General features: G+C 38.9%; 3 protein-coding genes across 6 annotated transcripts; 2 read left to right on the top strand and 1 right to left on the bottom strand.

Moving 5' to 3' along the window:
- The first annotated feature begins 10,465 nt into the window (after positions 1-10,465).
- On the top strand, positions 10,466-21,414 carry LOC137183276 (neuroepithelial cell-transforming gene 1 protein-like). Its single transcript, XM_067590203.1, has 12 exons — positions 10,466-10,761; positions 13,153-13,219; positions 13,416-13,475; positions 14,827-14,934; positions 15,033-15,200; positions 15,322-15,384; positions 15,488-15,584; positions 15,702-15,778; positions 16,582-16,839; positions 17,062-17,232; positions 17,325-17,511; positions 20,446-21,414. The coding sequence occupies exons 1-12, from the start codon at positions 10,649-10,651 to the stop codon at positions 20,775-20,777; spliced, it is 1,701 nt and encodes a 566-aa protein (XP_067446304.1). The 5' UTR covers positions 10,466-10,648; the 3' UTR covers positions 20,778-21,414.
- A 5,237-nt stretch (positions 21,415-26,651) lies between these two features.
- asb13b (ankyrin repeat and SOCS box containing 13b) lies at positions 26,652-33,712 on the bottom strand. The gene is made up of 6 exons (XM_067590201.1): positions 32,653-33,712; positions 30,447-30,646; positions 30,199-30,349; positions 29,153-29,287; positions 28,291-28,482; positions 26,652-28,194 (listed from the first exon to the last, which is right to left on the bottom strand). Exons 1-6 carry the CDS (start codon positions 32,693-32,695, stop codon positions 28,046-28,048), a joined length of 870 nt encoding a protein of 289 aa, XP_067446302.1. The 5' UTR covers positions 32,696-33,712; the 3' UTR covers positions 26,652-28,045.
- A 3,861-nt stretch (positions 33,713-37,573) lies between these two features.
- On the top strand, positions 37,574-60,467 carry tasor2 (transcription activation suppressor family member 2). 4 transcript variants are annotated; one of them, XM_067590197.1, is made up of 22 exons: positions 37,574-38,624; positions 40,968-41,116; positions 41,462-41,557; positions 41,660-41,732; positions 43,311-43,402; positions 43,499-43,636; positions 44,013-44,146; positions 44,272-44,288; positions 44,575-44,674; positions 44,782-44,876; positions 44,983-45,089; positions 45,343-45,415; positions 45,508-45,579; positions 45,757-47,943; positions 48,358-49,108; positions 49,290-49,746; positions 52,737-57,143; positions 58,588-58,710; positions 58,800-58,953; positions 59,069-59,174; positions 59,363-59,544; positions 59,836-60,467. In XM_067590197.1, exons 1-22 carry the CDS (start codon positions 38,522-38,524, stop codon positions 59,931-59,933), a joined length of 9,714 nt encoding a protein of 3,237 aa, XP_067446298.1. In that variant the 5' UTR covers positions 37,574-38,521; the 3' UTR covers positions 59,934-60,467. The 4 variants fall into 4 exon arrangements, with proteins under 4 accessions (XP_067446298.1, XP_067446301.1, XP_067446300.1 ...); XM_067590200.1 differs by having other exon boundaries at positions 37,575-38,624; positions 48,796-49,108; XM_067590199.1 differs by lacking the exon at positions 37,574-38,624 and adding an exon at positions 38,731-39,122.
- Positions 60,468-61,113: the final 646 nt, after the last annotated feature.

Raw genomic sequence — 61,113 nt, 5'->3', positions numbered from 1 at the left:
GAGGGATTTTGTGGATGAAGTGTGTAAATGGAGTAATTGCTTGTTTGCATTGGTGAGACCAAAGATGCTTTGTCATGCTGGGTGTGTAACGTTTATGTGTGTGTGTGTGTGTGTGTGTGTGAGTGTGTGTGTGTGTGTGTGTGTGTGTGTGAGTGAGTGAGCAACTGAGAAGCTGATACTGTGAATTTTATAGGATTTATGACAGTTTCTCTTGTGAGAACTTGTTTGTTAAGACTGTTAAAACATTCATATCTGCAATGTTTTCATCCTTATAAGTTTCTGTAAATATAGATATTGATTCAGTGCAGTTTATCCGTCTGTGCGAGAAAGAGAGAGGGAGAGAGTGAGCACTTAAAGGGCACATATTATGTTTTTTTTTTAATTTTGTGTTATTTACATACTGTTATAATGTCGGATATTGCGGATGAACATAGTAAAAATTCCAAAACTTGAGGTTAACGTATATAGAAATGCTCCCTTCAAGTCAAAAGTCACGGCTTCAGTCTGCTCTTTGTTTCAATTTTGCTGATGAGCTGACGTCGGCTCATCGCGCATGCCCGTAAACGGCCGTTCCGTAGTCTTGGTTGCTAGGGTTGTTGTTAAAGATTTTCCGTGTGTCGTTGTCCACTCGCAAATTTCAGATCAGATTCCATCTCGAACATGTACGGATGTATTTGAGACGTTGATGTCTCGAGTAAAGAACGAGAAAAAGTAGTGAAATCCTACTGTGATGGTTTGTCGCATAGTTTGTTAACGTTTCCTCCAGAGCCGGCGGAAGTCTGGCGAGAGGAACCTTCTAAGAGGGATGGAGGCATTAAAGAGACAGGAGCTAAAACCGCCTGTTTCAGACAAAGGCTGAACTGAGGGGCTGCATAAAGGGCCAGTATGAGATAAATAAGGAGTTTTTGTAATCTGTAAATCATACGAAGATAGTCCAGTAGAGCCCCAGATTAAAAATATAAATCTGTAAATGTGCATGATTTGTCCCCTTTAAGCAGATTCCACTGTACATTTCATATGCTCTATGACTTTATCTTGTCAGAACATTCACATCTTTACTGTTTACGTCCTTAAAACTAACTGTAAATATAGATATTATTACAGTGGAGTCTATCTGCGTGTGTGTGTGCGTGTGTGTGTGTGTGCGTTATAAAGGGGGGGGGCATGTGTGGGAAGCCGTGTTGACTCAGTTTCAATAATGACTCTGGCAGAGCAGTGGATGAACAGCTCACACTGACTGTAAAGAGCAGAGAGAGAGGCAAGGGGGCTGTGCTCTCCCTGGCATCTCCATCTCATAACTCCTCTGTCGCTCAGTGTGTTCATCATACACACACACACACACTCACGCACACACACACATACAGACACATACATACACTGTGAAGCCAACCCTGAGGACTACAGCACCAACAGTACAATATAAGACAGGACACTTCAGTGCAGCACGGGGCGGGACCGGCTTTCAGTCGGAGCAGCAAGTGTGAAAACGTCTCCAGGGAGGAAATCATCCATCGTGTGGTAAGTGACGGATCATTTGCAACAGGTTAGTGTCTGTTTGTGTGTGTTCATTTTCTCTAAATTAATAGTAAATCAGCGTGATGAGGAGACAGATGCTGTTACACGTTCAATTCTATTAATTCACAAGTCATGTTAAACTGCACAATTCTGTGAGTTGTTACAGAAAGTGACACAGCAGTTTCACTTTCAGCCTATTTTTGAACAGCAGTCAGTCACCTGTAGCCGTGCTGAGTGATGTTATCTACCACTTCTTTAGAAACTTGCTGTCAGGGCTTGTTTGTCTTAACAACGGTTTTGTCTCTAATAAAAGTGAACAACTCTGGCACGAATACAATGAACAAGTTTGTGGTTATGGTGGCAGGGAGATTAATCAGCAATCTCTCCAGGTGGAGCTCCAGCGAGGCTTCTTCACTAAGTAACTATCTAGTGATCAATGATACAAACATTAGATTGTAATCTTTCTGCCTCTTAGATCTCTCAGAGAAATCACTTTCCCTCTCCGTCTGTTCTCACAGATTAATGTGATGCTGCCACTTGATGGGTTTGTAAGATTGACTTTCAAGCCTCAGCATCCTTCAACGTTTTATTGAACTGCTGTGGGTTTGTGTGTGTGTATCCATGCGGCACTTTCTGCCCACATTTTTGCTCTTTTGCTCTCAAATCTGGTTGCTGCGCTTGTGAGTGCCAGGTGACCACACCTGGATCGTGTCCTACATCGATGCAGATATATTTATAGCTACACAACGCACTCCCCAGCAAACCTCATTCTGTCATTTAATTCCTGCGTGTGATGAAGTCTTCCTTTGTCTGCACTGTCACTGATCCCAGGCTAGGCGATAAAGGTCTAGACTAATTAAAGGCAAACTGGCAAGTCTATAAAATCCCCCGGTTACTCATCCTCCAACATCAAACAGTCACATTTATTTTCCATATTTTGATAAAAATAAATACATTTGTCTCGTTCTCTCGTCCTCATACATAAACATCACTGTGGTTGATGATTTCATAAACAGAAGGCCGTCCACTGGTGTTTGTGTTTGCTGCTACTTCAAAATGACGAGGAAATGTTTTTTTATGACTCATCTGTCACAAGGTTGATTGCATTAAATCCAGGAAGCAGAGGAGTTGTTTTGGCTCATGATGCAAGTACTTGTTCAAGTGTTTAGATCATAGATGATATAAAGACAAGGAGGTAGACTGACTTAACTTCAAGGTCCTTTAATTAAGGTCCTACATGTGACTTAACTTCAAGGTCCTATAATTTGAGACGGTTGGGGATGGGTTTCCACCATCTGGTCAACTGCCCAGCCAGGCCAACTGTACTGAAGTGCTTTGAGAAATTAACAAGGTAGAAGAAAGTCAGGAGGTTGTGATACGTCGCAAAACAAGCTAGCGAAGCTCTGTAAACGGATCTACTGAAGACTGAAAACGTTAACGCTGTTATTATCTTTGGAGTTATTTCTAAACAAACTACTGTAACTGTAATCTTTGTGGTGAAGGAACTTGTCACCCAGTGCAACAGTGTGGCTCAATAATGTGTTTTTAATAGTTTTTGGACAACAATGGAGGTCTTTGGGGACAAAGGAATATGATATATGAGGCTTTGGATACACACACAATACTTGTAAGTAAAATCATTTTATTGTTGGTTTGGCTCTGCACATGAGATTGACAATAAGAAAAATATTGAAAAGCCTTATCCTTTAAAGCTTATTCACCTTCTTGCCAAGAGTTAGATGAGAAGATTGATACCAGTCTCTATTTCTTCTCTTAAATATGAAGCTACAGCCAGCAGCAAGAAGACTAGAAGGAGGTGAAACAAAATCTACCTACCAGCACCTCATGGTGACAACAAAACTCAAGGAAGTCACTGACGTGCAGCCAAGAAATAGTCTGGCACATGACCCCCCTCCCCCTCGTAAAACCACAATTTGTCCTTTTGCACTTCTCTCTTTGTGCAGATTAAACAAACAAGGTATAATGTGTTATTTGTGGGTTTTGGAAGTGTGAGTTATGAGAGTTATATCATTCTTCTCATCAAATTCTTGGAGAGGGAGCCTTTAAGCATATTTTCCAAAGTATTGAATTATTACTTTAACCTGAAGGATTCAGGACCTCATAAATGAAACTGATATTTTTCTGTCATTACATGAGCAAAAAAGCACTTTTCTTTGGAAGTAGATCATCCCGGCATGATACAAAGAATGATTTGAATCTGCTGCAGTGACTGTTTCAGATAATCACTTGATGTCTCCCTAAGGTGTGGCTGACTCATGCTGCCCTCATGTGCTTGAACTTCCAACTGAGCAAATTCTTCAGTCGATACTCAGGAACCGAAATGTCAGTTCTGCTTTTGGTTAGATCAACAAGCCTTTCGTATTCATGTCGTGATGAATAGGAGACATTTCTACAGGAATACACCTCTATCACCTGATTCACTGATTCTCCGCTTTCCCTCTTTCTGCCTCCTGATCACATGATTGCACATATTCATGGGGTTATACCTTCCGTCATTAAGGATAATTGCTCCGCTCTGCCCTACGTGTGAACTCACTTAAGCATGCCGGGGAGCATTCACTTCAGTACGAACATGAAGCTGCAACCAGAGACACACCACCTTTCAGTATAAGCTCAGGGGAACGATACGTTACAATCATCATATCCTCCTCGTCCACGAGTCACCGCTGACTTCTCTTCCTCATAACTGGGTGATGACTGACTGACTCACTCTGAATTCTCGGCTGCTTGATGACACAAGACAAAAATATTGTAACAATGAGAGACATATTGATGACTTACCCTTCTCTTTGGATGCATCCTGGGGTCACTTAGCTGCAGCTCACTCATCATCCCAGTTTTTGTGATGCAGACTATTTGCCAACAGTGGACAGAATTTAATTTCCCTTCTCTTAACTCATCCAGTGTTGTTTTTGTGTGATGTGGCACTGAAACAAATCTTTTCCGTGAATGAAAACATTCGTTACTCAGTTTCTTTTATGCCTCTGCGTGTTGGATTTATATTCATTTTGGTGAGATTTGGCCCGTGAATGTGGTAGAAAGGAAGTGGAAGAGAAGATGTGGTGAACAGAGCGTCCATATGATAAACCTTCAGCCCCTTTCAGCTCCTGTTCAAATGAAGCCATCTGGGAACAAACATGAGTCACAGCTCCTATGTGGAAGCATTATTTTTAGACCTGCTAGACCTGTTAGACCTTTATGTTGCGCATGTAATATCAACAATCTCAGGTCTTTCTATAGCTCAGAAAAAACCACAATGCAATGTTTTACCTAAATTCTCCTCTCTTATCTAGTCGACCTGCTGCTGTTTCATCCTGTTCTCAGTTGTTTCCCATCACATTTCAATTTTTTCATTTGAACCCAGTACTTTATAGACGCCAGCAATGTCATGACACCCTTTGTTGACTGGTGTTTAACCTTACAGATGAACCCGAATGGAGGATTTGTCCTTGTAAGATGATGACTGATGACGCTGTCCTGCAATGAGAGAGCAGCATTCAGGTGTCCAACCGGCCTCCGAGTCAATTCATTCTCAGTTTTCTCCATCATCTTCTACCTTTGTAAGAATAGTTTGATATTTTATTAAAGACAATTATTAGCTTTCTTGCTGAGAGTTACCCGAATAGATCAATACCACTCCTCCTATATTTGTCTGTTTAAGCTGCAGTCAGGAACTGGTTAGCTTAACATAGCATAAAGATTGGAAAAAGTGGAAGCAGCTAGCTCAACTCTGTCCAAAGGTTAAAAAATCTGGTTACATCACCTCTAAAGCTCAATAATTAACACATATTTGTTTAACTTGTACAAAAACCGAAGTGTAAATGACATATTGTGGTTTTCTGGGTGGTATCTAACTCTCAACAAGAAAGCGAATAAGTACAATCAAAGTCAAAAAATGTCAAACTTTTCCTTTAAGGACAGAAGCTGATGGAGAAAAGGACATCTTACCAAGGACAAATCCTCCGCTCAGTTAGTCTATAAGGTTAAACACAGGTCAAAAAAGGTGTTATGGTGTCACCTATGTCTATAAAAATCACTTCCTTTATATGAAAACATAGAAATGTGATAGGAAACAACAGGTGATGCAATGTAACAGCAGCAGGTAGAGTCGAAGAGAGAGGAGAAATAGAGGATAAACAAACTGGAAGGTAGATTTTGTTACCTTTGGACAGCGGCGGGCAAGCTGTTTCCTCCTGTTTCCACTTTTTATGCTAAGCTAATTGGCTGCTGGCTGTAGCTTCATATTTAGCAGATATAAGAGTGGTACCAATATGCTCATGCAAGTCAGAGCAAGAAAGCGAAGACGCATTTTTCCCAAAATGTCAAAACAATTCCTTTAAAGCTGCTAAGCTCCCATAATCCACCGACACAGGTGTTTTCACTTTTGTTACCTGATTAGACTTTGCCTTTTAGACTGTGTGGGTGTGTACAAAAAAACTGGACTTGATTTAAGGTGAGACAATTTACCCTGTTATCATTTTTATAAGTACATATAGTTTATACCACCAATTTCAACCTGGCAAGCTGTCTAATCAGTAATTGGAAACACCTGTGTTGGTGTGCGGGAACTTAAAAAACACCTTTATTAATGCTAAAAGTACCAAATTAACAACACAGCTTTATCTTTTTGATGTATCTTGATGTGTGCAGTATAATTTCAGTCTGAAACCAGTGTTTATCATGATGTTTGTGATGAGTTTGGCTCCGGCGCTGCATGCTGACCCAGGTAGGTGGAGTACCAAGAGACACCCGGGAGTTTCCTGCAAGCTTTGCTGACACTGCCTCTACAGAAATATCTCTTTTAAACTTCATGAGCTTCACTTTAAAATTTTTTCCATTATTGCAGGGTCACTACTTTGTCTATGACTTGTAATATGACCACACCCTCTGCTGTTCGTTTGTAGAATCGCCATCCGTCAGAGAGAGGAGAAAATACACAGGACGGCAGCAACAGCAACTTTTGGCTTCACTCAGCATCCAGTTAGTAACAGGAGACATGACACATTTCCTCCCACAGTATCAAGCATCCTTTTTTCCTGTATCCAACATGTACTGTGCTGCAGGTTTAAGCCTGTTGTTGAGTGAAGTACTGCACTCAGAAACTGATTTCATCTGGTGACGTAGATGTTTGTACCCAGTCTCTAGCACCATATGAAATCAGTGTTCTGGGAGGTGGACTATCAACGTGTACAGATGCTGTACATGAATAAACTGAAATATGATATGTTCTTCTTGTGTGCCAAAAAGTAGGTCATGTTTGTGTAAATTACTGTACTCCCTGTGCTGCTTTATCCACTAAACTGGTCACAGCTGCTGTCCTGCTTCTCGTTATAGTTACTTTTCCCTTCTTTGTGCCCCTTATAGCCTCAAATATACATGTACTGTACATTCCTGTGCTTGATGTTGTTTGAAGCATTTTGAACGTCTGGTAACACCTGATGGCATGCTTTTCATCACATTATAGAGTTTCTCTACTTTTTTTTTTCAACTGGATGTAAAATGTATCATTAAGATTTTATTAAAACAAGTGAGTGTATGTAACATACTTTACATATTTCTAAAATACTGAATTTTACCTGCATTTTGTGGTAATAAAATTGTAAGATTATACAAAGTTTTTCTTGTGTCCTGAGTAAATGTCCCAGCAGTAAGAAACATTTATCACAATAAAGCTTCTCAGTGCAGCTACTGTATGTTCACGTTACATTCATCTGAACCCTGTTGAACCTGGAGATGATGCTTTATTTCTTCTGAAGACTCACTCCATCTGAAATCAAAATCACCTTACTCAATTGTTGATGGCACAAATAATCTCTCGAAGTTAAATATGTTTGATCTTTTGATTGTTTGTATGAGAAATGTCTAAAAGTCTCGTCACCTGTTGTGTTAATGGAGCAAATAAAGAACTCATGAAACATATATTCAAGTGGAGATTTAAAATTCATTCTTCACCTTGAAAACAATCTCACCACAAGGTCCGTTTAGTAGCTGTTCGCTTTCAATCATATAACATGATTGTCCCTAGCAAAACGGACTTTGCCCAACAATCATAAAACTGAAAATTTCCATTTTTCCAGGCACAAGTGCTTCTCATCCATGTTGGCTTGAAAGTTGAGATTGTATACGGTCAAAAGCACCGGAACAGCTGCTAAATGGATCTCAAGATAGATACTTAAACATTTACAATTCCAGCAGGATAACTGGACTGAAAGGAAGATCATACATTGTGATTGAAAGCTCTAGAACAGCTACTAAATGGACTTTGTGGGATTGTTTTCACTCAGACAACACTTAACCTGTGTTGCAACAAATATTGAGGCTTCTTCTCACAACTGCAAGCCATCCGCATGAAGTCAGAGTACATTTTGTCCATAATGTTATGAAGGTACTACAGCGGTGATGTCAGACGCCGTATATCATGTGACCGACAGGTATCCTGATTGAAGTGGAACAGATGAGACGATGATGTGCTCATGAAGGACACAGCTGTAGGGTCCTGCTTGACTGATGGTTGGGTTGTCCCTTAAAGGACGGTCAAACAGTGTACTGATAAAATCTAATCATGATCCTCATATGATTTATTACTTAGATGAAATTTAGAGGGAATTAGAAACTATTTCATCCATATGTTGGAAATTTTTCATTGTGTGCCTTTACATGGAAATGAAAATAGTGTCTGAGGTTTAGAGTATTTGTTAAAAGCAACATGCATCTGCTGAAAAAACTCTGAATGCTGATGTTCATTTTCATAATATTTACATCTCCGACTCTGAGCTCAAACTAGTCTATCTATTCAATGAGACGTTTTACATAGTGAAATTTTATTTTCTCTGTATATGTTTATTCTTCTTCCTCACTTCAGTCCTCTAGTTTTTTTTAACCCTTTATTATTCAGAGAGGTTTCACTGAGAGAAAGCCTCTCTTTAGCAGGAATTTATTGATCACATTCACACAGTTACACATTACAACCACAGACTGATCTGCCGGCCACTGAGCAGCTTCACTGGAGCAGTTTGGGTTAAGGGTCTTGCACAAGGGCACCTCCAGTGGTGATAATGAGGGAGGGGCAAGTGCTGCTTTTTCACTTTCCCCACCCAGAATTATCCTGCCAGTTCAGGGATTGAACCGATGACCTTCCGATCACAAACTTGCTTCTCTAACCCATTAGGCAAACACTGGTATTCATGGCCAATTTAAGCCACTTCCTCCCAGTCTGTGGATTGTATGTGCACACTGTTGCCTTCGAGGATCCATCTTCTACAATGCACATTAGAGCTACAACAATTAGTCAATTAATTGATTAGTCCACCAACAGAACATTAATTGACAACTATTTTAATAATTGATTAGTTGTTTTGAGTCATTTACAAAAAAATCCAAAATCCTCTGGTCTCAGCTTCTAGTGGGACGAAACAAGACATTTGAAGACGTCACTTTGGTAACTTAGATGGGCATTTTTTATTATTTTCTGATGTTTATAGACTAAACAATTAACATATTAATTAAGAAAAAAATCAAATCAATAGGTTAATTAATAATGAAAATAATCTTTAGTTGTAAACCTAATGCACAAAGCAGGTTACACATGACAGCTGTATTATTAGACTCAAACTCAGAACCAAAATCATTATTATTGACCAACAGTGACTCTCAAAATATTTAGACACACTGGAAAGAAAACAAATGAAGAGGAAGACACACACAGAAAAAAACAAAGACAGCAAAGCTAAACAAATTCAGTCATATTGAAATTATGTAAAGCAGGAATTAAAATAGATATATACATATAAACAGCGTCGACAAACACACAGTAAACAGGTTAAATTGTTACAAGGTTGCAGGCTGGTTGTTATTGACCTGTAGGCCTGTAAGTAGAACACAAAGAACACTGGAATCAATATTATATGATTAATGCAAGATTAACACACCAGAGGTGGTATGTGTGGTTATTAATGGTGGAAAGTAACTAAGTAGATTCACTTAGTCACTTGACTGGTTTAGTCCTGTGGTTCCCAACCTAGGGGTCGGGGCCCTCCAAAGGGTCACCAGATAAATCTGAGGGGTCGTGAGATGATTAATGGGAGAGAAAAGAAAAAACAAAGTTCTGATACACAAATCTGTTTTCAGTTTTTGGACTTTCTCTCTAATCTTTTAATGAATTGAATTAATTGAAATATTGGATCAGTTGGACATTTATTGAAATGAAACCATGTGAGACGTTTAAAGGGAAAAATCAATATTTGGTGGAGCTGTTAACAACTCATAGACATGTGAAATGTGACCCCGACTACACACTGCTTTATGTAAGACGTCAAAAGTCAAAAAGGTTGGAAACCACTGGTTTCATCTTTAACGTGTTGTGTTTTAAAAACTGGTTAGATTATCCATTGTGCAAAATCTTCATCTGAAAAGTAACTAAAAATAAATGTAGTGGAGTAGAAAGTGCAGTATTTCCCCCTGAAATGTAGTGGAGTGGAAGTATGAAGTAGCATCAAATGAAAATACTTAGTAAAGTAAAGTATAAGTACCCTTAAAATTGTACTGAAGTAAATGTACTTAGTAATTCTCTACCACTGGCTGGGGGTGGTGGGGTAGATGCATGGATGTATTGGATAGGTGGGAGGTTTTTGGAGATTGGGATGGGGGTGAGGTGGTTTGGAGAGGGGTTCAGGGGAAATAATCTGTAGACTAGTTGTGTTTAAAGTCTTTCAACATTATTATAGTGTATTCAAATTAACTGTTAACGGCATCTACCTGTGAATATATTCATGCAACATTTTAATAAAGAAATTTTCACGATAGAAATGAATCTTGAACGTAACATAAACCTGTTTTTCATCATCAGCTACATTCAAGGTCTCTCTGGCTCCTCCCACCTCATGGTATCCTAGCAGCAGAGCTCTGAGCTCTCTCCTGATTGGTCCATTTCCAAGAATCCGCCATATTCAAACTTCCGCCGTAGTGTGTGTGTGTTTGTTCTTCTGTTGTCATCGATCTCCTACTTTCTTTGTACAAATCGGGCCAGTTTTCGTACATCTGAACTTTGTCTTTTGTTCGCTAAAGTCTATCCTCGTCTCGGTGTAACTGATTTCAAGACGAAGCCTCGTGCAAAATGGAAGAAAATGAGGAAGTTAGTGGGAGGACGGTGGGAAACAAAAAGAAGAGGACATCCATCAGCGCCGCCGAGCCCTCTCCTCAAACTCTCCGGAGAAACAACTCCAAAAAGTTCGTATATATGTCGAAATAACGTTTTATTATATACGATTATTCATTTTGAAGCTCTGTTTGGAGATATAATACGACTTTTCGCGCTACAGTTAGCCAACTGTGACGGTGCAGGGCTGGTAACTGGCATATGATGCCTTCAAGTGCACCTCGGTAAACATAAAATTTCGTGTCATGCTTTAATCTGCAGCATTTCATTTGAAACCGTAACAAGATAAGATAACATAAGAAATATCTGTTTTAGCTGTCTGGATTTTTTAGAGATCAGCAGAGAAAACTCTCATGTAATAAAGGCTTTCATTTATTGTACGATTGCATTGTTATTGTTAAATTAGTGATGACAACAAGAAAAACTAAGAGTGAAGAAAGACCCAATTAGAGCTAAATGTAATGATAATTTTCTTTATCAATTCATCTGTCAACAATTTTCACAATTAATTGACAAACTCTATAAAATGTCAAAAAATAGTGAATACTGGCCATCATAACTTTCCCAGAGCAAAACCAAAATACATCATATTTATTGTTTTGGTCAACCAACAAAAGGCTGTAACTAACGACTATTGTCATTATCAATTCATCTGTTGATTGTTTTCTTGATTAATTGATTAGTTGGTTTATGAATTGTCAGAAAATGGTGAAAAATGTTGATCACTGTTTACCAGAGGTGAAGGTGATGTCTTCAAATGTCTTGTTTATTATCAGAAAATACACATTTGAGAAATTGGACCTGGAGAAATTGGATGTTTTTTTTTCTTAAAAATGCCTCAAAACAATTAATCAATTACCAAAATAGTTGGCGATTAATTTAAAAGTTGGCAACTAATTGATTAATCAACTAATTGTTGCAGCGCTAAACCAATAGAAAAACCCAAAGATAATCTGTTGACTAACAAAAGTGGCAAATTCTCACATTTAAGAAGCTGAAACCATCGACTATTTGGCATTTTTGCTTGATTTAGGAAATTAATTGTTTATCAAAACTTTCTGTTGATTATATGATTCATTGATTCATTTCAGCTGTCGAATCAACGGTAGTGTAACTTAGATCAGCATACTATTAATATTGGCCCTTACAGTCTTTATCAGTTCAGTATTGTTTGTAATGCAAACACTGGGTATCTGGGGAGTTGTCATTGGCACTTAAATGCAACAGTCTGCATAGCAACACAATACAATATGTTTTTTCAGTGTCCTATAAATAGGCTCGTCCTCATAGTTCAACCTGTGCTGCACCTGCATGTGTACTTGCAGACAATATTAATATCCGTAGACATAGTTGAGAAATTACTTTATATTTGTATTGGCCTCAAATATCTCACTGTATTCTCGTAAAGTAGTAATTTATAATCACAATGTACCAAACAATAATGAAGGTACATGTTAACCTACATGATCATTAGCATGTAATTACTACTTTGTAGAGCTGAAACGATGAGTCAATCAAAAGAAAATTAATCACCAACTATTTTGATAATTAATTCATTGTTTTGAGTCATTTTTTTCTAGAAAAATGCCCAAATTCTCTGGTTCCAGCTTCTCAGATTTGAATATTCTCTGGTTTCTTTAGTCTTCTATGATAATAAACTGAATATCTTTGGGTTTGTGGACTGTTGGTCAGGACAAAACAAGACATTTTAGGTTTTATCTTGGGCTTTTGGAAACAGTGGTCGACATTTTATAGACCAAAGGACTAATCAATTAATCAAGAAAATAATCAACAGATTAATCAGTAATTAAAATAACTGTTAGTTGCAGCCCTACTACTCTGTTTACATGATGACATGAACTCTGCCACTTAAAAATCACATCCCATCGACTTGTATCTTACAGAAAAATGCAACTTTAGTAGTTATATTCATAATTTTTTTTGGATCCTTGTTCTATACTCATGATTCTGTTATTTCCAACATGACTTGAAGGCTGCATTACATCTAGTAGGTTGTGCAGCAGTGTGTTCAGATCAACTTGGCCTTGACAGGATGTCGCTCCTTCAGAGGAAGACACTGTAACTCTCTGTAGCAGCATTGTTTTGTCACCTTAAGTGACTTTATTTTCTGCAGCAGCAGAGAGCAGATCAGCTCCTTATATGGTTTTAAATATTATGATCCATCAGTTATCACCAACAGCATTTGACACATTTGAAACATAACAGCAGCTTGGACAAAAATGGCACAAAAAGTATGCATATAACTACCAGAGCTGTGATGCATTCCCAGTTTAGGAGTAAAGTAATAAAAACAATAATTCAGTTTCTCTCTACTTTCTTCTCTTTTGATTAATTTGACTGATTATTGTCATCAGGTATCCACCTAGAATAAGCCAAACCGCAACTATATACACTTGTTTTCACTGTGCACAACCATAACTTTTTTCTTTGATTTCCTTTAGACCTCCAATGCAGAGAGGCAGCTCCTTCACGTTTCTTACTCCGGGGACACCATGGGACTTCAGTTTAGTGAGTTCATGTTGAAAACATCACGTTAAACATGACTGTCACGAGCCATACATGTGACTTCTATAATTAATACTTGCAATTGCATGTCGTCATTCATCATATCATTACATTTATATTAGAGATGCTGCTACATATGTATTGTCTGAACTCTCATCAGACCTGTAAAAGTAACATGTGTGTTGTTGTGTTGTTACAGAAGAGAAAACGCAAAGAGAAGGACGATGACACAGTCAGCCTGTCCAGTTTTGACCTCAAGGTGAGAGTTAGGGCAGCTTACTGTCTGTCCGTTGAGTGCAAGTCTAGTGCAGCACCCTTGAATGTGTCCTAACAAGAAACTTTAATCCCTCTGCGTGACGCAGTTCCTCGCCACAGACAGCCATGGGTGCACCATGGGTGTGTTAGGAGCTCAGGATAATCCCACTATGCCTTAGACACTAACATAAACAGTGTCTGTCTGAGGAAATAGTGATGAAAGAAAATCAGCCACATTATGCCATAGATGATGAAATTAATGGTTCAATCAATATAACAAAAGCAGTGCTGTTCAATATTTAAAATATTGTACATAATATTAATAATAATATTAATAATAATCATAACAACATAAGAAAAAAGTAGAAACATCATATAATCTCTGCAGGTACAGAACTTTTGCTTTTTGACAGGAGTTGAAAGAACATAGTTGTTAAAAACGTTAATTACAAAGTGTAACAGAAAGCCTTGTATTGAAACCACAGTCTACAATTGGCCCCAGTTTGTGCCTCTAATGTATTAGCATAGCTTTGGATCACAGAGGAAACCATCGGTTTCTTTAAAAGTTAATTAACCAGCGATGTTTGAAGAACCCTGAGGGTTTACTGACGGTAATTTCTTCCCTCGCCATCTGGATAAAACATTTCTGTCCAATGCACGATAAAAAACAACTTGTGAAATGTGTTAAAGATCTTTTTTTATTATTAAGCAGACTGAATATTTAATCATCTCGATGGTCAGAAGAGTCTTTGTGGATTCTGGAAATATCAGAACAACAGTTACTGTGATTTTCAAACATTGCAGGTTAATTATCTTTTACAACAGGGGTGTTCAAAGTCTGAGACTGTGGGCCTCCCCTCAGACAAAGGTGCTCCCTCTTGGTTTACTTGCTTAGTTTCAATACCTGGATGCCTGTGGGCTCATGATTGTTATTTGATCCCATAGACACTCAATAGTTGAGCCAACATAGCCTGATATTGCTGTTTGACGTAAGTTCTGACTACACCAAATACATTAAAAAGTCTGTCTGAAGGCATTTATTAGTTTCTGACTCTGGGAAAGTGGGAAAAGCAGTAAAATTCCCCAAAACTTCTGTATCTCTGAACTATCTCTTTTATCCAAATCACACACATTTAAGCTATTCTGTGTGATCTCCTTTTGATAACTAATGTAATATTTTTTCACTTCCATTCACTGAGCCTCCCCTGAAACGGTTTAGAGCACCCCTGTGTTTGCTAATTCATGAGGGGCTTGGGGCTAATATACAACAGTGTTCAAGGTATTCTTCCACCCCTACTGTGTTACCGTATTACAATCGAGTGGAAATGAAGACAGTTTATTTCCTTGATTCCCAGGAACCCAACAACAAGCGTGTACGACCGATGGTCAAAGTTTCATCCCTGGTCAACTTAATATCTCCTTCAAAGAACGGAGCAGTGCGACGCTTTGGCCAAACTATCCAGGTAGCATAAATGTTGTACTTGTTTTCCATGACAGACTCTACAAACTATAAGCAAACTTTGTGTTTTGATCATAAAATAATTAAACTTTTTGTTTCCAGTCGATGTCGTTACGTGGTGATGGCAAGTCACCCGGGACATCCCTCAAAGGCAGCAGCAAGGCAGCAGGTCCAACACCCACTAAACGCAGAAACAGCACGCTGTGGTCGGAGACGCTGGATGTTCATCAGAAGAGCTCGTTCTCCGCCAAAGAGATCAAGAGACAAGAGGTTGTGCATTTGAATCTTTTATACGTATTGATTACACTGAGCCAAAAAAAAAAAGTGCAGAGAGCAGAAAATCTAACTTCTCCTGTTATTGTTTCTCTTGTATGTAACATTTATTCTCCAGGCGATTCATGAGCTTTACAGGGGAGAACAAGATCTCATTGAAGATCTCCAACTTGCACGAAAGGTTAGAGAATTGGTTTGAAAATGATCCCAAAGAAAACAAAACATGAATCCTCCCTTTGTCGACGTGGTTTTTGCATTCACACTGTTGCTTCGCTTACGTTCAGGCATACCACGATCCCATGCTGAAGCTTTCCATCATGACAGAGGAGGAACTGGCTCATATTTTTGGGGATCTGGATGCGTACATCCCCTTACATGAGGGTGAGTAATCACTGCCTTTTTAGAAGTGAAACTGCACTAATTGTTTCCTGTTATGTTTCCTTCCTTAAATGTGTTTCTGACTGTGCGTGTGCTTCTTTTTTTTTTTGTTCTCTTTAGACTTATTGATGAAGCTGACTGAGGGAACCGGCCCTGATGGAACAGTAGCTCAGATCGGACGGATAGTAATAGACTGGGTATGTATGATAGCACACTCAGAATACACTAAGTGGATGTTTACTTGAAGTAGAGCTGCAACGATTCATCGATTAGTCGATCAACAAAAAATTGACAACTATTTTGATAATTAGTCGTTTTGAGTCATTTTTAAGAAAAAAAAAAGTAAAAATTCTCCAGTTCCAGCTTCTTAAATGTGAATATTTTTTGGTTTCTTTACTCCTCTGTGATCATAAACAGAATATCTTTGGTTTGTGGACAGTTTGTCGGACAAAACAAGATATTTGATATTCCAAAATAAGGCTTTGGGAAATGTCTTGCACCTGACAGGAAAGAGACAACTCTCTATAGTATTGTCACACTTTCTTTGATGCGCGGTCTGGCACACTCACACTCGATACTGACGTATGAGCTGCTGTAGAGGAAGTGAGACCTGAACAACAGGGTGAAATCTTCTTAATCTGTTTCACACCAACCTGTAAGAGTTGTTGTGACTGGTGTCTGCATGATTATACCCAAACAGACATGGCAGGATCCGTTTCAGAATAAACAGATGTTCTTTGTTTCCTTTTCACACAGGAACATACTGTTGAGACACACAAACATGATTTTCTACGACTATCACTAAGCATTTTAACCTTTCACAAGTTCACACAAGCATTTATACATATTCATACAATAATTTCCCACACAGAAACAGTGACATTTTTCACCATTTTCTGACATTCTGTAGACCGAACGACTAATCGAGGAAGTGGATCTTCAAACGCTGTTACATATCAGAACATTATTGCATGTAAAAACTGTTATTGTGTCTTTTCAGCTGCCTGGTCTAAACGCTTACAAAGACTACTGCAGCAATCAGCTTGCAGCCAAGGCCCTGCTGGACCAGAAAAAACAGGATAGACGGGTCCAGGACTTCCTGCAGCGATGCTTGGAATCGCCCTTCAGCAGGAAACTGGACCTCTGGAGCTTCCTAGACATCCCGCGTTCACGCTTGGTGAAATACCCGCTGCTGCTGCGAGAGATCCTCAGACACACTCCTCCTGATCACCCGGACGTAGCTAGTCTGGAGAGAGCTGTATGTTATCTATGTTACACACTTTTGCAATTATGAACTGTTTTTGCTTATATTTAGCTGTGAAATCTGATAAATTACACGACCGCAAGCCTATAACATGAATTTATCAACAGTAATACGCCTTCATTTTTTGGTAATAGCACATTTCAGTTGTTATTCAGGCTTGTTTGTTGGTGTTCAGCCAAATTGCCAACTGATAACAGTCCTACTTTTATTATCCAGATCACTATAATCCAGGGAATTCTGTCTGATATCAACGTGAGGAAAGGGGAGTCAGAGTGCCAGTATTATATAGACAAACTGGAGTACCTGGATGAAAAGCAGCGGGACCCTCTCATAGACAACTGTAAGGTCCTCCTGTGTCACGGCGAGCTGAGGAACAAGAGCGGCTCGGTAAGAATTAGGATTACTCTCCTCATCTTTAGCTTCCACATGTAATAAACTATCTGTTGTATGAAAATGACCTTTAATATGTAACTTTGCAGAGGTTGCATGTGTTCCTCTTCTCTGAGCTGCTGGTTCTGACCCGACCGGTGACTCGAAATGACAGGAGCTGCTTCCAGGTGTATCGACAGCCCATCCCGGTTCGGGACTTGGCTCTAGAGGACCTGCAGGATGGAGAGATCCGCATGGGGGGATCCTTCAGAGGGGCTTTCACCAATGGAGAGAAAGGTACGATGAGTTGTAGTGGCTACAGTTGTACTTTGTCACCAATTAAATGACAACAACTTTGATTGTTTTCACTGGTTTCACCTTTTCAGATGTGAAGATTTGCTGCTTTTCTCTCTTTATATCTTTGTGCATTTGATATATTTGAAGACATCACCTTTGACTCTGGGAAAGTGTGATGGGAATTTTTTTATTTTCTGACTTTTTATAGACTAAAAGATTAATTGAAAACTAACAGCCCTGATTTGGAAATTGTGTATAATTATCTCTGCCAGGTGTAAGCTTGGAGTGGATCATGTGTTTGGTCGTGTGTGTGCATGTGTTTACATTTATGATGCTCAATGACCTCTGGTTGTGTTGTCATGATTGATGATTTTTGAAAAACCTATTTTATAACACCATTCCTTATGAGCCTATAGTAAAACTTAGACTTTCGTCTTTCAGCAGTTTCAGCAGTCCTCGCCATTTTATGATATGAATTACAACATAGCAAAAGGCATTTCCAGCAATCGGCTAAAAACAAGCTTTATCTAGTCTGTTGCAGGCCACATTTTGGCCTTTGTTGTGACTCAGAAACAGACATCCATAGATAAGTTTGGTCTCATCTTGAACTGGAGCATCTGCTGACTAATTCCATACCCGATATGTTATGATCCACCTAAAGTTAGGCACGATACAAAATGAATAAATACAAAATGAATAAATCCCCTCTTCTGTTAACTTTGCTGCCATCTTGACTGTACCAGGGTTTCCTCTATATTCATTCTGCAGCAGCGGTTCACAGGATGTTTAACTGAAATTGTACACTCAGCGACATTTTCAGATTTATAATACATGTTGTGGGCACACTATGATCATCACATAAAGCATCGAAACAGCAGTAATCCAGCCACAAAGCTGTTTTCAGTGATGTTGCTGATTAGACCTCTTCACGTCAGTGTTGGTGTCTACAAGCTGTCCTTGATTGACACCTCTCTCTCTTTCCTGTTGCTCTTGTTTCATCTGTCAGGTTGGCACAGCTTACATTATTATCATTCTTATTTGTACATGCAGTTTCCAGCATAGCTCCACCCAACGTCCTGTGTGGGCGCAGGGCATTTAAAGCAATATGGACACATAATGGCACCCACACAAACCCATTTGTTTGTCCATGACGTGAGGGTTTTGACCCAGTTTGCACACTTTTAATACAGTCACAGTGTCCCTTGACTAACCAATTTATTAGTATTTTTATTTGTCACATGCACGCCACAGGACATCCAGTGAAGACTGAGCAAAAGAAAAGATGACAAAAACAGCAGATTTTTTCTCTTATAATAAGTGGGCTATAGAGGATGGGCTAAACTGCACCTCTTTCTCACTAAAGAAAGTAAAACTACTGTATGTGAACTAATTTACAGTGGACCAAATATCCATACATGTATGTAAAAGGGATTGTTTGTGATGGTGAGCCCACAGATAAATATCACTGACTCTACAGTTCCCCTCAGCTCTATAAAGTGTTACAGCTCTATAAACTTTACGGTTTTGGCTCATTTTTCACCCACAACAAGCAGCTGTTTTCAACCCCAAAAAAGCCCTAAAAACCCCCTGACGCTGCCTGGTACCAAACAGCAGACAGACAAAGTAAGCAGCTAGCAGGCGAACACAGAGGAGCATTTAGCAGCTAAAGAGCCAGATGTTTCCCTCAAGTGTTGGTGGACAGCAAAACAGAGCTAAAAGCAGGATGGATGTTGGACTTACATTCATCAGGTGCCTGAAACATGATATCTTTATTTATATAGCACTTTTCCAAACAGAGATACAGAGCATTTAACAATAAAAACCAAAATAATGAGTAAAAATGCTGAAATTATTAGATTACAAGAAGTATTTAAAAGTACAACACAGAAAGAAACAGTAAAATAATGAGGGGAAAAGAAAAAATAAGATCAAAACAAGATTAAAAACAATAGTTAGGATTTGAGTGAGTTGTAGCCTGAGATACTCAGGTAGGGAGACGGACTGAAAAGGCTCAGCAACAAACACGACTCCAAATGAATGTTGCTTCATATCTGCTGGATGTGTGAATAAGACACTGTCTGCTGAAAAGTTCCCCATATGAACTTTATAAGGTGATTATATGTCAGTGATATGTTCACAGCTTGTTTCTGCTGCCCCCAAGTGGCCAAAAAAATCCCATAAGCAGGTTTGAATTCACTGTTAAATTAAAATTATTGTGCTGACAAATGGCCTTAATGTGCAAAAGAGGGAGTTAAAATAAACACTATGTAGAAAGAATATGTTAAGTATTTTTGGTTGGAGTCTGGGAGGTAGGACAGTGTGTGTTTCCTACATGGATGTAATATAAGAGCTGGATACCAGACCAAAAATGGCACCCACTCAGTCCAATGAGAATTGCTCGGCTGGCGCATACATCAAAAAAGTTTGTAGTTTCCGTGTTGTGTGGCCCACTGGCCCATCCACGAGTTCCCGCTCAGCCAATAGACTTTACATTGTGATGATGTCACTTATTTTTAAATCGCCTTTCTTGACTTGAAGACAGTTTTACAAATATAAAACCTCCGTGGATCAAAAATGTAAAATAAAGTCAAGACCTTGTTTGCAGTTCGAGGTGTCCTGTCAACAGTTTTACAGACATCTCTCTTAAAGTGGTGGTCTATGGGGAAAATGGTTTTTGGGCCACAGGGGGGGTTTTCACTGCAATACAGCAAGTGACCACTGGGAGAAATTGGCTGCAAGGCTGAGCAGCGGCGCCCTATCCAGCTCTCCATGGTTTCCTGGCTCAGGGCCCTCAGAGTTCACAATCCTGATGGCTTGAGGAAATAAACTGTTTTTGGAGGATCCATTAAAACTGGATTCATGTAGTCAAGACTTTGCAGCCTTCTGAGATCCTGTCCAACTTGTTTTGTCTTTTTGATTTCTGTCTTTTTCTAGCTAAGAATGTTTTCCGTGTGAGCTCTATGGATCCCTCCCATGGCCAGTCCCACACACTGCATGTCAATGACGTCTACCACAAGCAGCAGTGGCTCAACTGCCTACGCACCGCGATGGCCCAACAACAGGGGGCTCCACCAAGAGTCCAGCAGGGAGAAGCTGTCAAAGCCAAGCGCCGCTCCTCCACTGTCTCACCCACCGTCTATGAAGAAGAGACAGACGAGAACTGTCCGCCGGTCCTGGGCCCCAAACTCAGGCCTCAGACGCTCTCTAAAACCAGACTGGACCAGAGGTTTCAAGGCTCTCTAAAGAGGAAGGAGACTGGAGTGTAGACATTCAGACGACCACGTGTGAACAGCATGTTTCCTGTCTGGTCACATGGGTCTGTCAGTCAATTATTTTTCAATGAAACCACTATTTTAGTGCTTTTGCTTTATTTTTGTAGCTGCACTGAAAAAGCCTTTCCAATCATTTCCGTCCAAATGTTTGTCCAACTTTAGTCTTATCTCATTTAAATGGTGTAATTAGTTTACAAAAAAAATGTGTGTGTCATTGTGACTGAAATGTATGTTTACACCAGCGAAATATGTGTGGAATTAGTGTTTTATGTGTCAACTTTATACCACTTGTCGCTATTCAGATTTTGTTTCATCAGTTTTCCAGTTTAAATGCTTTTCTTCTTTCTTTTTTTTTTTTGCTGTAATCATAATATCATATATGCAGTTTTCACGTGTGCGGTATCTGTGCCAAGATAAGGGATCAAGACGCTGGGAGATTGAGTCTCAACTGTCAAACTGTGCAGGAAGCAGTTAAGCGTGAGAAGTCTAAAAATAAAGATCAAGATAACGAGCAACAAGTGAGAACACTGACCACAGAAACGATAAGGTAAAAACATGTCAAAATGATCTGGATGTATTCAGTGGAAAGATGTTACTCAGAAAAAATAAAACATTTAGTTTGTACTTTGAATGAGCCTTGGGTATGATTAACTGCGAGATTATGTTGCAACACACACACACACATCCTCTCAGTTGTACTTTGACCACTCAGCCACTTCCTTTTACTGCTGACAGAGCTGTTCGATAACGTGTTGCAACATCTGTCCAGCAAACAGAAGCTGAGAGGAACTCAGAAATGTGCTATTTTTTACGTTTAGTGTGTTCAAAAGAACTTCTCCTAAATGTTGTTTCTTACTTTTCTCAAAAAAAATACAATTGCAAAGGCGGTAAGTTCTTTTAAAGAGGTACTCATTTTATTGGATATACAGTAAAAACCTCACTTTATTCATCAATTCTTATTTAAAGTGAGAATACAAACTCATGTTTTACTCTGTGTGAAGTTCTTATGAAGTTTATACCCCCTAATCAGGCTTCTTTGTGGCCTGAAAGACAGCAGAGTCTACAAAATGATTTGCATCAACTGTTGATTTTACATATTTACACAGCTGGTTTTATACCACTGTTGTTCGGCATTTGCTTATCGGCAGTTTCCTAATTTTATTATTCTGTGCTAGCTATTGTGAAACTTCCAGCTTCTGGTGTGTCAGAGTGGTGTGCAAAACAAATAAGAAAAATGTACTTTCTCATACTGCGTAGAAAAAAAATACACTGTTGATGTGTGTGAAGTGTGTGCAGAAAACAAAATGACAGTTTCATTAGAAAATGGAGGTGCCGGTTAGACTTTAATCATCATGACATCAGACTTCTCTCAGAGGAAATGAGATGGGCTTTCTGGATGGTTTGATTCCTCTGGTTCCCCATACGTGGTCCAAGTGTTAAGAGGAGTTGGGTAACTTTTACTTGGTTTCTCTGTTTTCCTGCTCCCCTCCATCTTCTGGATTATCCCCGTTGGCTCTATCACAACCCCAGCTGCACATCATTCACTCCCCCACTTTAATATAGGCCACTCTTAAAGCGTCAGCCGCTGAGTCATCGGTATTTATAGTTCATGATGTACCACCAACAAATCAACTTCTTCCTGCTGAAACGAGAAACTATTTGATGAGCAGTTTAAAGCCGCTGAGGTGTTGGCGTTCGTGCAGTCTTTTTGGTAGGGCTTCGTTCATGTCAAACTAATAGGTATGCTGCTGTCACCCCTGGTATTCACCTCCCCTATCTCCTCACCCCTCACTCTTGTCCTTGGTCAAACTGTTCTGTAGCTCCCCAAGGAAAAATATCTCTTGCTATCCTGACGCCTTACAAACTCCTACAAACTAAGCACCTGCTTCCCCAAGAGGCGATCAGAGGGGACTGCTGGCAGGACCACTGTGGTTCAGCTTGGGTAATGACAATGAGCCGGCCACTTCAGAGAAGTTTAAATGGATCATCTACCAGCACACTAAAGAATGTGGCTGTCTTCTTATTCGCCAATGATTCCTTCACCTTTAACGATCTTTCTCAGATACATGTTTAGCAGAATTTAGCTCAGATATCCCTTTTTTAGCTAAGTTTATTTCCTTTTGGATTTAGCATGGTTTTAAAATTATAAGGGCTATAAAAGAGCTGCAACAATTAGTCGATTAATCGATTAGTTGCCAACTATTAAATTAATTACAAATTATTGTGATAATCTATTAATTGCTTGGAGCCATCCTTTAAATAATCCAAAATTCTATGATTACAGCTTCTCAATGTGAATATTTTCTGGTTTCTGTAGTCCTCTATGATAGTAAACTGGGTTGTGGACTTGCTTGAAACAAAACAAGACGTTTTAGGACATCATCTTGGGCTTTGGGAAACAGCATTCGACATTTTCCCAACATTTTCTGACATTTTATGGACCAAACTAAGTGATTAATCGAGAAAACAACTGACAAATAAATCCATGATGAAAGTAATTGTTGCACTGCCAGCCCTATAAATGTATCTAGTACAAAAGTAATATTTGGTGCCAATTCAAGATCACTGGGAATTCCTCAGGCCAAACTTCTCAATGAATAATGTGATTGAGAAATCCATAATTACTTTCCACACTCAAAAAATGTCTGATTCTAGGCTTGTTTGCTGACCTGTTTGCTATTAACTAATTAACCTTACAGCTTTACAATTAGTACAGGTCTAGCTATTGTTCTTACCGCTGGAATTGTCCTATATGGCATATGTAAATGGCAGTATGAAGAGCAAAAAGAAATAATTAACATGTTCTTTATTGCCTCAAGTTAATAATTCAATGTAGCAGGGAGACACTAGGATCCATGTAGGGCAGAGACCAAACAGGCCAGATACACAAAGTGATAAGCAGGGTCACAGTGAGAAGGTGTGTGAGACTGAAGGCCGCCTCCATGTTGCTGGACTGTTTGCTCACTACACTTGTGGCTCTAATAAGCCAAACCATGATGTTTTATTTCAATTTTAGTAGTTTATTGTTTGGGTAACCTAAGGGTGGAAACACTTATTGATATTGTACTTTTTAAATAATTTTATAAAGTGTGTCTGCCATAACATTTATTGTAGTCTGAGAAGCTGAGAATAGTAGTCTGAGAGCACTGCTGTTTATTTTGGTATTGTTTGTTTTAGTATGGTTCATTTGAACATTATTTTTTGTAGTATTGTAGTTAGTATTTAAATTTAGGTTGATTTTATATGGAGTGGAGTTTTAACTCTCTTTGTTTATAGTATTATGGCTCGTGGCGGCCTCCATTCACAGGTGCATAGGTGTGTACTGGGAGTCCGCTCTCTTTGAATGGTGGTATGGTTTGTGGTGATACATTTTATTAGTGTGGTGTTTTTATAAGAATTATTGGTTTTGGTTTGATTTATGCTTTGTTACAGGTGGGATACTCTTGGCACCCCAGCAGTGGGTGGTTGGTTCCCTGGCTGTGGTACGACTGTCACGACTGTCTGCCCTCCTCTTCCTCTCTTTTATGACTGACTGTTGTAGCCTCTTAGCTCTAGGTATTTACTAATCCTAGGAGATGCATTGACATTATATGTCTAAAGTGGAGTTAAAGGTTCTTGTAGTTGGTCCAGTTAGACAGGAAGGATCACTCAGACTGTTGGCAGCAGGCCAGCAGCTGACATTTGACGTGACTTCAAAATACAATACAAAATACAATAAATTACGAGCATTAAGCATGTTCACACTCATTCCATTTTGTCTTGTCCCAGCTGCACTTTCTCTGTTATTGCAACACTTCCTGTTTACTCTTTGCTGGACAGCTTTGGCTGCTAACTTTAGGTCAAGGTGCACGCACACACACACACACACACACACACACACACAGGGCCGTGACCAGGACTTGTGAAATACTGAGTCCTCCAAATGTATTATTTGGATGTTTCACATTTTATTTTTTCCCTTGACTATTCAGTAATGGAAATCTTTAATTTTGTATATTTTTTCCAAGATTCATTTTTAAATGTTTGTATCTTTCCCATTTATTCTTGGCACTGTGGGTAAAGTACATTGAGGTAAGAGTCAAGTGGATCAGTTTTGTTATCGAATGCTCGGTCTTATTCTTAGGTTTGTTTAATTATTCTTTGACTAAACTAACTTAAGACTTAGATTGCCCTATTTTATCAGGGCTAATCTTTTTGTATAATACTGCTGCTTTGAGCAGTTTGATATATTTTGGTTCAAAGACAAAAATGTTTCTTACAAGGTATCACATGACCAAAAATATCGACATTCTTTTTTGTTGGCCATAGTATTAGTAAACATACTGGAATCAGCCTGTAAAATACCCACCACACAAGTTTTCAATTGTAGAATGTACACACAATAAGACTAAACAAATACCAGTGCTTGACACATTATATCCATGTGGAATGAAAGTATTTGAGATAGAAGTATGAAGGTATTCTTTCTATAAAACCTCCAAATTCTCAGAAACAATGACGTGTACTCAATGGTAGTGACAGCTGCATACACTGTGCAATAGTGCAAAACATAACCAGGAATACAGTTTTATAGTTTGGACTGTCTTTTGTAGAATTTATACACTCACCAAATATTTAACAACAGAATTAATTACATGAACAGAAACTATCTGTATTAGACATTTTACACTTGGTTCCTGTCAGACTCTGTAGAAGTGATATTGGTCATATTGGTACATGTTTTTGTTAGAGACTAAATTATGGCATTTATTTCCTTAATATGAGTGCCTCTCATTTTCATTTCAGATTGCGGCTGCAGCTTTCTCTATAATCGTTGTTTTTTTCCCTCTCTAACCGACTACTCTGCTATCTGCACTGGGTGTTGGTTCCACGGTGACCTTGACAAGCGTTAATGTCACTTCTTTCCTGTGTCTCTTGGTTATCTTCCATTTTGTTCCAAGTATTTAATCTTTGTTTGCCCACTCTCTGCACCTTGTGTGCTTCTGACTGCATTGCAAAGGGAAAGCTGTCTGTGGGGCCTGTTCAGAGGATTGTTGTCCAGCCAGTTACAGATTTTCCACTTTAAGTTTTGATGGACCAAAATGTTTCAATGGAATTAATTTTCAACTGGTTCTGTGCAGAAAAATTCAAAACGCTTCTCTGAACTTAACAGCCCTTATTCTCTCAAAGGATATTACAGCAGGAACTGGGCTCCGATGGTTGATCACCAACAATTATTCCTCAATAATAAACTTATTTTGAACTTCTGCATGTAGTCAAACAGGTGATGTAGCTGAATTTCCCCACAGATACAAAAGTTAAAAGTCTTCTCTGTATTTGAAAAGAATTTCAAGCCTGATGGCACTTACAGCAGCAATGTGATCTATATTTCAATTCATAATGTGACTGAATTTTTTGATTGCAGTTTGTTCATAATTTATATTTGGTTGAGATACTGTGTTCTTGATGTTTAAGGCATAGTGGTGTGCTGGCATGTTTAAGTAAAAGCAAATTGCTCCCAATGGCCCCCTGATTTTTTTTTTTTGCCCAAGGAGACTTTGACACGTGGACTGGAGGAGTCAGGGACCAAACCACCAACCTTCTGATTGGTGGACAACCCACTCTGCCTCCTGAGCCACAGCCGCCCCAAAGCTCCCTAGTTACAAATCATGTATACTTAATAATTTCCTGACTTTTTCCAATGTTACATTTTTATTGGGTGGTAAAGCACCTTTAAATGCCGATTGGTTTGAAAAGTCTGAAATGAATTACCTCACGATGATAATGCAGACAAGCACGGTCCTTTGAAGCAATAAATTATTGAAAGGAACAAATACAACTCATTCTTGAATTTTGATGATTGAATTTAAAGACACAACACCAGAAGAATTGGTTTTAAAACAGTCTTGTAGTGTTCTATTTATTTACACAAATTGAATAGAGGTAGAACCATCTGTGTTATTTACAAATTTACATTAAAAATAAATAGTCACAGCATATATACAAATACATACAATGATAAAATCCTAAGTCAATAACACACAGTATCTATGATGAAATGCTTAATTACAACAGCTTAGTGAGAAGATCAAGGTAAGTTCATGTTCTTGTTTCTTGTTCAAGTCAAGCTCCATTAAGCAATTCTTTTTGCAATAACATTGACTCAAATGACTCTGTAATACGAAATGGAAGCAACCTTTACAGTATTTTACTTGGTCTTGGTTTTCTGGCCGGCACGTAGGCTGTTTGATTAAGTCTCACCTTTTTTTCTTGCCAATGAGCTCAAGATAAACAACAACCAACTGCAAACGACCCGCCAAGAACAAATTGTCAAGTAAATGAGTGGCTGGTGGAAATGTTCCCACGAGTTGGTGGACCAAACCAGAGCTAAAACTAGATATTGGTGGCCAGAAAACACAACTGCATTTTGATTCTTTTGTTTTTCTCTCTGCTGGATGTCTAAGAGGGAATTCAGACCGAAAACAGAGTTAAGACAACGCAGGGCATAAAATGCGATCCAGAAGGTCCAGTTTGAGTAACAGATCCGTGAACTTGAAGGCTAATCAGACACCAAAAGGCTGCACAGCGGTTTACAATAGTCAGAGACAGGATTTTACAACTCTGAAAAGTTATCACGCAGCAACTACTTTATCTTTCATCATGACAAACGTGAGGTAAACAGTAGAAAAACAGCGTTTGTTGTGTACAGCGTAGTGATGTGACAACGTAGCGCCTTGCCGGATGATGTCACATTGCATTACAGTAAAAGTTGAGCCTGGTTTTTCTTTTCTTTTTTTTTGCTGGACGATCCTGCATTTTTTGTTAGAGCCCCCTGCATTGGCACCCCTGATGCGCCTCTGGACTGCACCCATTTCAAATGAATGACAGGGCTGTGTTTTTTCACAAAGAGCAAGTCAGTCTGAACACAGCCTAAGTAAGCAGTTGTTTGCTAATAGGATAGCTGATGGTGTATCTGGGCTGTACAGTGTATCTGCCAGTTTGTTTTGGCATCTTTCCACCCCCAAATGGTCAAAACGTTCTATAAGTGAATGAGAAAATGAATCCATTTGTCATTTGCTTGGGTAACCAGTCTGAATGTTGAAGTTATGAAATCTGTACAACCTACTGGTCTGGCACAGTTCAGACGTTACATCTATGCTGTACTTCTGCCAACCTCCACATCCTGTCATATGACTTTCTGGAGAGAGTACCGCAGAGCCAACAGACATGACTGGTCTAGACTTTACCTTCTAAAGGCTGCATCTGAAGATTGTTACAAAGGATTAAATTTCAATAACTGGAGGTGGTATGTAAGAAAGAAAACCTATGATGCGGTTGGGCAAACCCAGCTTGGAAACAACTTCAAGTGCTCTTGTGCCGAGAGCCCTCCTCAATGCCACTCTGCTGACCTGCTGCAGACTGAGGGGGGTATCTAAGGAAGAGAGAACAACGGATGACATTTTATCTGTGCTTCTAAATGATCTACATACTGACAGTGACAGGAAGCACATTTTATAAACAAACTTACCCTCATAGAACTTAAGGCAGAGATAAGACGACGATCCTAGACTGGTGTAGTGGATAGGTTTTTTGTTCAGATTATCTCTGGCATACACGTTCCCCCCAAACTCCACAAGCAGCTCAATCAAGTCAATGTTTCTTGTTTTGGCTGCATGATGAAGTGCCGTTTCATGTAGCTTGGCAGCATTTACATTTGCCCCTTGGGAGGAGAAAGACAAAACCGCATTAGTGAGATAAGTAGCACTGTTATCTGCAGCATTTGTGTTTATACACTAATTAAATGCCACAATAGCTTTATATGGTAATAAAATATCAATAACAGTATGATTATCTCTTAGAAAATATAATTAGTCATAAGAGGCAACCTGCAACCTGCATTTAGGTCTAGATAAACTGAATCACCTTCATGAGGGATGAGCGGATCTCGGGTGTGGCAGGCATTGGTTAACCAACCGAGCTTTTTTATCTTAATTTGCAGAAGAACCAGTAATTAACATCAACATTGTCGCCTGAGACCACAAAGTTGATCTTGTTACAGTAAAGGGCTGGTTATTGATATATTTTAAACATCGTCTTTTCTTGGATTACTGCTAAATTATAAAACCTTGAGAAAATGTTATGACTGTTTTACCGTTTTTGAAAACACAGTTGATCGAGTTAGTTAATCAATACCAAAAATAATCTTTAGTTGAAGACCTGATGACTAAAGCATCAAAGAAAACGTAGTTGCAGCATTAACCATAGTTTAGATTACATAATATATAGAAGAACAGAACCAACATGGCTCATTTTTCATGTACTGACCTACAAATATCAGACCTTTTAATTTAACCCGACTGATATGCAAATATGTACAAACACAGACTCACCTGCATTGAGGAGAACTTTGGCGCAGTCATAATATTGCCTGGCACAGGCGACATGGAGCGGTGTTCCATAGTGGCAGTCATGGGCTTCCATGAAAGCTCCTTGATCGATCATGAGCTGGACACAGTCTGAATTACCTATTGTGAGAGACAGGCAAAAATGATGACTATTTATAGCACAGTAAAATGCTCTGCATCAGATTGACTTTCAAAGCACAGCTGAGGAAAAAATCTGGAGGCAGAGAGTCATATTAGCGCTGCAGTAAATTTGAGAAATACCAGTTAATAGTGGGACTCCAAACAAAACCTTTCGAGTATCAAGTGGGTCTTGAAAGGTGGCTGTAAAACCATTGTGGTTACATCCTTCACAGAATGTGGTAGCTGTTATTTGCTTGAATAGATTTTGGCTGGACAATCACTCGACAATCAGCTTTCTTCTTAATATCCATTTCCATTTTCAGAATCAATACTGCAATCATCCCACAGGGTTCCGGTTCCTTAGCAAGCATAGCCAGACCATTTATGTCCCATAGTCTTACTGGTTATTGTAATTTTGGGTTTTTGTTTTATTGCTACATCTCCAAAAGCTTTTAAGAAATAATCCAGAGCCCAACAGTCAAGGGCACATCTCATGTTGGCAGAGTATTGCATTCTGCTTTCTCCTGCTCTTTTTTGTCTTTCAAGTGTATGCCTCTGGGATGAATTTTTGAAATAAGCCACCGAAGGGATTTTTCTGTAACATGATGAGTCAAATTAACCATGCACAAAATGTTCCTGCATAACATTTCACTCCCAGCCTCTTTACTATATATAGTGTACATGACCCCAGCACTGTTTAGGAAGAACAATGAGGAACTTGGTGTAGTCAAAGCCTGACGTTATGATTCTGATTGGCACGTGTATTTTCTTTAACCAGTATGATAAACACATTACATGCACTGTGTGGAATCAGGTCTGGCAATGCTTGACTGACAAAGCAAACATGTCTTGATGACAGAAACATGGCCCAGAATACATTCCTGTGTGTTGTTATAAGTAACATGACACACCTCCCATGCAAGCCTCATGAAGAGGTGAGAAGGTAAACAGCGGAGGATTGACTGTTGCTCCGTACTCCAGCAGCAGCTTCACACAGTCTAGGCTCCCAGCTGCACAGGCATCACACAGCGGAGTGCTGCCGTCAATGTTACGAGCATCCACCTGGAGAGCACAGAGTCATCGTAAAAACCTCACTAACGTCATTCAGCCAATCATGCCTTGATGAATAAAACCATCAACTTTACTGACACCATCTCACCTGTGCACCAGCATCCAGCAGCAGTCTGACGCACTGGGTTTGTCCCTGTATGCACGCCTCATGCAGCGGAGTGATGGAGTCGACAGCAACGATGTTAACTGCCGCTCCACCTTCGATCAGCTGCTGCAGCTGAAGGGCCCTCCCCTGTGCAGCTGCCTCATGCACAGCTGATCGGTCCGTCCAGAACCCAAGACCATGAGCTGCAAATATGAGAAACCAAACACAACTGAGCTTCTCTGATCGTAGGATGCAAACATTTTCTGTTTATTTTTTCATTACAACCTTAAACATATAGCTGAAAAGATATTCTCAAAAAATCGTATAAGGACAGTAAGCTTGTTAGACACCAGCCATGGCCAAAGGTAAGTCTAGAGCCGATTGACAGAAAATTAACCTGCAACTATTTTGATGATCGATTAATCATTTTAGTCATCTGTATTAGGAAAGATGCAAAACATTTGCTGGTTGCAGCTTCTTGAATGTGAGGATTTGAAGCCGTTATGTGTCATACGTGACAGTAAACTGAATATCGTTGGTTTTGGACTGCTAATTGGACAAGACATTTGAAGACCTCACCTTGAGCTCTAAGAAATGACAACATTTCTGACATTTTTATGGACAAAATGCTTGATGGAGAAAATAATCAGAAGATTAATCAATAGTGAAAATAATTGTTAGTTGAAGCTTTTGCTGCATGACACTGCAATGAAAATACTAACCTGCAGTTAAAAGACAAAATTCTGATGTACTTTGTTTCAGTATTTACATTAAATTTGCATAAAGCAGGAGCTATTTAACACTCATTCCCAAGTTTGGAGGCTTCACATGTAGGGCTGCAACTACAGCATTTTGAATTGCGTTTTTGTTGAAATGTTCTATACAAATAAATATGCCTTGCCTTACGATGATCTACATTATCAATTAATCTGTTGATTGTTTTCTCAATTAATCAATTGGTTGTTTGGTCTATGAAATGTCACAAAATGGTGAAAAATGTTGATCACTGTTTCCAAAAGACCAAGATGCAACCCCAAAGGTCTTGTTTTGTCCAACAGTCCACAACCCAAAGATATTCAGTTTTCCATCAGAGGACTAAAGAAACAAGAAAATATTCACATTTGAGAAGCTAGAACCAAAGAATGAAAAAAATGACTCAAAACAATTATCAAAATATTTGCAGATTAATTCCCTGTTGATCAACTAATCAATTAATCAACCAATCATTGCAGCTCTATTTTTTTTATCTTGCCATAATCATAATAATCCTCCTGACCATTAGAAGATCCCTTCATGATGCACTTACAATGTAAGTGATGGGGGCCAAAATTCACATTTAAAAGTTTATCTGAAGCTACTGTGAAGCTTCAGCTGTCCAAATTAGTCCAATCAAGTAGATACCTTTAAATGTTTATCTTTTTAGTGCCAAATTCCCTCTTTTTGTTGCTATACTTCCACTGCAGCTCAACAAGGAAACACTGTCCTAAGGAAACACAGAGGGAATTTGATGCTAAAAAGCCTAAATGTGGCAGATATCCACTGTATATGACTCTGAATGCTGAAGCCTCATATAAGCTTCAAATAAACTTTTAAAGGCATTTTTGCACAAAATGACTGTGTGGGGCACCATCACTTACATTGAAATCACATATGAAAGGGATCTTTTAATAGCCAGTAAGAACAGGATGAATGATGACAGTGATGGAAACCTCTTTCAGTGCTCATATGGGCACCTGACTGTTATTTTAAGACAGACTTAAAACATCGTGAGCTTGTCCTTTAAACGAAACAGAGGGGCACATTAAAAGCAACACATACAGTAATCCAAACCATCACATTGTTGTATTTGTATATTATATTGCATGTGTCCACTAACATATTCATTATTACCGTAGGTGTTTTTGTACCAATCTCTTAAGATAGATTGGTGCCCATGCAGTTGCACAACATGCAGTCCGGTACCTGCTGGCCTCACTAACGAGCTTACAGTTTGCTGCCACGCTCTCAAATTAACGTCAAACATTAAACGGAAAGCATGCTAGCTACAGTTGACCTAGCTGCACGTCTAACGGAGGCTAAGCACTGGTCATAATAAATAAATGAGAGATATTGAAAGCTCGTCGTGATGTCTTCCAACCCCATACGATCGTTGGTTGAGCTATCTCAATCGTTTTGGGTTACTGTTGGTCACCAACTGTAAGCTACTTACCGATGTCTCCATACAAGGACGGTCTGGTCCGTGTGATCTCCATTTCATGTTACCGCTTTCCTCTCCGTTAACCACGCAGATTCAGCCAAACGTGTAATTCATTTTGAAGCAGGAAAGTGACGAGTGAAGGGGGGGCATTACTGCAAAAAAAACACGCTGGACTGCCGGGTGGACAGGGCTCAGTAAGGGCAGCTCCTGGAGCAGCAGAGGTCCAGTCCAAAATAAACATAAGCTTGGAATTCTGGGAAATGTAGGCGGCTGACCTGGCCTACAAAGATGGAGTCAGGCAAAAAGGGAAGTGGCTGGTGGAGTGATCGAGCAGCGGTTAACCATTGACATTCAATGTGGAAAACTACAGATAGGCTAACTGTATTATGAATGTAACAATCATGACTTTTGGGGTTGAGGATGAAGGTTAGCATTATGGAGGTACGCAGTGGCAGAAAGAAGTGTTCAAAAGAAAGAAAAAGAAAAGTGGAAATAGTGGTAATTTCAGCAGCTCAGGAGCACAGTCTGATGAAATGGTTAATAAAGCTTGGGCACATCCAAGCCTGAGAGCTGGAAACCAAAACAATGACTGGAAAGTCGCAATTGTGATTGATGAACATTGCCATCTCATAACAGTGGCTGAAGCTCTAGAAAAAGATGTTGGCATAGTGAAGTTTGCAAAGTACTTAGACAACAAGCATATACTTGTACACGCAGTGAATAAAGAGCAAAGCACTGTACTGAAAATGCATACCCTGGATGGTAAAAAAGTAAAAACCCATGTACTTATGTCCATAGTCATATCTGGAGTACCACTATCTGTCTCAATGGAAGACATGAAAACATAACTGAAAGGAGGAAAATGCTTGATGCTAAACATATTACCACTAAAAGAAATGGAGAAAGAGCAAAAAATGTTGTCACTAACTATCGACTTTGAACACGACCTCCCACGGAAAGTTATGCTAGGCCTCTTCAGCTATTCAGTAAGAGAGTTCATTCCTCCAGCATTTAGATGCTTTAAAGCTGGAGTGCGGGACTTTTGTCTTCACCTTTTGGCAGTGAGAGTAATTACTCTGTCGCTACTGTTGCAGCTGTTAAACAGTGGATAAATTGTTTTGTGCGTTACACAACCCCTATAAAATGACTCATTTCACATACGAATTTGATCTATTAGGTCCAATAACATTTGGAAAGTCTAGAAGAGCCACATGATTAAATTATTTGATCCCCATTCAAGTTAGCAGAGAGCTAGTTTAGTTTAGTGTGCATGCTCTGCCCATAGAGTATGTGCAGTATGCATTCATCCAGCCAGCGCAGGAATGTCAAACCTGACACCAGATTAAAAACTCCAGTATACTGTGAAATACAGAGAGATTTATCTGGCAGTAGATAGGCTTCATCAGCATTGTGTGAACTTGTTTGGCAGGGACTTGAATGTAACGGAGGTTTATTGGAATGTAAAAATTCCACAGTGCAGGTTTAAATGTCAAAGGGTCATACAAAGGCAAAGAAAGATGTGCAAGGTGAGGAGGTAATCATGCATTTGGAAAGTGTTGGAAAGATGTACCAGTTAAATGCAATTGTGGAGGAGATCAGAGTGCAGCTTTTGGTGGACGTGCGTTACAAAAACATGAGAGAAAAGTCCAAAAATTTTAAATACTAAACAAAGTCTCATATGCAGAGGCTGTTAAGAGGGAACAGATGGAAACAGCACTGAAAGGAATAACAAGTAAAACAGTAATGATCCTCCAATTACAGGAAAGAGACAGATTCATCTGATAAGCCTCCCACTGGTTCAGGGTACCAAGGGAACCATGTTAGCAGATTAAATAAATTTTGTTGCATTCATATGTAAAGTGGTTTATATTTGATAAGAACAAAATAACAGGAATGAGAGAATTGAAACAATTTTGGAAGCAACAAAAAGAGTACCTTGGGAGTCTCAAGTACAGAGTGTAAAATGATACAAGAAATTATTAGTCCTTTCACATATGATTTGTCTAGTGATTAAACTAGTTATGGTACTTGACATCTTTCAGTGGAATGCCAGAAGTTTAATGGCAAATGGACAAGAGTTTAAGAAGGTCATAAAGGGTTTAAATGACAAACCAGATATAATATGCATTCAAAAAACATGGCTGAGACCACATCTAGATTTTGTTATGGCAGGATACAATTCAGTCAGACATAAAAGAGCAAATAATCAAAGGGAGTGGCTGTCTCACATTTATTAAAGATAATTTAGTACACAGAAGAATAAATCCTTCAGGTGAACATGAATGCGCAGTTGTTGAGGTATACAGAACACACGGATCAATCAAAATTATTCATTACTACCATCCATGTCATACTTTAACTGCAGAAGTGTTTGATGAAATACTGGGAGAGGAAAGTCAAAGAAAAGTTTGGAGAAATGATTTCAATGCACACAATAGTTAATGGGAAAGTGATCATACTGATAATAATGGTGCAGTGACTGAAGAAATTATGGACACAATAAATCTTTTATGTATAAACAAATATGGAGGAACAAGATTAGATATTAACAGGAACAAGATGTCATGTATTGATATATTGTTGGTTTCTGCAAATATGGCTAGCCTATGTGAATGGAAAATAGGCAATGATAGCATGGGTAGTGACCATTTTCCCCATTATACATATTATTAATATCGATCAATGTATGCAAGGAAGTGCTCCTGTATACAGATGGTGCTTTCAAAAGGCCCAATGGCACAAATTTAAAGAATGCTGCCTGGGATTAGCTAACAATATTAAAATGAATGGTAATGTGCATGAATGTACAAGTGAAAGTACACATATGATAACTGAAGCTGCCTCAAAAAGTATTTACCTAAACCAGTGATAACAGGGAATAAGAGAATTGTGCCATTGTAGAATGATGAGTGTAGCTTGGCTATTAAAGAAAGAAATAGTGCTCTCCAAAACAACCAGAATTTGGATTAAAAAAAGAGAACCTTAGCATGCAAAGTTATTAAAACAGCTAAAAGGAATACTTGGAGACAGTTTTGTCCTTCTATTGGAAGAGAGAGAGAGATGCGGGTCATGTATGGAATATGGTGAAAAAGAGCGATAAAATACCAGTACTTACAGATGGAGACAATTTAGCAATAACAGATATTGAAAAAGCCAACCCTCTAGGAAGAGTGTTTGCCAGTGGTCACAGTGGAAATCACCTAAGTCCTAAAAGATAATGAAAAGGCATATGATAAAAAAAGTAGAAATCAGCTCAGGTCTGGATATGGATTTTACTTGAGGGAAATGAGAAGGGCATTAGAGGGCGACAGGTATTCTGTTCTGGGACAAGATCAATTGAACTGTGCTATGTTCAGACAATTACCAGAATGAGCATTAGAAATAGAGTTGAAACTTAACAATAAGATATGGACAGAGGGAAGATTACCATTTAAGTGGAAGATGACATTAATTTTACCATTTGTTAAACCAGGAAATGATTCAGCAAATGCTGAAAACTACAGACCAATAGCACTAACTTCCCACTTGTGTAAGTGGAGATGGTGATGATGATTACAGGTTATCATATTTCTTAGGAAGAGGAAGTTTATTCAACGAGTACCAGAGTGACTTTAAGAAAGGAGGATCCACAGCAGATGCTCTGCAATGAAATATGAAGGAAGTAATGGCTATAGTTTTCTTTGACATTGAGAAAGCTTATGATTTCATATGGAGAGAAGGTCTTTTAATTAAAATCAACAAGCTTGGCAAAGGTGGAAAGTTATATAACTGGATCATAGATTTTCTATCAAGTAGAACATTTCAAGTTATAGTAGGATCAGAAATCTCACAAAGTTTTGACATTATAATAGAGATACCCAAAGGTACAGTCATCAGTTCAATTCTATTTAATATCATGACTAATGGTATCTTTGCAAATACCGCAATAAGTAGCTATACAGTCATTGTTGTAAACAGATGATCTAGAAAAGGGGAATTCTCATGTACTGAAAGTTATACAGAAAGCAATGGTCAGAGTAGAGAGATGGTCTTATGATTGGGGATTTGAAATTTCAGTAGCAAAGTCATGCTATATGCTGGTCACTAAAAAAAAACAGGTCATGAGCAGGGGTTAACACTATAGTCTATAGCAAGCCTTGTGGAAAGAGTTAGAGTATTTAAATATCTTTGTTTATATATTGATGAAAAATACAAATGGAAGAATCATATTGAAAATATTGAGACCAAATGTAAAAAGGTGTTAAATTTAACAAGGTGTGAGGTCTGATTTGAATGGGAAGCTGACAAAGAAGCATTATTACACATATACAGGGCTTTGATAAGAGCCATTTTGGATTATGGTTGCATGGTGTGTGTGAAGCAGCAGCAAAAACTCAACTAGAAAACTTAGACAGGATACATTACAGAGCATTCGGACTTAGTTTGGGAGTAGTCAAAACCACACCCATTAATGCATTGCCCCTTGAATTCAGTGAACTGCCATGGCATTTGAGGAGAACTAAGTTATTGCTGGATAAGAATTCAGGGAGAAGGAAATGGAAATTTAGCATCAGCTGTTCTGCTGTTGGGAGTACACAACATTTTCTGGTAAAGGTTATGCGAGGGACATTAGCAAGAAAGTAAATCAGCACAAATTAGATAATATACAACACAGTCCAGCAGTTATAAGGAGCAGCATTTCCCCCGTGGATATTTCCACAACTCAAAGTACATCTTCAAATATTAGAAAAGAGGAGAGTGGAGAGAGAGGAGTAACAACATTCGGTATTTGGTTCAAGGATATTTGAACAAGAGCTACTATAATTATCTAAATATTTTTCCAGATGGATCAAAACACTCAAATAATAAACACATAGCAGTGGGTATATACATTCCAGAGTTTGACAAAGGAATTAAGAGAATGCAATTTCAGATATCTACAAGTAAAATTATGACTAGAAACAATGCAATTGCAGATATCCACAACGGCAAAAATGACGTCATTTGTCCTAGGATGAATGACATTGTGGATATCTGAAATGACAATAATGGATAGGAAGAATGTCATTGTGGATACCTGAAATGTTAATTTTGACTAGGAAGAATTGAATTACAGATATCTGCAATACATACCCAGTCTAGCTATTAGATGTGAAAATTGACTAATTTAGTACAGTCAAAGTTGTAGATATCCAAATACAATTTCTACCAGTAATAATGTTATTCTGGATATCTTTAATTACCATTCAGTGAGAATACAATTTTGACAAGGAGAAATGCTATTATGGATATCTAAAATGTAAATACAGATAGAAGTGTGGTTCGGTTAAATGCCATTGGCTCCCGTTTTGAACTGAAGCCTCGACTTTGCATTTTGACCGTCGTCATCTTGGACCTTTTGGAGCCAGAAGTGACCATATTTGGGCGACAGGGTGGAGCTGACCATAATGCTAGCTGCTAGCTTGGTTAGCACGATGCATTTACAGTCTATGGTTAACTGTGAAAATGCTAATGCTAATTTTCGCTAGCGAAAAACAGGCTTAAAACAAACAAAAATGTACTTACCGGAAAAACTGAACATCCGATTCCGTCGAGGGTGTTTCAGTACAATCAAACGCATTACAACCAACATCGTCGCCGCCGTGGTAGCGACTTGTCAATCACAACAAGGCCACGCCCCAAAGCATACTCCGCTTTATCGTCTATTTTACTCTAAATGGAACTATAATTTACCAAATGAACATCATAATTTATTGAAGAAGATTTGAAGCCAGCGATTGAGACGATAAACATTAGGAAAGGTAATAAAGCAAGTGAGAAGTAGGGGCATTTTCTCATAGACTTCCATACAGTCGGACTTCTTGGAGCCAGTGGAGTCACCCCCTGATGGCCATTACAGAGAATGCAGGTTCAAGTCACTTCCGCATTGGCTTCACTTTTCAGACTCGGAGGGTGGGAAGCGAGTGGAGCAAGGCCTGCAAGAGACGGGGCATACACAATTGGAGGTTCAAAGGGCTTTGTTTAATTTTTAAACGAAATAGGTTTAATATGTAGCTTGTAACTTCTTCAGAAAGCCTTTTTCGTTTGTTTGTTTGTTTGTTTGTTTGTTTGTTTGTTTGTTTTTGTTGTCGTTACAATCCGATACAGCAGGTGGCGGCCTTTAACATTGGTTTGTAGTCCGCCAGTAAAACCAAAGAAGAAGAAGAAGAAGAAGTTCGCAAAAAGAAAAACATTCAAGCGAACTGATTCTGTCACTAGCAAATGCTGAAAGCGAATAATTAAATTGTGTTTGATATTGTTAATCCAACAATTTATAGGAAAGCAAACGACATTATTTAAATTTCACATTTAGCTTTGTTTAGCTACAGCTTCAGTTTAGCTAGCTAACTTATAAGTACATTATTTTAATTCTGGCTAGTAAGTTAGCTAACTTCGTAAAAAGACTGCTTGTAAATCAGCATGACACAAAACTGCATAGATAATGACGTTTCCCAAGTACAGAGGTAGGAATCTTTTTTGTTCTTTTGTTTTGTGTTGTTAAAGTCATTATGGTTAACTTTGGTATTGCTAATCCAGGATGTGTTGAGGAGTATGGAAATTGAGCGTTTCTGCCATTTGCCCCTCAGCAGCAGGCAACTGTGTTTATATTATGTCAAGAAAGTGACATTTCTAAAGAAAGCAAACATGATCATGTTTACGGTGGATAAAAACTATGGGCCATATAACGCCATCTTTCCATTTGTAATTCTTTCCTTTTCCTTTTTATAACTGCAATTTTAAACCTTAAACCATCTGTTTTGCTGAAATGACTTCAAGCTAAATCCGGGTCCTAATATGCCACTCTGGTGCTGACCATGATCTCTGACTTCCCTGTGGAGAGGGAAAACTATTTTTCTGTTACACCCTCACATATTGTAAAAAGATATCCTACACCACACACATATAGACTATAAAACTGTACATCGCAATCAATGTATTTCAGTATGCATATTTTATTGAACTTCCCTATCTGTAGTACACTGTGGATTTATGATTATGAAAGCTGCATATTTTAATTACACTGTATATGTAAAGCCCAACTAGGGACGAGTTGAAAATTAGCATTAGCTATAAACTCTCTGTGTAGCACATCAGTTTCATGCTCTGTATTGGAACTATGTTAAATTGCATCGTCCCTACCAAATAATAAAATGAAACAAAACTGGTTAATCTATCAAATTTTAGTGTTCATTTGTAGGTCATGTTGTTAAATCTTCATCTGAAAAGTAACTAAAGTAAAGTAGTGGAATATAAAAGGCACAGTATTTCCCTTTGAAATGTAGTGGAAGTATAAAGTAGCATAAAATGGAAATACTCAAGTAAAATACAAGTACCTCAAAATGAAGTACTTGAGTAAATGTACTTTCCTCTACTGGAGGAAACTACTCTTATTTGATGTTTAATGTAGCTCTAATACAGCAAGAACTGACCGGTTTCCTGTCAGGCTATAAACCATTTGACAGCGGCAGTTTGTGCTACGTTATCAATCATTGATTTCTGACTGGAAAGAGGAAAACAGCCAAGCTAGACGCAGGAGGAATGAACCACAGGCGCAGCCTCGGCATGTGTTCATCTCCTCTCCACCACATCGAGCAGAGGCTTTCAAGATGGACGCTGTCGCCTCGATAGGTTTCTGTTTCTTTTTCGAAACGGACTATACATGCGTCCATCACCCCCGTAAGGACACAAGTTGAAGACCGAGACGCTTTTATAAATAAACGGATGAATCACCTGTGATCAAGCTGGATGAAACTGGGTGTCTTTTTCTCCTACGTGTTTGGACCATGGATTCGACTGTCGGTTATTTTGTAACTTCCTGGTTTGGTTGTCGCATTTAGTATGTCTGTTGAAACTGCGGCGAAAGCTCAAGTGACTCTGAAAAGTTTTTTGGACACCCAATATATGAGGCCTTGCAATTCTGTAGTGATGTTTAAAACCAGAGACAACTGTTTTCAACGAATGGCAAAGGGAGAACGACAGATTTCATAAGCAATGGAAAGTGGGACTGATGGTGCCTCGACTGAAGGTGACAAGCTTTTTTTTTGCCCTCGTGTAACTTTCACTTTAAACCTAAACGTGGATCGGATTTGTTTGCCCCCAACTCGATCTCAGATATATCCTTAACACTCGCTCTTTCATAAGAAGGAAAAAGACGTGTAGATGAGGTGTCGTACCCAACAGTACAAACAGTCCCAGCATTGTGAAATAGCTCGGCGACTTTTCCCAGAAAAAAAGGAAACGCGGTTTGCCGTAATTTCGCCTTGTTGCTTGTATATTATGCTTATGTGTGCTTTTGTGTCCACTTTTAGGTGTTTTTATACCTGTGTCAGAAAGCTCTGACGACTTTCAAAACAACATTTTGGCTCCTCTTCAAAGTGCGTACTTGTACGACGAGTCAAAGCAGTCTTTCAGATACAAGTCCGCTGTCTTGATTAAAAATTCCGCACTGGAAGAAAAGGTCAGTCCATTATCTTACTCGTTATGTCCCAAAATGTAAATGTCATTAAACATAAAGCCACATATAATGGTTACAAGAGATTAAACATACATAAATTAATAGCAGCTCACTGTTTGATGTAATAAAGTATTTTGTGAACTGTTCCTTACTTTTAATTCTTTCTTTTTAGTTCTAGCAGTGGCTATAATTATCTTTGTATTGTACAGTATAGCCTTTATACCTGGCTAAAGAATAAAATGAGTTCATGAAAAGCTGGGAAAGGAACCTCAAACAAGAATTCAAAATGACCTTCTTACCACTTCTTAAACTATTTCCTTTTTCTCCCCCTTTGTCTTTGTATGTCAGTATAATGCCTTCCGAGCAAAGAGAAGAGAAATAGGATATTCAGAGGAGGATCTGGAAGAAAACTATGGGTTTTTGCTCTTTGATGATATCAACAAGGTACAGACAGGAAATACTGCCACACCTAAGAAAATACATGTTTCAACAAATCTTCAGATATCTTTCTAATATTTATTTATCTTGGTTGTTTTGTTTTTTAAGGCTAATGCACTTGGAGAAACTGGTGTGCTCACTGGAAACAGCACATGTACAACTCTGGGAGATCCCCTGAAGGGTAAATTATAAGCTCACTGACACTAGTGTGTATGTACAGTCGGGAACAAACAGGAGGTCATATTTCTATACAGGAAAGAGCCTGTTAAGTGTCAACATATAACTTACTGATTACTTAGTTAAACATGCAAAGCCTTGATTTAAAGTATATAATCCCAAATTATTACCTTAATGACCAAATCCAGGACATTGTTCATGCAAGCAGACTCTCCAAAACACTTGTAGTACAAGTCAGGCTAAGGAGTAGTCCATGTTGTGTGCCCGGTGCTTCCCTGGTATTGAAATTGAAAGTAAAGTAAGAGCTGTATGAATGTATAGAAATGAAAGTGGAAGAATTTGTGGTGTGAAACAGAAACCATAAGTTTGAGCAGTGCAGGATATGGAGTGTGTTGAAGATAGAAAGATAATGCATTCAGCTTTTAATGTCTTTAAAAGCTGTGCATGGAAACACTCATTCCATTTAATAGTAACATGCAGTCCTAGGTATCTGTTATGGTTTATAGGTATCTGTTTTTAACTTAACTTCAAATTAAAATGTCGCCTCAAAGATTGTGTTTGTTATCCCTCTATGTGGCTGTGATAAGTGTGGAAGTTATCAGGTATAAACTTTGGTCAAAGTCCTTTTTATGAAGCTGTTTTTCAGTGAACGGTTGTGTAAAACCACTCTGGAGTGGTGCATGAAAACAAGAGCTCCACTGAGTCACATGTAATTTACACAGTGATAATCTGTTTAACTTCACATCTGTCCCTGTTTTGATCTGTTATGGTTCCTGTGCAGATTGCAATGTTGCTACAACAGATTTCCTCATATAGCTTCTCATAAAAAAAAGCACTTTGACTGTATTTCTGTATGGTTAAAGATGTTTTAAAAAGTTAAACTGTTAGCATACTGTATATTCTGTTGGAATATTCTGTTATGTTGGAACTTAGTCCACTTTTATAGCTCACTGCTGGTGAGTGAATATAAAGGAAACACCAAACTTGCCAAACCAGTTTGACTGTCTGTTTTACTCCCTACACTGAGAAACCTGTTATTTTCCATGTGAAAGAAAACGTAGCTGAGTGACGCTCATTGTCAACTGTTTCATCTATCCTCATTCATATTTTATAATTATTTAACCATAAATACTTTTTGTGTGTTTTAGCTACATCCTGATGCCACTGTGAACTGCAATTCCTCTCAGAAACTTAGATTTACAGTGCCTACAGTATTAACAGTGTTCGCCCCTGTTGAACTTCATTAAAGATTTCATTTTTATTTTAAAATCTTTTCAGGAGTAAGGTCTAGTAAAGCATACTGTATTCAGAATATAATGTAACATTGTTTTCATGTTCATGTTCAGAGGTGAGTGGGGTCATTCAGATAGTTGTTACATGTGTGGTGTGTCCTGGATAGTTGTGACACATTTATCTTTTAAGGTGTGGCATAGGTGTGTTAGTTGTTTGAAAGGTTTTCAGAGTTAAACATTGTTGTAATTTTCTAATTTTTATGATTGTGATGAAATCCTAATAAACGATTCTTGCTGTTCTTACTCTTAACTGAATACACATTAAGTGAAAGTGTTCTGTGTTTACTCAGGTGTGTACATATCAATGTACTCTGACTGTCTGGACCTGAACCGCTGGTATCATGGGAAATCAGGATACATTGCCATCATCAGGCTGACAAAGGTATTGAAAAAAAGAGTTGATGTGTTCATTGTTTTTTCATTCAAAGGAAAACAAAATTCTATGAAGCAAATAATTGTCCTCTGTTGTTATCAACAGGGGAGAGTTAAAAAGGTTTTGGAGAACTACACCCAGAATCTCACTGCACCCACCAGGGGGTTTGACTGCCACATGTCTGAACAGTTGCCTTCAGTATCTGCCAAAACCAGTTCTTTTCTTGCATTTGAGAGAACCCAGGTAAGAAGAGGCATGTGACTGAGTGCCATGATGGCAGCAGCAATTTTAATCTAGAGGTTATCTTAATTTGTTTATTGATTGCAGTGACAAAGGTCATTCAATACAGACATAGCACCACTTCACTCTCACTTTTATGTAGAAAAACAAATGTACAGAAAAAGTAGATGAAATCATTCTTAACACAAAATAACCTGCTCCAGTCAAAGGTTGCACGTCACAAGTGCTTTATCAGTGCTCACATGTTGTGGCGTCCGTTTGTCTCTAATCAGTTTTATCTTTTATCTCTGTGTAGCTGAACCCTTGTGAGAACCTTCTTAAAGTGCACATGCAGGACATTATGCAGTTTGAGTGCCTCTTTTTTGTTTTTGTTTTGCAGTATTACATGTATGAGCTGCTACATGATGGAAGCAATGAAGCGGCCCAATCTCCCAGCCTTGCCTGTCCATTTGCTATTGTATCATTTTCATATACAGACACCAAAGCATCTCTTTTAGCACCTCAGGAGAAAAGGTACTCTACAGCAACACATACTTAGTGTTAAAATACAATATGTACCTGACCAAATACCATTTTATAAAAGTTTAGAATATTGAAGTTATATTGATGGGCTTTTTTTCCCCTAATTCTCTTTTCAGTGAGGAGAAAAAACAGGGTAAGTAAAATGTAATAAATAGCAAACTCCATATATCTTTCCATCAAAAAGAAGTATATTACCACTGTCATAAGATTTAATAATGGGTAATTGAGCCGAAGAAACTAGCTGATTTTAGCCACAGTTCAAATAATATGTAATCACAACTAACATATAGCAATGTACTGTATAATGGCAGTAATTTATTTGTCATTTGTAGATATTTAATTGACTGAAAATGGACTTTTATTAACATATATATCATTTTTTTAAAATAGTTGTTGTATTTGATGATTTTTTTTTCCAGTTTCTCACTACGTGCCTTGGAGAGGTCAACTTCAAATAGGCACCCAGTTCTATGATGTTGGTCTGAGGTCTACAGCAGGGGCTATGATCCCTGCAAAACTGTAAGTTAAATGTGAACCTAGAAAATATGCAGTATTCTTAAATGACTTTAATGCTTGAGACTATACATATAGCATGTTTTCTATACTTTTCTTGGTTTCCTTTGAAGGCCACCAGTGGTGAAAGTTGACCGAGCCATTTCCATGTCAGATCTGAGACGGTTCTTGCCGAGGGCTGTCTTTGAAACCTGCTTCTCTGGTGAAGGTGTGTTTTAACAAGTTAGAAAGAATCCTGCTTTATTTAATGTTTATATGCAAGTAGGTTTAATGAATATATCTTTAATGAATATGGCTTTTTTGCTATCCTTTAGTCTTTCTGGATAGCTTATACTGCATCCTGTTTGAGTTGGTTTCTTCTGTGGTGGAAGAAACAAGCTCACTATCTGTGCTTCTTCAGGAGATAAAGGAGAAAGATCTGGTAAGTTTGTTTATTATTAACCTTTAAGATAGATTGTAGGGCTTAGTCATTCTGTTTATAAAATGTCAAAAATAATGACAAGTACCCATTAAAATTTCTCAGAGCCCAAAGTTGTGTGGTCATAGGAAATTCAGAAAACCAAGCAAACCCTTATGTTTTACAGCTGTAACCAGCAAATGATTGATATTTTATGGTTGAATTTTACTTGCTATTTAACATCTAGAAACCAACAAACTTTGTAACTTTTGCACAGGCTCTCACTATTCCGCTGAATGATGGTGGTTTTCTCATCCTCTTGCACTCCTCCCACTTCCTCACATATGATGGTAAGATATGAAACGCTTTCTGTCAGTCTCATGACAAAAATACAGAATTCTGCCTTTGTTGAGATCAGCCATATATCTTTGTGTGTTTTTAGATACTGGATCCAGTGCAGCTGAGGTACTGCAAGGCTTGTTTGTGTTTCCAGACTCACGAGTTATACAGAGAGGTGATTACAGCATGATGTTTAACAGTGGATATTTTCATTTCATATGTTTCTTATATCACTTACATGAATTGACATTTTCCCTGCTCAGTAATACCTTTTTTAGTTTTTGTTTGATTAATGACATTCAAGATAGCAAAAGCAGAGATTAATCAAGTTTTCTTTCTCAATTTATCACAGACACAAAATTAGGACAGAAGAAGGCTTTCATGTCATCTGAAATTCTTCGGGTTCTACCAGTACTGAGTTATGCAGAGGGTGAAGTTGAGAAAATACCCATTGACTCAAGTGAAGATCTGTGTGATGTGTTGGCACAGCATATGCAGAGTTATGCTGCACTGATAAATCCTGGGCTGGCATTAAGTCCCTCCAGGGAAGCCAGCATCTTCCCAGATCAGTATGATGTTCCTGATGCCCACAAACACCTCTACTCATCCCCAGAGTGGACCAACAGAGCATGGCAGAGCTTCAGGTCATACCTGAACAAACCAGCCTCCTTTCAACTGCCGGTGTCCAAGGCCTCAGAAATCCTGACAGCTGGACAAGAGGAGCGAAGAGAAGACCTTGATGATGATGTGTACATCTGTCTGTCATCTCCTGAGGAGGTACCAGCCAGTCCTGTTAGCATGGGGTCAGAAGACCAGTTAGCAGGCCAGAAATCTCCAGCAAACATTGAGCCATCTGTGGACAGTTGTTTAACAAGTGCTGAAGCACAGGTTAACTTAACAGATGTCTCTCAAGATGTTGTACCAAATGATTTGCAAGCTGGAGATGCAACCAAGGACACTGAAAAATCTGACCTGACTGAGCTGATCAAAACTGATGATATGGGGGCAAAAACTATCCTGACTCCCCCTACATCAGATGACCTACCAGCAGAGCTGATTGTCAGCATTACTTCGGCAGAGCGAACTGTCACTGATGAGAGTCTGAGCGTGATCAGTACTGTGTCAGCAACAAAGCATAATGACTTTCAGCTTCCTGCTTTTTCAACAGCCAAATTACAAACGGCAGGAGTGAACACTCTGAATGACGAGACTGTCAAAACTAAAAGTGTTTTGGATTGCCCTCAGGTCACTATTCCCACTAAAACACGACGGAGGAAACTACGCAGAGGACATTCCAAAGCTCGTAAAAAGGCATCTAAAGCACGTGTTGAGACTCCCAGTTTGCAAGCTGTCAAAATACCAGAGGAGATAGATGACTTAAAGAGTCAGAAGGATGACAAGGCCACGGAACCATTAGGCCAATCGCAGCTCAACGAACCTCCAAAAATTGATTGGAGAAAACTACCAAGACATAAGCGCAAATTTATAAAACTATCACCAAAACATAGAATGTTGCGATCTGCTACTGTTGGTTTAGCAGTAGCAGTGGAGAAAGAAACTGACTCAGGAAAGCAGACATTGGATAGCACCATTTTAATGGAACTTGACACTTGTTCTCTGAGAAAGAAAACTGAGCGCTGGGACTTAAAGCCAGTTATCAGTGAATGTGGAAGAATCTTGGTTCCTCATGGCTCTGTAGATTTTGCAGATCAGATTAAGTCTTTAAAGGATAAACTTCAATCTACGAAAGACGCACAGATCCCAGAGGAAATATTGGTTGATGTCCCGGCAAATGCCCATAACACAGTGGAAATGGAACAAGAGTCAAGCATTGCTCCAGAAACAGCAGTGGATGAGACAGAGGTGACAAAATCCAAGGATGGAGGGAACCATCTTCAAAACATTGTCAGTCATGTTAATCCTGAACACAGCATTTTGAGACAGTTAAATGATGGCAATGGGTCATTGACTTTGAATTCAGAGAGTTCTGAGCTTTCTTCAAAGAAAGATAGCATAGAGACTCCCCCCTCAAAAGCTGCTCAAGAAAAACACACAGATAGAATCTCCCCTACAAAGGGTGAATTTCTGTTGAGTAAACTTAAATCAGTACTTTTGAGGGGAAAGAGAAAAACTGATCTCATTTCAGATGAAAAGACTGCAGGTCTCCCCAAAGAACCTGAGCCTTGTCTTAAGAAGAGCAAAGGTGACTCAGAGCGTGAGATGTTGAAGAGTACGGATGCAATTACAGGTGTCCAGACCACCAATGTGGGAGTCAAGGAAGTTTCAAAGATGCTGTCAGTTGACCCTCTTTTTGCGTATGCCTTAGGCCTGACCCCTAAAGAGAGACCAGATAAGGTAAAGAAAACTGAGGAGCAGGATACTCAACTAAGGAAAGACACATCGGAGACAAAAGAACAAACCATTTCAGAAAAACAACCTCAAATCATACAAAGGCCTCCATCAATTTTCCCAAGGAGGGGCAGGATTAAAACACTCAAAAAGCACCAAGACATCCCTGCGGAATATATTAAAAAGAAATGTAAGTCATATATGAAAATGCTGAGATTTGGAATGTTTGATTTTTGTGCATGGTGTGTAAAATCTCTTCAGTATTGTGCATGACTTCGAAACTGACTGACCCTTTTCTTGTCACTGTCGCTTTTACAACTGTCCTCAGCATGCTATCACTGTGCTTTGCTTAGTATTTGCTCTTTCTTAGTTTGCTTTTGCTCTTCTCTCGCTTGCATTGCATTTTTGCTAGTCCCATGCATCTGCCCCAAAGGTGGCCTTATTGTCTTATTAAACCAATCCATTCATTTGAAAACAAAGCATAGTTTACATGTCGGTGACAAGCTCATAATTGTAATACACTGGTATTTTTCAAATGCTTTCAATGTGCTACTTTTTATTTTCATGCAGTGTCTCTTTTTTCTCCTCTGTTTTGTCTTCACAGGGTGGTTGCATTTTCAAACCCCAGCTTGTTATACAAGTGAAAAACTCAAAAACAAAGAGTGTACTAGGGATAATTCTGTCAGGAAGACTGTTAAGGAAAAAATGCACACTGCTTGCTCATCTACAGATGCTTTGAACTTACTTGCTGACTTGGCACTCGGTGCCAGTAATGACCAGGTTCCACCACAACCAGAACCAGAACTTGAGAGAAAACCTGAGTCAAGTTTGAAGAAGTGTGGCCTTACAAAAGATGTTACCTGTGCTGAACAAGAGTCAGTTCTTCATGCTCTGCTTAGACAGTCTGCTGCTAGACCCATTCAGCCTCTTGAGTCTCCTTCTCCAAGCCATCTTGTGGGAGGCAGTGAGTTGGTTGGTTTGATATCTAAAGAACATGCTTACTCATTGCCCCCGTCTTCCTCTCTACTGTTGGGTTTACCAGGTACACCCTTCCAGGTATCCCCTATAAGTGGTTCTACTAGACTGCTGCACCATCACCAAACAATGTATGGCAATGGAATTCAAACACTACATCCCTCTGTTGGTCAGGAAGACAGAGATGAACACAACCTCACGACTCCAAAATCCCTAAAAAAACACATGGTGTTCAGAAAGTTCAGAAACTCCCGTACCTTTGTTCAGAAGGATGGATCTCTTGAAGTCACAAGGCAATGGAAAGAAAACTATGACTTCAATCTAGACAGCAAGTTTTCAACTGACTCAAAGCATAGAGCTATCATCCGAGCCTTGCATGGGTATGTATACTGTGTTACTAACTTATACAATCTTGACATAAAAGTACAATAAATGTCACATATTTTCCAAACATGTTTGTATCTAGCTAAATGTTGGCAATATGTAGGAAATTTAACTTTTAGTTTAGATGACATGATCATCTGAAAGAGCTAATTTTTATACATTTGTCATTTTTGATAGCCCGTGGGATTTCTCCATGCAAGACACCAATGAAGAGTTGCGGCTCATCGTCCACATGTGGATAGGTCTTTTTTATAGCCGGTCAACAGCTAGGCTCTTTCACATTGAGTCGAACTTTACACACCCATGTTCAGAAGAGAGTGATTCTTTGGAAATATCCATGGGAACGGTATCAGCCCCAGCTCAGTCTGAGCTTAAGGCCAATTCATTTGCTCCTTTACCAGTTCTAACAAACACTTCAGACCTTTCCGTTGAAAGTGCTTTGGATCTCAGCAAAAAAGATATCTCTGTCGTGGAACAAGGATCTGAGATTTTGGACTTGTCACTGAGAAACTGCAATGCAGAGATTGTCACTTCAGATCCTCGAGTCAACAGAAAGGAGACTTCTGTGTCGAGGGAACAGAAAGAAGCTAGTGAAACATTGAACTTACTCAAGTCACCAGTGGGACTACATGAGGTAAGCACATTTCCAGATTGGTCTAATGTAACTATTATGTTAAAGACAAACTGTTAAGCATTGAATGTTTTATTGTGATTTTCAGATGGTCTTTAGGATATAGAACACTCACTATAAATTATAGTATTTTGACAACCTAGCCTAGCAACATTAAGGCTACGAACAACCCATAGTGCAACACTCCGTGCAGGAGTCAGTTTTACACCGTTACTTTATCCATTCAAAAAAATATCTGATGTTGTGAACACGTAATTGTCTATCCATTAGCAGAGTGTGTATGCAAGTTAACCTATAGACCAAAAAATATTCTCGGCAGTTAACCATTGACAACCGTTGTAGCCTTACGCTAAAATTGTTTACATCAATATTTTTCCTTCATCAGTCTACGTGCAATACCACATAATGACAAAGCAAAAACATGATTTCAGAAATTTTTGCAAATAAAAAAGGACAATTTGAATTATCACATTGACATAAGTATTCAGATCCTTCGCTCAGTATTTGAAGCACCTTTGACAGGGATTGCAGCCTCGAGTCCTCTTGGGTAAGATTCAACAAGCTTTGCATACCTGGATTTGGGGATTTTCTGCCATTCTTTTCTGCAAATCCTCTCAAGCTCTGTCAGGTTGGATGGGGAACATCAGTTGAGAGCCGTTTTCAGGTCTCTCCAGAGAGGTTTGATTGGGTTCAAGTCAGAGCTCTGGCTGGGCCACTCAAGGACATTCACGCAGTTGTTCCTAAGCCACTCCTGCCTTGTCTTTGCTGTGTGTTTAGGGTCATTGTCCTGTTGGAAGGTGAACCTTTGGCCAAGTCTGAGGTCCTGAGTGCTCTGGATCAGGTTATCATTGAGAATATCTCTGTATTTTTTCCCCATTCAGCTTTCCCTTAACCCAGTCCCTGCCACTGAAAAACACCCCCACAGCATCACGCTGTCACCACCATGCTTCACTGTTGGGATGGTATCGGGCAGGTGATGAGCGGTGGCTGGTTTCCTCCAGACGCGACGCTTAGAATTGAGGCTAAATAGATCAATCTTTGTTTCATCAGACCAGAGAATCTTGTTTGTCACAGTCTGAGTCCTTTAGGTGCTTTTTTGCAAACTCCAAGCGGGCTTTCCTGTGTCTTTCACTGAGGAGAGGCTTTTGTCTGGCCACTCTGTCATAAAGCCTAGATTGGTGGAGTGTTGTAGTGATGGTTGTCCTTCTGGAAGTTTCTCCACATAGGATCTCTGGAGCTCAACCAGAGTGACCATCGGGTTCTTGGTCACCTCTCTTACCAAGGCCCTTCTCCCCTGATTGCTCAGTTTGGCTGGGCGGTTAGCTTTAGGAATCTAAGAGTCCTGATTGTTCCAAACTTCTTCCATTTAAGATTTATGGAGGCCACTGTGCTCTTTTAGAATTTTTTGTAGCCTTCCCCAGACCTGTGCCCCGGCACAGTCCTGTCTCTGAGCTCTGTAGGCAGTTCCTTCAACCTCATGGCTTGGTTTTTGCTCTGATACATCGTCAGTTGTGAGACCTTTATACAGACAGGTGTGTGCCTTTCCAAATCATGTCAAAACAATTGAATTTACCACAAGTGAAGAGACAGACTCCCGTCAAGGCGTAGAAACATCTCAAAGATGATCAAGAGAAATGGAAGGCACCTGAGCTAAATTGCAAGTGTCATAGCAAAGGGTCTGAATACGTATGTCAATGTGATATTTCAGTTTTTCTTTTTTATTAAACTTGCAAAAAAAATTCTAAAGTTCTTTTTTCACTTTGTCATTATGGGATATATATATATATGGGATATTGATTAGGGAAAAAATTAATTTAAGTGATTTTAGCATAAGGCTCCAACATAAAATGTGAAAAAATTGAAGGGGTCTGAATACTTTCTGAATGCACTGTTTATGCCCTGGTCACATAGTAAGGCATACAATCATCAGCATAGTTGAGCATCTTCTAATAAAGGACTGTAGAGGGTATAGGGGTTGGTTATTCTCTGTTGGGCAAAATTATACTTATAAAAGGTGTTACTGAAATGGGTATTGATGGGCAATCATGTCTGTATTTTAGCTGTCCCCACAGTAGCACTCAATGCAACTGTTTTTGGCATGCGCATAGCTCTTTTTTATCCAAAGTGTTTGGAAATATTACTTAATTACTATTTTGGGAGGAACAAAAAAGGACATACAAATCCAAAAAACACATCAACGGAGACCCTACCAGAAACTATTGTCCCTGACAGTTCCCAGGTGCACAGGTACCTGCAAACCCCTCCATCATAAGATGGCATGCACATTCCTGACACAGCAAAATAGATTATCTGTAGGTGAAGTAGGGATGAGCTTCAGTGATGACCAATCATATCAGCACTGTTTATCCCTTTTAACATTCTCCAATGGGTAGTTAAATGGAAGTCCACCACAGCTTCCTGAGGATGCCTCCTATAATCCTAATGGTTTGAGCTGTATAAACCCTTAAAAATATCTGTACAGTATTTCCCAAGAGCCCATCGCAGTGTTTATCCTGTCCATACTTGTGCTGCACAGATATACTGTATGATGGCTACAGGGATTTTACCAACTGAAAGGGAAAGCCTTAATATATCCTGTATATTATATTACGGGTTCTTTGTGTTTACGATAGGTGGGCACAAAGTGGATGAGTGAGCAGAAAAGCAAGCCAAATTTAATGCTAAAACAATGCAATTTCCTTAGTATTGGAATGAGTAGTTAAGATTTTTGTAGATTTTGCTTTTTTCCTTTGTTTATGACTGCACATGCATGTCAGGCAGCAACTATCTGGCCTTATTATACTTCTGTTAATGTTGACAGACATTTCCAGTTAGTGTTCAACTTGATATAGTCTACCTTTTTAATTGTGATCTACAATATACATTGTTTGAAAACAAAATTTGCAAAGAGAAACAGGATTCATGGTTTTCACTGAGGAAACAGTGTTTACAATATGTAATTTTCATATGCCATTTATGCTTTCTTTTTCCAGTGTCACAGAAAGATGGTACTCTCTACAGAGATTATCAATGTGGTGAATGATGTCAGAAGTACTCTTTTGGAAAACATTGGCTGCCTGGAGCACACTTGTGTACCATCTGGTAAAGGTGATGAAATAGTAATTCCTGTACGAGAAGAGATAGAAAATGTATCTGTTCAACCAGAGGATCATGGGACTGGTTCAGGAATTGGCCACATGCTACATGGATCCAACAATAAGAAGACGGAAATGAAAGATTGCATTGAAAAATCAGAAGACACAGAGATGAGTTCGGTGCAAAAACATGAAATGGATTCATCCAAATCCATGACAGACAAACAGGTGGACCACAACAAAGAAGCAGGTGATGTGGTTTATACAGTTGAGCATGATGAAACGGAATCTAAAGATGGGGAAAAATTGGAAGTGAAAGAGAACCCATACCAAGAAGGCAACATACAACCTTCCCCAAAGGTGGTGCATACAGGTGATGATTCAACAAACGAAGAATTAGGTACAGTCTGCAATGGAAATCTTTTGGAAGATGAGAGCTTGTCAGCTACAGGGGAACCTAAAGCAGTCTCACCAGGCCAGGCTGAAAATGTTAATGAAGATGAGGATTGTTGTATAAGACATGAAGATAAGGTGATTGAAGATGAAAATCGCTTTGAAAAAGAAAATGGACTGGATGAGAAAAACGGTTGCATTTCAGCAAAGGAGGATGGCAGTGATTTGAGTGACCAGCCAGTACCTATGATGTGTGACAGCCCTGATTCAATAAAGGAGAATTGCATTACAGAGTGTAATCGCCAAGAACCACTGGATGAGCAACCACCTCAAGCAGACAGCACAAAAGATGTCTGCCATGACTTGGAGTTGAGGAAGCTGTGTGCAAATGGGAGTGCACTGACAGATGAAAATGCCATTTCAGATAAAGCTCCTGACACTCCATCAGGCATGGATTCTATTCATAATCAACCTGCAGTTGAGGCAAACTCAGAAACGTATATTTGCTCGGTAGATAAGGCACATATCAAGAAGGCAGCATTACTTATGTCTGATGAGAGCACCATTTCATTAGAAGGTTCTTATGCAGATGGGTATATTCCCCAGACAAAGGACAATGTTGAAACAGGAAGGGAAGACAACTGGGAAGTGAAAGAAAACCCATACCAAGAAGGCAACATAGAACCTTCCCCAAAGGTGATGCATACAGGTGATGAATCAACAAACAAAGAATCAGGTACAGTCTGCAATGGAAATCTTTTGGAAGATGAGAGCCAGTTAGCTACAGAGGAACCTAAAGCACTCTCACCAGGCCAGGCTGAAAATATTAATGAAGATGTGGATTGTTGTAAAGGACATGACAATGAAGTGATTAAAGATGAAAATCGCTTTGAAAAAGACAATGGACTGGATGAGAAAGACCTTTGCAATTCTGCTAAGGAGGATGGCAGTGATTTGAGTGACCAGCCAGTACCTATGATATGTGACAGCCCTGATTCAATAAAGGAGGATGGCATTACAGAGTGTAATCGCCAAGAACCACTGGAAGAGCAACCACCTCAAGCAGACAGCACAGAAAATGTCTGCCATGATTTTGAGATGAGGAAGCTGTGTGCAAATGGCAGTGCCATGACAGATGAACATGCCAATTCAGATAAAGCTCCTGACACTCCATCAGGCATGGATCCTATTCTTAGTGAACCTGCAGTTGAGGCAAATTCTGAAACTTACATTTGTTTGGTAGATGAGGCACATTTCAAGAAGGCAGCATTAACCCTGTCTGATGAGAGCACCTGTTCATTAGAAGGTTCTTATGCAGATGAGTCTATTCCCCAGACAAAGGACACTGTTGAAACAGGAAGCCAAAACGAAGTAATGAAAAACTTAAGTTTTGGTCCAAGTAGTGAAGATCATGAAGATCAGGATACCAAATCTATTGAGAGAGAGGAAAAGGCTGATAGCACAACTCAGAAAGAACCATTCCATCAACAGTCTCCTTTACCTCAGTGTGCGGTTACACAAAAGTGTGAAGCTGAAGTGACATTGACAGACGAAACAGATTGGAATAGAGACAGATCAAATGAGGGATTGGCGAATATCCATAGTGGGGTTATAATCCCATTTATTGGAATAGACACATCTGGAGAGGATACTGTAGAACCACATGTCTCACACCCACAAGTCAAGGTTGAAGAAGTCGTTAAAGGCCAGAGAGAAATACCATTTATCACTGATACTACCTTCCCTAAGGGCATCCTACCCATAGAGGTATACAGTACATCTAAAATGTACAGTAAAGAGGCAGAACTATCAGCTCACAAAATCCCTCTTCTAGATGTAAGTGAAACCAACCAGCCAGTGGTTTTGGGCAGTGAGTCTGACGACAGGTGCCCTACTCCAACTATGGATGAGAAACCATATAAGTACATACCTTGTTCTGGCACAAGTAGTACTTCTGCTTTTAGTGGTAGTGAAACCTGCAAAAACCTAACACAGAAATATCTTAGCAGAAGCTCAACACCTGTAAAAGATGAAATGCCCGTTGAGCAAAAACGTTGTCACACGTTTACAGTTAACAGTGATCACAACCCTCCTCATGGTCTTCATCCTGATCTTGAACTAAGAACTCTAAGGGTTCTACAGAGTATTGACAAGTTCCTCTCCAAAAGAAGACACACTGACAAATCCAACCAGAATGAAACAGATGTCATGAAACACTCTCATGATCAAACCCCTAACCCCAGCAGCAAGCATATCCCCACTTGTTTTGCCCCAAGCCACACTGCAGCTAAAGTTACAGACAAGAAAATAAAGAATACAAAGCCAGCAGTGGTGGCAGCGTCTACCTCACAAGAACTGAGTGCAGAATCATCAGATCACTCGCTTATATCACCTTTCAAAAGTAAATTAGAGGAAGTACTTGGTGTTAGGTTGCAGCTAAAGAAAACTGACTCAACAGTTCATCAACAATACTTTGAAAAAGTAGGTAAATTACAGGAGACCTCCATTGGGCAAGATTGTCATCCCTACAGATCCCTTCCCTCTACTGAGTCTTTGCAAGCCATTAAACCAAATACTGACCAAGACAGACATAAAATAACATCACAGACCCAATTAACCCATGAACCTCGTTCATACAGTCAACGTCCTGTCATGGCTGTGAAACCATCAAAGAGTGATGAAAGTCAAACAGATTGCATCATTGAAGAACAAATCGAAAACTCTTCAAAAAATAAACTGGCTAAAATTCCTGTTGTCACATTCACCACATCCACTCCCATGCTCTTAGAGAGAAAGACAGAAAGTTGCAAGGGATATCCTGAAAGACTAAATTATGATAAGCAGGAGGCCAGTGAGCTTTTTTCCAAGAGTAGTTGGATATCAAATGTTAATGACAGTAAATCTAACTCAGATAAAGCAAAATTAGCACTTCAAGATCTTTCATACCAGTACCAAGGTACAGGCATTTCAAAATTAATCAATATTTCTTCATTATCTACCTCTATGCAGTCTTTTGAGTCTGCAAAAAGTTCCTCTAAGCTTGTTGGTGGAAACCAACATTTACTGACATACAGTTCACTTGAGAAAGTCAGACAAACAACTAAAGAGAACATTAACATGGATCAGAAAGCCTGCTCAAACGCATTGGCTTCACTCATGGATTACAAAGATGATAGCATAACAGATGACAGTCTTGTTCTGGGACCTCAGAGCTCCCTTGCATGTACAATCTACAACACCAGCCAGGAAAGATCATATTCTTTTCTGGAGCAACTTTCTCAAAGGTGCCTGCAGGATGACCTCACTCAGGCATCAATGGAACAGGAGTGCCTTATCTTCTCAGAACAAATGAAACAGCTTTTGAAAAGGAGCAAGGGGGGACCCATCTGCCAAGAGGACACACATGACAAATTAAAGTTTCCTTGCGTCACTCCTGTGACTGTGCACTTTTCTGGTCTGGAGGAGCAGGGGGAAACAGTGGATCACTTGGACGCACCGTCGCTTGTTGGACTAAAAATCATGGTAGACATGTCTGACAGGAAATCCCTGGCAGACACCACAGAGGAAGAAAAGACTTTGCATCTTGAAAGAATGTCTCAAGCAACTAGCAACCCACTGGAACATGCTGGGGTTTCTGGTGTGACTGCAGAATGCACCACACTGTACAAGGCAATGATGAATAATGTTTGTTCTGGCACAAAGGTCCTATCTAGACCTAAGAGCTACCGAATGGGTAGAATTCACCCAAAGACTGAACCAAGTAACCATTTTGACTTCTGTGGTCAAATGAAGAGAAAGATGGATGAGAGCTTTCGAAGTAATCTGAATTCAGTTGTGAAGAAATCCTGTAGAACAAAGTACAGATTCTACATATTAGTGACATCAGATGATGCTTTCTTTGAGGAGACCAAGGTAAGACTAATTTTCAACTTTTAATGCAATATTCCTAATAACTATATTTTTGTACTCTTTATAGCCTGCATTCCTAAACTAATGAAGGCGATAAGCCACCCAAAATCAAAATTTTGATAATGTAACACTCATCTGGGTATGAAAGGTGCTGTTACAAAGATTACATTTGCTCCTTAATGGAGATTTGGGGTTGTGGTCACCTTGGATCGACTGCAAGTTTTCATGGTGGAAGAAACTTATTTTGAAAAATCAAAATGTCTTAGTATATTTCTGCATTATAATCCAATTTGTTCATTTATATGCTCAGTATGCTCTTGGAGTAAGATTTCCTTTTCAAATATGACTAAATACATTGCCTCTATCTTAGTCTTCATACACTACTGTGTTGCACTCAAGAGCAGGCGTGTGTGTGCACTTGAGAGCACCCACATCCTGGTCTTTCAACAGTCTGTTCTAGGTTATTTATTCGCCTGCCCAATGCTTCACTTCCTTCAACAGGAAGTTAAGGAAGATACATTTAATACAAATTTTCAAATTTATTTAATGTAGATAAAGGCGAGTGCACAAAAATTTAATCAAGTGGTAATGACTTGAATGCATCCTGCATTGTCAAACTAAAGAGAACTGAACAGACATTTAATCAAGTGGTAATGTGAGTTTAGTGACTTAGTCAGACCAGCCAATCACTTGCAGTGTTTCCGCTACATTCTTTCCCAGTTGGCTTGTTGACCCAATAAAGATCTTTCTGCACTTATTGTCAGGAAATATGTTTGAAATATCTGAAAGTTGTGCCACTCATAGGTGAAGTGTTTCAGGGCTCAGCATGGGCCCTGCACACCATCTTGCGTTCTCATCCGGTGGGTTGCCATTGCTTTTAGACACTGTACTGGGCACTTTGGACACATATACTCTGTGAACAACTCTACAGCAAACACATGGGAAGGCCGCTGTTGATGTTGACGGAAGCAGGAAAAGCACCATGTGACGTGTCTTTGTTGAAACTTTAAAACGTGTTTTGTTTTTCTCATCTTGCCGGTGTGTTTTTGAAGAAGGTAGAAAAGGAAGTGATTGTGGTCCTGTGTTGTGGTGACATAACGTGTGCACCAGGTCTTCACACCTGCTATAATTTTGAAATTTGCAGGCGTATGCACAAGTTATCAAACATGCATTGCAGAGGTGACCTAAGTGCCTGCTTCATAGTTGTGCCTGTCGATTGAGACAGAAGTGATGTGCTTATCCATATTTTGATGAAAATATGACTGGAGGACACTGAGTATATGCATTAGCAACAGGAGTGGGTTGAGAAGTTTTTATAGTTGTTTTTATACTTTTTTACACCTCAAAATCCATTGTAACCATTTTGAAGCAGCTCATAGGTTCTGTTTTTCATAATGTTCAAACCTAATTGTGATTTTAAAGGTAATTTCCCCTTGATTTTCAAAAGGCACACTTAGAGGCAGAGGGCCATACTGCTGTACAGCCATCTGAGTTCTTCCTTGGTGAGGATAGTTCTTCATCTCTTCTCATCATCCTCAGGAATGAAGACATTGCAGAGCACATTTGTGAGGTAAGGCATCAATTAGTGTAAAAAGATAATGAGGGGACTTCAGCCAATAGATCATCTTGAGTTAATGTCTCTGCTCTCCTCTGTGTCAGGTTCCACATTTGCTGGAGTTGAAGAAGTCACCAGGTGTGCAGTTTGCAGGAATTGATGAACCAGATGATGTTGTGAATCTCACCCACCAGGAACTCTTCACAAGGGGTGGTTTTATAGTGCTTGACAAAGCCGCACTGGAGCCCCTCAGCCTTTGTATGTTTATTTGATACTGAGTTTCAGCTTTTTGACGTATGTAATGTTGTTTACATAAACACCTTATAATTCATACCAGTTTAATTCATGATCTCACCTTTGTATGAATTTTTAGGCAACATGAAAAAAATGTCAGAAATCTTGCAAGAGCTTAGCAAAACGGGGAAGTGGAAGTGGATGTTGCACTACAGAGACAGCCGTCGTCTGAAGGAAAATGCAAGGTAGTGGTCAGCCCTGTTGAAATGCAATGTTAAAAAAAAAACCTCTGACTTCTCACTTCCCTATATGGCAGTTCACAGCTGTTCAAAAAGCTTTTCTCTTGAAATATTACAAATCTGAACATTATGTTCAGTTGACAAAAAAATAGACAATGTGTCTCAAATAACTAAATGGCTCCTTCTGTGTCCAGGTTGAGTGCAGAGGCAAAGGAGAAGAAGCACTTCTTAAACTGGTGCCAAGAAGCTGGACTTCTCGAGGTCTTGCCCTACCACGAGTGTGATCTTATGTCAAAAGATCGCCCCGACTATCTCTCATGTCTGGTTCGCTTGCAAGTCCAGAATGTATCAGCCAGATATCTTGTTTTTGTAACTGGTGAGACACTAATACATTATCCATACCTGGAAATTCATTGAATCCCATCACATTGTGGTTTTATATTGGAGATGTACTGTAGTTTGCAAGAATTTGTTAACATTGCATGTCCAGTATTATATAATTAAGAGTGATTGCTTTCAGTGTTTCAGCACTTCACAGCCTACTGTATCGACTGGACATAGAAAAAAAATCCCCAAAACATACATAGTGATACTTGTCTGAGTTAACCTTTTAAATGTTTTAGTTATTATGCAGTGCAAAAGGATTAATTATTTATTTTTCTTACAGATACAACAACAGACGATGCATTTGGAAGAAATGGAATTTTAACAATGACTGTCAACTCTTTCCTGACAAACTCTCCAAGTGAAACATTTACAGTCTGACCTGAAGAAAGTCAGATGGACGAACTCATGTTGTGTTATTTCAAGTACACAACAATCAAAAACTCTTTGGCCAGTAAGCCAGTAACTCACCAGTAGCGGTGATTTCAATCATACTACATTTACCAGCACAAGTCTTTTGTATGCCGCAGTAAATAACGCCTTATAGTTATGTTTTTTTATGGTTATGTTGTCCATTTGTAAAATAAGTTATCATTCAGCATATTGTATTTTTAAATTTGAAATGTGATTTCTAAATTCTATATATTTTGTCTTTCTCTACAATCCTGACTTTATATATTTGCTGCACAATCATTACTAAAGATTTAACGTTTTTAGGTGAAACCTAGATAGTTGTACCTGTTCAAGCCAAACTAGGCTATTTTCAAGTGGTGTGTGTTAGATATTAAAAATATACTGTACACTGTTGAAGTTGTGGACAGAGTGTTGAACTACAGCACAACAAATGCTAAATATGTTAAAGTTTGACATTCACTTTGTACAGTGCATTGACTGAGAATAAACTGGTTTCTTTGATTTTTTATTATTATTATTATTATTATTTTATTTTTTTATTTTTTTTATTTTATGTATGCTATAAAAGAAACATCTATGCTGGATGAAGAATCTGCACTTTGATCCTGACTATTCTTACAGCAAAAAGTACCACAACATTGTTCACATGTCAAGAATGAAGTGGCCTCCGTGTTGCTGTAAAAGGAATCATCTCAAATAAGCAAATGAACTCTCTTCACTCAACCTGGAAAAATAATCTATATTTAGTTTTGGCAAGAAAATCAAGAATCAAAACAAAATGTGATTTTGTTTTTTTGTTTGTTTGTTTGTTTTGTTTGTTTTTGTTTTATTTTGTTAAAATGAACAGTTCTCTCTCTGCACAGTGGGATTTACAGAGCTTGAGCATGAGATTCAATACTCCAAGTCAGTAACACTTAAATCACAGTAGAAAGCCATGGTTTTGAGAGTGTTAATGTTAGAAAATATGTTTTATTTATTTGTGAACTTATTTAAAGTTACTGTATGTCTGCTTTAAGTTTAGGCTCTAGGCAATAAAAAAAGTGATACTGATTATGGTTTAGATAAGCTACAGTACAAGGTGATAGGTCACATACATATTACTATCAGAAAGTTAATAGTTCAAATACCATTGAGCTTCAGAGTTGAA

Source organism: Thunnus thynnus, chromosome 5 (assembly GCF_963924715.1).
Source record: "Thunnus thynnus chromosome 5, fThuThy2.1, whole genome shotgun sequence".
Classification (NCBI taxonomy): Eukaryota; Metazoa; Chordata; class Actinopteri; order Scombriformes; family Scombridae; genus Thunnus; species Thunnus thynnus.
The sequence above is the reverse complement of the archived record's forward strand: the minus strand, read 5'-3'. Positions and strand labels throughout refer to the sequence as shown.

Excerpts from the sequence above, each read along its gene's own strand:
- asb13b (XM_067590201.1), bottom strand. The coding sequence starts at position 32,695 with ATGGAGATCACACGGACCAGACCGTCCTTGTATGGAGACATCG. Across the intron at positions 30,350-30,446 it reads TGCTGGATGCTGGTGCACAG|GTGGATGCTCGTAACATTGA; the intron begins GTGAGATGGTGT and ends TGTGCTCTCCAG. Across the intron at positions 28,195-28,290 it reads CTGCCTTAAGTTCTATGAGG|ATACCCCCCTCAGTCTGCAG; the intron begins GTAAGTTTGTTT and ends TCTCTTCCTTAG.
- LOC137183276 (XM_067590203.1), top strand. The coding sequence starts at position 10,649 with ATGGAAGAAAATGAGGAAGTTAGTGGGAGGACGGTGGGAAACAAAAAG. Across the intron at positions 13,220-13,415 it reads CACCATGGGACTTCAGTTTA|AAGAGAAAACGCAAAGAGAA; the intron begins GTGAGTTCATGT and ends GTGTTGTTACAG. Across the intron at positions 15,201-15,321 it reads AAGAGATCAAGAGACAAGAG|GCGATTCATGAGCTTTACAG; the intron begins GTTGTGCATTTG and ends TTTATTCTCCAG.
- tasor2 (XM_067590197.1), top strand. The coding sequence starts at position 38,522 with ATGCAGGTTCAAGTCACTTCCGCATTGGCTTCACTTTTCAGACTCGGA. Across the intron at positions 41,733-43,310 it reads TCTGGGAGATCCCCTGAAGG|GTGTGTACATATCAATGTAC; the intron begins GTAAATTATAAG and ends GTGTTTACTCAG. Across the intron at positions 49,747-52,736 it reads CACCAGTGGGACTACATGAG|TGTCACAGAAAGATGGTACT; the intron begins GTAAGCACATTT and ends TTCTTTTTCCAG.